Source organism: Nelumbo lutea, chromosome 3, assembly GCF_056320005.1.
Source record: "Nelumbo lutea isolate HS-2025 chromosome 3, American lotus-T2T, whole genome shotgun sequence".
Classification (NCBI taxonomy): domain Eukaryota; kingdom Viridiplantae; phylum Streptophyta; class Magnoliopsida; order Proteales; family Nelumbonaceae; genus Nelumbo; species Nelumbo lutea.
The window spans coordinates 38161987-38234075 of NC_142686.1; the positions used below are offsets into that span (position 1 = coordinate 38161987).

A 72089-nucleotide genomic window follows, 5' to 3' on the forward strand; every position below is an offset into this window, starting at 1 on the left:
TAAAGTATCCCTAAGATTTAGGAAATTGACTAACTCTACCATTACCATTTACATATTGTCTGAAAGTATCTTTAAGTTTTATGACAATTGGCATTATTGTTAACTATTAACAGAAAAAACAAAATGTCATATTTGCCCTTAATTATTCTTCAAATTTTCAAAATAAAACTCAACTGCTTTGTTACTAGACTAGACAGAGATTCTGTCTACAACAAAGATTTAATTCAGGTTATAGACGTCTCTTTCATTCTCAATGACAAAACCCAGATAAAAAAATGGATTTTAACCGATTATTCTACAACACTTTTACTGTTTTGTCATTTACAATGGAAAAACAAATCTGGAATAAGAAAAGAAAAGAATTTAAAAAAAAAAATGGAGCTCCCTCGCCTAACTAATCAAGCCTCCAATTGAGTCCTCTCCCCTCTTGAAATTACATTAGCAGATGATGAAGTAAAAGACGAAAAAAAAGAATAAGAATGGGTCAGGACCAAGCAATGATAAATATTCTACCCCAACATCAGAAAAAAAAAATCACATCATTTCCAGACGCGACTAAGTTATTTTTCGGAAGCAGCCAGACACCATTCTACACTTTGATCGAAGTCGATAAATGAAGCGCACTCCGACTGTAGGAATGGGAAATTTCCGAGCGTCTCTATAGAAAAGGTTTTTCTTCCATGGAAGAGCAACGAGAGAGGTAGGATTGGAATGGTGGAAGTCATGTACTTAACTGGAAAAAAAGAGAGAGAACAAGATTAGTAGGTAACGAACAACAACTAGAGGAAAGGAGTGAAAAACTGGAGCTGCTCAAAGGTTGCTCCAGTGCGTACGTACATCTTTGATTGCTTGGCTAGCTGAAGCTTTGAAATTGAGTGGAGGCCTTACTACTGCAACAGCGGTTGCACGTTGCACAAGTCTGGAAGCCTTACTATGGCAAAGACTCTGAGACTGAGTAAAATCATAAAGGGTATTTTTAGAATTTTAAAAAATATATCAATCATGTGATGTTATGGGGTGTGATGAAAATTAATGGTAAGAAACGTTTTAGATAATTGTCAGAAAACTTAAGGATACTTTAAGACAATATATAAATAATAAGGTTAGAGTTAATCAATTTTCTAAATCATAGATATAGTTTAAGAAATTCATCCTTTATTTATCGGTGGCAACATATATGGACTGATGGACTTTAAAATAAGGTTCTAAAAGATACCTGTTTCAGAATTCGAATCTGAATCCAATGTGCTGTGTTTGATTGATTTATAATACGATGGAATATGATTCTACCCTTTTTTTATCAAAAGCCCAAAAATGATTCCATCCTCGGATTAGGCCCTTTGTTAATTCTGTGTATCCCCTAAGGGTTCCATTGTGGCTTTTTGCTTGAAATGAAATAAAGTTATCTAACTTCTCTTACCCAAAAAAAGAACCTACCTATTGGGTGTCAGGTTAGTTGATTCCCTTGCAAGTTAACGCAGCGCTAGCACTACTGTATTCCTTGCAGTACTTAATTAGGGCATGCCCAATGATTCCTCTGTCCTCGTCCTCTTACTTCTCTTTGCACTAAAAAAACCAAGGACTCTGAAAATGCATCCGAACTCTTCTTTCATGAGCTTGCATATTAAAAGCAAATCATGTTTGATAATTTATTATATATATCCTTAGAACTAGCAGGCTCATGCCATGTGTGGGGTTGTAATGGGGCCCAGTGGCCCAGCCCATGAGCCCAAAAGTGTTGAATATACAGATAACAGATTAGGACCTGTCCGGCCCAGACTCACCCGCAAGGCCGCCGCAGGTAAATGGTTTGCTGCCTATTTTGAGACTGTCTCGTTGACAACTCCCAACTAATTCGTTTTATTTTGAAACCAAATCAGCCCCCAACTTCCCCCCCCCCCCCCCCCACAAGACAGCACATCCCTGCCCTGTATTGAAAGCATTTCTCGATGATGATATCTCTCTGGGATGTTGTTGGGGCTGATTTGAACTCTATTATTTTATATCAGCAGTTCAGCTTCTCTCACCTTTCCTGTTCACGCACAACTAGTTTTTTTATTTGGGCGCCTTCACACGGTACGTTCTCTCTCTCTCTCTTAATTTTTAAAAGAATACCAATATCATCGGCTTTAGACTTTAAGCAAACGCTTTAAAATACCACTTCATGATATGTCACTCTCACACAACAATTAACAAAACATATTAATATATTTAAGCTCACCTTACCCACATCCACCTGCCCAGTTGCTCCATTCTCTCCCCCAATTTGGTTCATACAATTATCATGCCTCCACATGACCCCTACCACCACCAGATCATATTTCCATCTCCACCAAACGATTGTTGATTAATTTAGAAGAATTAGGATTTTATGTCTTTGTAATTTTCTACTATTCGTGTCCTTTGTGTTTGTGTGTGCTTTGTGTCTGACATATATGCTTCTTCTTTCTTTCTATTTCTGTCATATATGGAAATGGGGCTGAATAAATTCTTAACAAACTACAGAGAATCAATTAATCAAACTCAATAACCAAGTACTATTGTGATTCAATATCAATTTCTCATTAAAAGTAAAGGACAATCAAAACAGAAGATGGATAGAGAGTATGCCTGTGATGCAAATCAAGCCAAGTTGTCAGGTCATCTCTCAAGGTCGGTATTTGAGTCAGGCAGTCGAATTGAGCAGGATACATCAGAGGAACTACAGATATCAGAAACAAAGGCGGAGAATAAGACGACAATGGGTGTTGCAAAGAGGACGAGACCCAATGGCACCATCCACTCTTGGCTGTTGGATTCATGGTACTCTATCTTCCACCAGAACAACAGTATTCCCCCTATAACACTTACGAGAAGGAAGCATAAGCAAGCTATCGGTGTCTTTGTAGCCCTCTGTTGGGATCCGTTTCGAACCAAATCGCTCTTTTGCTTGGATGATCCCATGGCACTAAGAGCAAGATCCCGAAAAAGTTTCATCAGTCTAGCCAGCTATCCTGGTTCCTGAAAAATCTGAGAAGAAAAGAGAAAAAAACAAATTGAAAGAGAGGGTTGCTGCTGAATGCTTTTATGTAAGCTTGTAATTGTGACAATAATACAAAAAAAAAAAAAAACTAAAAAGAAAGGTAATTCTTCCTGGATACTCACCTAAGCAGACATTAATGAATCTACAAATACAAGAGTTGGGAGAGAACATATAAAGTTTCCCGATTTTGTTGGGAAAAAAAGATGAACTGAGCAGAAGACACAACACATAGGCCGGAGACGAAGAACATGGAATTGTTTCCACCTAAGAATACAATGAATTCCACTAACTAGCTTCCTTGGTTTTGGCTACAAAATATATATATATATATATATATTATATTGTTATTTACTATTTATATGACGATTGTGTCAAAGTTACAATAGAATGGAATCCTGAATAAAGTTTAAAATATGGGAGGACTTAACTTGTTATATATACTGTATTTGTGCTTTGCCTTTCGCCTGTAAGTCGTTTATGTAGCTTGAGCCAGTGCTTTACTAGGCTGACAATTACCCACGAATTTACCGTTAACGTTAAAGGGGTTCGACGTCGATTGGAAGGACAAAGAGGTTTAGAGATGATAATTGATGCAGTTTTGAATATGGAGGTCTTATTTATAGCAGCAGATCCGGAGTAGAACATGGTTTTTATAAAGAGGAAACTGTCGCTGAGTGTGACAGAGACCAAACCCAGAATGCCTGAAATGCAACTTGTAAAGGTGTGAGAGTCTGCCGGTGAAGGCTGAATTTGGTAATGAAAATATGGTGCTGAAGCTGAACTAATCAAGAGTAAGAGGGCAAGTTGACTCTCTTTCGCTAGTTACATTTGTATAAGGTTAACCATGGAAGTTTACCCCACGCTGAAGCTTCACCAGAAGGTCCTTCACTCGGTGGAAGAAAAAGAAAACCTTTTTATTTCAATTTCCAGTGGCTACTGTCTCTCTCTCATCATCATCATCACCGTCTTGATAATTGAAAAAGAGAACTCAGATAATCTCGAATATCCATTCCTTTTTGCAGGGTCATAAATATCTGAAAAAACATTATTCAGAAGATTTCATGTCAGAAACATGTCTTGAAAGTCGAAGTTGGATAACGGTCCGCGGTGCCATTGAACTGATTGAAGTAGTCTGTCAAACTATCAAGTATCAAACCGTCGTTTACCATGCCGGTCGACCTCGGACTGGTTACCCGGTCAATTTACCAGTTCGGGTCAACCTCAAACTGCTATTTTACAAAAGACTGTTGACTTGATGGACCACTGGTTGACTCATCTAACCCGTCTAGCGGGTTGCCGGTTTCTTCTATTATTATCCTGTATTTTTTGAACTTTCTGTATCAAAGAAAGACATCACAAATTTACCCATTTATCCAGACGATTGAACCACTCACTCGTTGACCTTGCGAGGAGAATGGTTCAAGTTTCGAGACGGATTTAAAACACACTTCTATGGAGCAATGCCTTGTAACTTGTAAGTAATTAATTAATTAATATTTGCTTGTTTGTGATGGAATCATCTCACACATACAGCCATACACAAAGGAATTGGATTGCATTTAAGGAGGAAATAATTTAAGGACCCGTTTGGTTCTTATGAATAGGAGTCTGAAATCGGTTCGGATTCAAATTGTTTGATTGGACGGATTCAGTATCCCATTTGCATTTCTGTTAGAATGGCATTTTCTCATTTGAAAGAATGGTCATACTCTCCCCTTTCCTTGGGAATGAGGATCCCTTTCAGCCAATTCTGATAAGGGGAATAGATCATTTCAATTCCGATTTTAACTGTAAATCAAACAGACCCTAATATAACTGTTTTGTTCGATTCTTTTCTCACAATTTCTTTTGTATGCAAGGAGGTGCTAGCTTTAGTTTGATTAGTCAAACTAGTTGGTTATGACTAATTAGAACTCTTTATAATTAAAGTTGACCAGCATTAGACTACTTCTAAATCTTATTAGGGATTAGGATCAATAAGAAAGGGTGTTGTCTATGCGGCATGTGATCCACAATATCTGAACTCCAAATTAATTATAAAGAGTTGTCAACAATTAATTAAAGTGTAACCTACACATATGTCGGGCCCAATAATTGGTCCATCAAACTTTATGTTTAATCTTGGGTCTCAACCACTCTGAGTTCAAGACTGTTTATTTGGGCTAAATTGATGTCCACCAAGTATTTAAAGCTTTAAATACGGATACAAGGCTAAAATTATACTTCGGTTTAATTTTGTATGCACTTGGATGGAGTGTAATTTTACGTTGATAATCGATGAAAACTTCATCAACTCTAAAGTTTTACATTACACTCTTCCACCGATCACTATTTTCAAAAAAACAACCGTCACTTTTTGGTACAGTGTAAAATGTCATCAGTGTATTTTTACACTAATGATGCTTTACACTGATTCCAAATGCATCCTTAGTTTCTCGGCCAATGTAAAGAGAGAATTTAATTCCTTCAATGTGAGCACTCAAACAGTTTCGAATTCTTAAACTTGGGATAAGGAGCCATGTTCTTTGAAACTTGAGCAATTTAGGACCACCAATTAATCCATCCAATGTTTTAAAATCAACCCGAAATCAAAACTACTTTGGCCACCGATTTCTGGGTCAGTAATTCAATCATCTACTTCGAATATACAGCTTGTTCCAATTAAAATATATATATATATATATATATATATATATATATATATATATATATATATATATTAATTAAAAAAAAAAGAACAACTAAAAAAATGTTTTTTGAATTGAATGAATTGATAATTGGACTGCCTGAGCCTATAAATCACTAAGTTAGTAGCTCTTGGCCAATGAATAGGATTAAGGGTGAAACAGAACTAGTTGCCTTAACAATTTCCAGGCCAAATGACCTAACTGTCCGCATCAACAACATTTTGAAAACATTGAATCCATCATTGATAGTTAGAAGAAGATGAGCGTTTTCCAAACAAAGATAAATTAAGATGGACCACTTCAGTATGGCTATACGTTGAATGTTATTAATTGAAGGTTCACCATACATCTATCCGGTCTCTGGCTCACCTCTAAAAAGCGGTTGAGTTCTAGCTTACCTTGGATGGTATGCTAGAATGCCTCGCTTACAACCGTTTTATAAAAACACATGCAGTACTAATCACACAAGGTCCGGGTATGGATGCCCTAAATTTGTCCGGGAACGGTTTGAAATTAACTGATCAAACAAAACAATTTCTTGGCTCCTTATAGCATGACCTCTATATAAAACAAATCGACCTCAAGCACCCTTACATTCTTTAATATATCCATCTTTTATCTGATCATGGCTTTGGAGATTCTTCTGACATAATTATAGCAGTAAGGTTTCCATCAAGGTGGATTTGGAATTAGAATGGTCCATTCCCATAATTTGTTTGATTTAGATAGAAATGGGAATAAAAATTAAAGTCAGAAGGAATGGAATTTCATTTCTAAGAGAGGGGCAGTGAATGACTATTCTCTCAAATAAAGATATGTCATTCCAATAGGAATGGGAATGAGATTCCGATTCTGTCTAACCAAACAATTGGAACTGGAATAGCCCATTCCAACTCCAATTACTCTGATTCCAAACCCCTATTCCTACAAATCAAACGGACTTTCAATTATTTTCTCGGAATTAAAAACTTGCCACGGCCCACGCGCGACACCATATTAAACCAGGCTTGCACGAGCTATGTCTGTCAGGTTCATTTGGTTTTAGGTAACAGGCGTGGCAGGTTGAAACCTAGCTAGCTACTGCATGCCTACTAGATATACAAGATTAATATATGGTCTGGCCCAAGGTTTTATGGGGACCTTTTAGTTGAGTATGGATTCAGTCGTTTTTTACTGTGATTACAGTTTTTGCAGCCATGCATAGGAAATATCTTTTTTTTTATAAAAAAAAATATTTTTAATATATAGTTGCAAGTGACTGTGAACAGGTGTCGAGATATATAACAGTATTTTTACACAACAGGATAATCCATCCTTAGACCAAATCCTCCAACTCTGGTGAAGGGGCTAAGAAGCCTTACCAGTCAACCATTTGTCACCTTGTTCAATGTAGCAGTAATTAGTTGATGAGAGTATGTCTTCATTTACCAGAGCTGGAGAAGGTTGGGTCCTAGATTCACTAGACCCTTAGGTTCTGTTTGGTTTGTGGGAAGATTTGAGTGGGATGAGATGAGATGGGATGGAAATTGTAAAAATTGGACTTTTCAGTGTTTGGTTATATATATGGGAAAATAATAGGAAAAATACGTCACGACATTGTTCTTCACCAGAAGAAGAAGAAGAAGAAGAAGAAGAAAAAGAAGGTGAGGCAAGAAGACGGGAAGAATAGGAAGAAGAAGAAGGTGAGAGAGAAGAGAGAAGAGGAAGATGGAGGGAGAGACAGAGAACAAGGAAGGTAGCAGGGTAGTAGATCGTCGCTGCCTAGTTCTCTTGCCACCGTTGCTTCCTCTGTTGCCGCCTCTTCAGATTGCCGCTAACTGGTTCTCTTGCCACCGCCACCTCCTCTGTTCGAATGGGGAAGGCAATGAATAGTGGTTCTTTGCTAGTATCTAGTGAAGAAAACAGTGAAGAATAGACCTGGTTGCACTGATCGTCTTCATCACTGGAAGGCAATGAATAGTGATTTCTTGAATTTTTTGATCGGGGTCGCACTATTTTGGTGCGACCTCGATTCCATGCAGTTGGGATCTCGCATCCCACATTTTTCTCATCCCATCCCTTTATTTCCCTCAAAACAAATAAGAGAAAAGAGAATATTTTTAGAATATTCTCTTTTTCTTATCCCCATCCCACAAATCAAACGGACCCTTAGGTTCACGGGACATGTGAACCCTCCAATAGGAGGTGTGTATATTAATCAGAGAAAGTATGCCTTAGATATCGTTACAGATGTTGGATTATTGGGTTCCAAGCCTACTGCAAGTCCTCTACCTAAAGGCCATAAATTCTCTTCTCAAGCAGGAGATCTTTTACTTGATCCTGACAAATATCGCAGATTGGTGGGAAGATTATTGTATTTGAATCTTACTCGACCGGATTTGACTTATGCAGTTCAACAATTATCTTGGTCACTCTCTTATCTCATGGAAAACAAAAAAACAAACCACAGTGTCTTGTTTTTCAGCAGAGGCTAAATACTGTAGCATAGCTTCCACAGTCTATGAGTTGCAATGGATAACTTATATTCTAAAAGATTCGCAAATTTCATTGCACATTCCCATTCCTTTGTGGTGTGACAATCAAGCCGCCCTTCATATCACTGTCAACCTCGTTTTCTATGAGACAACCAAACATTTGGAGATTGACTGCCACTTGGTTCGCAATCAATTCAAACAAGGATTTGCTCGTCCTCAGCACATCTCTACTAAACAGCAAGTGGCAGACATACTTACCAAAGCTTTAGCTCCTCCTCAATTTCATTTGATGCTGTCCAAATTGGACATGATGGATTTCCATCACAGTCCAAATTGAGGGGGGGGGGGGGGGGGATGTACAATAACTGTATATTCTTCCTACATATTCAGTGCCGTTCACAGCTCATCATTTAGTTAGTTATTAACTTTATATTATTCTTTTATTTTATAGGGTGAGGTGACAAGTTTGTTAGAGTTTGCTATTTTCTACTTACAGAGCTTTTCCTTCTCTTCATTCTATCTTTGCTCACTTGAAGATCGGAAATATCATAGAAAACTAGGTTTCTTAATCAGAAAAACTGTGGATCGGACTGGAAAAGAGGGAACATTCGGATTTAAAGATGAGGAATTTGCAATTACAACTATCAAGAAATCTGAGAAGATATCAGGGTTAGATGATAGATCTGCAACTGAATCCATCAAGAACACCCGGGCGATATCTGCGTTACTGAATGAAGTGAAGAAATTGGGATTTACATCTTATAGACCTGGTGGTGGATAGAGGGGATTGAAAGGATTACAAATTTTATATGAAAAACCTGCAGACATGATAATCCCAATTCCAGGTAATAACAGTAATAGTTTCTGGTTCCGAATTTAGAATGAGTCAGATGTGTACACCAGCGGTGGCCTGCTCACTGGTTAGGGCTAGGGCTCGAATGAGAGGGTTTTATTTATTTTTTTCACAAAAATGGGAGGGAAGTACGAATGAAATTCTAAATTTTAAAACGAGATTTTTTCCTTTTTATTTTTTTTTGTCTTTTGTCCAATTCAACCGGACGAATAGAAGTTAACTACAAATGCCCATTATGTTGAGATTAGTTTAAAGGGTAAATTAGAAAGACCCTTGTATTATGGGGTCTATGACAAAGACACCCCTGTACTTTGTTTTGCAACAAAGACCCCTTATACTGACTGTGAGGCAAAGATCTCTTTTGTTAGCTTTCCGTTGAAGCTGTTACAATATTTTTAATCCCATTACTACTCTTGTAACGTTCAATTGGAAGAAAAACACTGTTCATGATAAAAAAACAGTAGTGGTAATACCTTCTACCTGAGATTCCTTCACTGAGCAGGCGGATTCAAAGAGAGATTTTTCACTAAGAAATATGTTACTGCGAAGCATGAAAAATAAATGGAGAGCAAGGCAATCATGAAAGCAGAGGAGAAGAGAAGCGATATCATATTTGAGACAATGAAAGTGTAGTAATAGTTGTGTTTGATGAAAATGGAGATGCCTGTGTCGGTTCTAGTTGCACCAGGTAATTGCAAAATTGATGAAAGCATAACTGAAGCGACAAGTGTGGCCACCACCATACATGAATCTATGGTTCGTTTCATCCATTCCTCTCCTTCTTTGAACAAGCTACCGTGTGTTTCAGTGAATAACATCTTAGGAGTTTTACCGTCCTTGTTACATTCTTGTTGGTGGAGAGGTGTGAGAATGGCTTGCACTTCCTGTGTGATGATGATATCAAACAACTATATATTAGAAATATACAGGCAGCAGAGGTATGAAGCAATTGCAAGAAGAAAACTCACCATAAACCACATGAGCTCACTCTGCAATTGAAGAGCTGCACCATTGTTTTGAATAAGTCGATGAACAAGTGGTAATTCTGCTACAAGATGTAATGTGCTGTTTCCGGTCTTCTTATCAACGTAACTACTTATTATATTCTTAGGCATATCAAAATTGTGGATTAGTTGGAATATCTTATATTGACGCTAGATAATTGCAGCATGAAACAGGGCCATGCCATCCTTGTTTCTCAGTCGACCTATTCCAGGATTATATCTAAGAATCTCAACAATAAAATCAAAATTCCCCCTCTCGACGGCCACGAACCAAGATCTAGTTCAAGTTCTGAATGTTAGGAATAGCGGTGACCTTCTGTATGACCCTACTATCGTGTTGGCAAGAGCTAAAAAAAACATCTAATTTCGCCTGCTTAGTGAAAATCTCGAGAATCTCAACTCAACACTCACTGGATCCATCTCAAAAATGTTAAAGCCGCCGCCAAAATCAAACGGCCGTGAACTTTACAATTTTCACTCACTACTCGTAACTCTTGTTATAATTACTGAAGCTTAGAAACTGTAATAGACGCAGAAGGTCTTTGGGTAAGAAGAATCCCGTGTTTTTGTCTGAGATTAAAAAATATTGCAATGGATTTCAACGAAAAGCTAAACAGAAGGGGGTCTTTGTCTCATGGTCATTGTACGGGGGGGTATTTGTAATTTACCTTAGTTTAAAAGAGTCAACGTGCACGCGGTCCATGCGCCCCATGTACCTAAGGGTAGGGGTGTCCATGTAAAACCGAACCAAACTGAGAAAACTGAATGGAAAAATATGGTTAACCGAATCGATCAGTTTAGTATTTTTGAAAAACCAAAGGACCGGTTCAATTTTTGGTTTGCCTACAAAAAACTGGTATTAACTGAACCGACTGATATATATTATATATTTTTTTTAATATATGTCACATATTTTTTATATATTATATATAAATATATATTTTTATAATATATTATATATCATTTATTATTTATAATATAATATTATATATATTTATAAAATATATATTATAAATATAAAAACAAAAAAATCGAAGAACCGATCAAAAACTAAAACCGACGGACTAATTAACCGTGGTACCAATCAATTTCAGTTTGAAGAAGTGAAAAAACCGATAATACTGATTCGATTTACAAAAGTTGTCCATGATTTAATTAATCTAAACGTGAACACCCCTACCTAAGGATCTACTGAATCCGGACTCCAAAGGTTGGTTCATGCCACCACGCTCCAATAATTTACTTTTTCAATTAATAATTTTAAATGAAAGTAACCGCAGACCGCAGTATCCACTAGTATGATAGATTATACCTTTACCAAAAATTGGTATGATACTTTGCTGATGTACACAATGGATGTGTTATGTCTAGAATTCACATGAAAGTTAACTTGCTATAATATCTATGGTATGAAGAAGACCTGTTCATGGGCCAGGCCCGGGTCGGGCTTTACTTGTCACTAATGAAAATATACTAGGTCCGAGCTCGAGTCCGGCCTGACCAACAGGCCTATAACTTGGGCCTGAGCCCGGCCCTGGTAAAAAGCCCAAAACCTGAGCCTGAGCCCGAAGCCCGACCTAATTGAAAAAAAAAAACAATTTTCCTATTCAAATTAGAATTAAAAATTCAGATAGTATTTTTTTTCTATTTAAATGAACAATGGGCCTACAAGATGGTATTTTTCCCTTTCTTTTATACTTTAAAACATAATTTTATATTTTTAAATCAAAAAATTTATTTAAATGGACATAATCACATAACTATTTTTAAGTTTAATATTAGGTCGGGCCGGGCTGGGCTCAGGCCGGGCTATTTTAACAAAACCCGAGCCCGACTCGAATTTATTGCGGGTCGAGCTTTTTGGCCTAAATTTAAACCCACGGGTCTATAAGCATGTTCAAGCCCGTTCAGGGGTCGGGCCGGGCCGAGTCGGCCCGTCGGGCCACCCGGCCCATGAACAGGTCTAGTATGAAGTATGAGATAATTCATCGGTACACTTTAGACTTTTGAGCACCAAAGGCTAAATAGGTTTCTATTACCCCTATGTTGTAGAATTCAGAATAATGTTGGTTTATTTTTTCATTTTGTTTTTAAGTTTTATTTTATTTCATTTATACTGCAAATACATAAAAACAAAGTAATGTTAGAAATAAAATAGTTTGTCTCACTTTACAAACTATCCTTTTTGGTTAATTCTGTCATGATCTTAAAGATTCCAATCTAGTGAATTTTGCATAAGATATCAAGTCAATATCCATTAAATCATTTAGTGTGATTATCTAATTAATCTTTCAACTTAAATAAGTAGGGTTATGTCTAATTATGTCAATTCAAGGGACCTTTAATTATTATCTATATTAGCGGGAAAATATGAAAGATATAATAATTTTATTTACTATTAACTAATATTAAATTAATAATCAAAATTTATTGTTAATATCTAAAATTTTAATAATTATATTTTTCACTTAATGTTGATTTATAGAAAATAATTATTGTTAATTTAATATCAATAATTTGTAGTAATTTTAATAATTGTTATTATTTTTATTATTTTTAAATGAAATTTTGATTAACTTTAAATAAATAAAAATAATTATAAAAGCTAATATTTTTATTAATTTCACTAATAATTAATAATTATATAAGAATGACAACGGGGTGGGTTCAAGGGCAAGGCACCCCACTCCTTATCAAGGATGGGGAATCCTTGAATTTCCCCCATTGTCCCCAATATTGGGCAGGTTTAAGTAGAGTTGTAAATTGGGTAGTGTTGGGCTGACACGACACAACCCGCATGCTCCATGCCAGACCACAAAGCGTCTCGGTCTATGCCTCCCTCCCTTGGGATGATTTAGGGGGTCGGTTCGGCATGGCCCATGGCTCGAGCCCGCAAGGGCCCGCACCGTGTCGTGGGTCGGGCTGTTCCATGGCCTTGGGCCAGGCCAAGTTGCAAACCAGGCCAAGCTATGAGAGGTCCATTTAAAAAAAATGAAAAAAGATATTTAAATTTTTATTTCATATGATTTTTTATGTATACAATTGTTTATATATACAATTGGACAAAATTTTTGGCCCATCCCATGGCCCATGGACTTGAGCATATGCTATATATATATATATATATATATATATATATTTAATGAATATCAATTTATTATTAGGAAATATAAATTAGTTTATTAATTTATTAAACTATTACTAAATTAATATAATATTAGTTTATAAATATATACTGAAAATAAGACATTTTGTGTATAGATCGGGCTTCGGGCTCGAGCTTCAGGCTTTATATAAAGGGTAGGCTTTAGTGAATATTTGAAACCATAGGGGTGTCTAAGTAAATAACCCTAAATGAAGTACGATGAGACCAATATTAATCTAATCCAGTTTACTAATCTATACTACTACTAAAAATGCGAATGAGAGTGTGAAACTTTTGTTTGATTAAAATACCCTAATTTTTTAATTTTATCCCTCTTTAGTTGTAAGGTATTAACTCTCATTAACATTCATCGAATCCTATTCTTGACTAGAATACCCCTATTATTTGAATTTGGTTTCTCTATAACTGTGATGACACAAATTGTAATTTTTAAACTACTATTTTTCTTCTGATTCAATTAACCCCCATTATTTCATTGTATCCTATATTAATTTACCATATTAAAGAAAAATAATAAAGTAAAGAATAATTGCTTTTGTTGATGATATAAATAAAATATAAATTTAAAACCAACCAAAAAATGAAGTTATTTTCTCGTTTTGTTTAGTCGTGAGTCAACAATTCAACCTTTCGGGCCAAATGTTTCAATCCTTGATGTTATAATTAAATAATAATAAGGATTAAAAATATAAAAACACACAAAAATATAAAAAAAATACAAAAATGTGTATATAACATATGGGTACATCTCTAACATTGTATATTCATCATATTAATTAAACAAAAATAAATGTGACAAATAAGAATAATTTTTATAGGTATATAAATATAAAGAAATTGTAAAAAGTTTTAAAACATATTATTTACTATCATTATTATCATCATCAAAATTTTCCACGTATAAAAGTACATGGACACTTACTAGTTCAAATAAAAAGCTCATTACAGAGACCATCCATATTGTGAGTCTCATTCTTTTTGATGAAATAAATCGTTAATTACAAATTAAATTTGATTTAATTTTTAAATCAAATAAGGAATTCAAATTAGATTTACTAGATAAATAATAAATCTCCTAATTAAATTGTCCAAACTTGTAGGTTAAGCATGGGCCACATCACAGATTTAAGACGATGGAGGTCGTGTCAAGTCATCATCTTATATTTAATTCTTATCTCTTTCTTTGTTATAAAAATTATAGAATGACCCTATACTATGTATGGGCAACTATAATATATCATTTTGTTTGAGACTTACTATATTATATATTCAGTATGTCTTATTTGAGTTCCTTGTTTTAATTAAAATATTCAAATGGGGTTTAATTTGTAATTGACACCCTATTTCGGTTAAAAGAAAAAACCACACCATCGAGTCTTTGTAATGATTTTTATTTGAATTACGAAATTAAATTATAAAAATTAATATGGACCTTCCATCTTTGCAATTGACAATCTATTATGACTTATTATGTTTGACACCCATTATCAATTTGCGTTGTTTCTTTATTTGATTTAAGAGATTAAATGGAGTTGTATTTGTAATAAACAATGACTCACTTTATTTGAGACTCATTATTTATTTTATTTTATTGACTTATTTAATTTTAAAAGTTAAATCAGATTTATAATTGATAAATGTTTTCATCTAAAAGAATGGAACCCACACTATTGAAAATCTTTGTATATTACTAAGTCTTTCCTTTTGAAATGGGTACCTTTTTTTTATAAATAACCATATATCTAAATTTAGTTTTTTTTTTTTTTGAGAGTAGGGTTAACTAGTCTCACTTTTTTAAGAATGGTTGGACACAGGTCTAATGAAGAATGATTCTATAGATATAGATGACCATACTTTAGGTATTTATAGGTATCTTAATAAAAACGAAACTGAATCAATTGTGAGTCCATATTGTATTTCTAAGGGAGTAAAGAAGCAAGAAAAAGTAGGCTGATGACATGGACAACTGCATTTTAGAATTTATTTATACTAATTTTGTTCCAGTAATTTTTTCCAGCTTATGAATGAAAAAAAAAAAAAAAGAAAAACCGGGGTCAACATTAAAATTTTATTAACCATTATCAAAAGGAAAAATATAAATTAAAAGAGGGACATGGCTTATCTTGTCCCAAATTCCTAACATACAGTACATTTCATCACCAACTCAGACACATAGAAACAAAACGAAATTAATCAAACTATATATTTTCTCCTAGAATAGGTAAACCCAAGTTGTCCATATGAATAAGTTGATGATGCATCTCATCTTTGTTACATCTGTATTTGAATTTTGAAGAGACACCCACTACAATTTAGGCTTAGCCAAGAAAACATTTGGGCCAAGAGCAATAATGACTCAGTTAAAATCGCAAGCATTATTGGATAGGAATTGAACATTATTTTTCAATTTATTTTATTTGAATGAATGAAATACAACATTGTCTCTTATACATCATACTCTTCTCTTTCTCTCACATACAAACACAATCACACTCACATAACACCTTCCGGGATATAGAACCACTGCTTTTAAGGTTAGACTACATGTGGAGAGAAAAAGAGGGCCACTCAAGAACGTGAGGGTGGCGGAATGAGACAACATTCCACAGTCTTCCGCCTCCACGTCATGGAAGGTATTAAGAGGATAAGAACAACCTCATCGCCAACCATCCCCACCTCCGAGTCATGAAGCTGACTCCATTTATTGAGACGTTTCAAATAATTGCATTTACCGTACCGATGCACGGCTTGGGATATCATTTGAAATTCCGAAATCACCCTTTTCTGGTGTTTTGATATTTTCGCAATAGATTGATTATTGTTTATGGATCAGGCTCCACAATTTACTTAAGTAACCCATTCTCTTCCACTTGGTCTTCTTTTTGTTTTACTTTTATATCCCTCTCTAAATAAAATCAAGCGGAATGCACACTCTCATCATAGCCAAACTTCAAACAAAGGAAGCTCACCTTCATTGATTTGTTCCTTTAATCAATTCCTTAGCATTTATTTGGAACACGGATTTTAAGTCTTAAATTTCACTCTAGATGATGCTAGTATATGTTTGGCTAGATGGACAGTTATTTCATAAGGTTTGATATATATATATATAATACAAAAGTTTTTCTGATGTTATACAAAAGTTTTTCTGATGTTAAAAATAGCATTTTCTCGTTTTTTTTTCACCACTGATGACAAAGCAACGCCTCTTGTTTTGTTGAAAACTTTTGAATATTGAACATTGTGTCTGTGGCTTTAACATCCATCATGATGGCTGCATTTGGAAGCAATGTAAAAATTTATATCGGTTTCGGTTTTATTGATATTTGGATGGAGTGTAAATCAAGATTAATGTATAACCTTATTTATGATTTAGATTTATCAGCCTTTGAGTGGAGTAGAATTTGCACATTGTAAATCGATGTAAAACCTCATCTAAAGTAAAATTTTATATTGATCAAATTAATAAAAAATGCCACATTTGTCAAAGCTCAACGGTCAGAACCTTTTTACGTTTGGTGTGAAACTCCATCGATGATGTTTTACACCATTTCCAAATGCATTTGCAAAGGCAAAAATACCTACTTTTAAGATGGAGCAAAATAAAGCACCCTGCATCAATAATGAGATATGATGCTTTCATTGGATACAACCAATCTCAAACTTGAAATCATCTTCTAATCAACAGTGAACAAGCCAGTAATCAGTGTGTTGCGGTCTGGTGGTTATCCTAGGTCACAACATTTTCTTTAACAACACAGTCATCCCAAAAATAAACTGACTGAGTAGGGATGCAAATGGATCAAATTAGATTCAGTAAAAAGTATATCCAATCCAATTTAATAAGAAATCCTAATTCAATAAAAATTATCAGATTTCCAAAATTATGGCTCAAATTTGAATTAATTCAAACATCTTATTGAATAGCTGATTAGAATCTGATTATAGTAAAAAAATTAATAATATATAGTTCTGATTCAAATTGGATATGACCCAACTTATTTACAGTGCTATCACTAAACAAACTATTTTTTCTTTTGTTCGGTCACTAGTGCATCTATATAAGTGATTGAACTCTTTATTCACTATAATATATGACATAAGCCTACCCCTTGGTTCCCATGTATAGGCCAATCAAATTGAGCATAAGCCACACCATCAGTGTCATAACTCTTGAGAGAATCTTTAATTTTCATATCGGTTGCATTACACGACCACTGGTGGAACTGAATAATGGTTTGTCTAGAGAGGGATTTATGGGGTGGCCTAGCTCATGTAACAGGCGATGAGTAGCTTCGTTTGCTCCGATCCATATAATAAAGCCACCTCCCCTGAAGTTTAAGATCTATTTAGAACCTGTTTGGAGGGATGAGCTGAAGATTCAGCGATGTTAATTGAGTTTTTTTCAAGCGCTTCAAATAAGTTATTAGAAGAGACTGAAGCAGACGGTTCTTCAAATCAAGGTTTTTAAAATTGACTTGGACAACAAATCAGTTAGGGATTCGGCTCTCGAGTTGAATGACTCGATCATTCGAACTGAATGAATGGTCTATTTTAACAAAAATAAGTAAATAAATAAAAACTGGTCAAACCATTGAATGGTTCAATTGCTCAATGGTTTTGGTAGAAATAACGATTCTAGAATAAAACGAAACCGATCATCTAACCAAATCCCGGTTTTTCGGTTCGATCCGGTTTTAAAAACCATGCTTCAAACGATTATCTGATGACTCTCGTAAATGGGCACTTGGCCACTTAACACGCTCCGTTCAATAACAACCACGGAAGAGTAAGGGTATTTTCGGAAACAAATTTGATTTTCGTTGACACACATAAAGACAAACACCCACGGAATTAACACGGAAAGGAGAGGAGAGAGGGTGAGAGAACACGCAAAATGAAACGAAAATCCTCTCCTGATGGATGTGTACGTTGGAATGCTGGTCCCACCCACCTCCGTGTACATCCATCCCGCATTCTGCATACCTGATTCTTTCTTGATTCCATCATAGTCCCTTCTAATAATCAGTCATTCGTACAAATACACAGAGATACTGAGATAGTTAACTCAATTGGAAAGAGAGAGAGAGAGAGAGAGAGAGAAAGAAAAGAAGAAGAGACACAGAACGGCAGAAGTAGTATAGGAGAACTACCAAGTGTGACGGAACGTTGTTGATCGGAGGCGAGAGAGAAACAGCGATACAATACAGCATAGAGAGCGAGATGAGCAGGAAGGTCCACGGAAGCCACACGCGGATAGGAAAATACGAGATCGGGAAAACGCTTGGGGAGGGCAGCTTCGCCAAGGTGAAGTTTGCCAAAAATGTTGACACTGGCGATAGCGTTGCAATCAAGGTCCTCGACAAGGTTCAGGTCCTCCGCCATAAAATGGTCGAACAGGTCTCTCTCTCTCTCGATTCTGAGTTAATGAACTTTTATTACTATAGAATAAGGCAAACAATAATCATCGTTCAGACTTTGCCATGGTTTCTTTTTCTATAATTATCAATTGTTTTTTAAAGGTCGTTCCAGATTAGCACACCTGTAAATTTAAGAACAGTGACTGAGTGACATGTGAGGAATTTATTAGTACTGTTCGGGCGAGATTTATTTTACTTTTTCCAGGCGTGATTTATTTTACTTTTTAATTTGAAATCATATAAAATATTTTATTTTTTTAATAACACTTTGTAGTTTGTACATATTTTTGTTGTTTTGTTCCAGCTAACATAACTATTTATAAACTATTTTGTCTCTTTTTGAGAACTTACTTGTTAGTGTGCTTTTTTTCTCTTTTTGGATCTTATTTGCAGATTAAAAGAGAAATTTCAACCATGAAATTGATCAAGCATCCAAATGTAATCAAGCTTTACGAGGTACTATACAATAAAGTACTCTTTCTCCTGCATGCGTCTTCCACCGGCATTCAATCTATTATAGTGTCCCATCATGTTTGAATCATAGTGTATGCATGAGGTGTTTACAAAATTAAAACTTAAGAGAAATTTAAAAGAAAAAAGTTCAGGGAGTACGGACACCATAAATTGTAAATAAATGCGTTTTGTGGTTTCATATGAAAGAAACAAAAAAGTTTGGGGCCCACTGGAATTTGTGGTTTTACGTGCATCTCCGATTCTCCATCTCTTGCGACAGCATTTCTTTGCGGAGTTCGATTGGGTGGAGACAATATTATGCAGACTGGGCTAAACAACCTATTACCAGTGAGCATGCTAGTGTACCATATGCATAATGATAATGTGTGCGTTCTATGTGAATCCTGTGTGTATAGAATACTAATGTGTTTAGTGTATATGATTTTGTATTCAATCCATCTAGTTACTAGTTAGACAATCTATCATAAGGTTTTGAAAACTGGATTGACCGGTTGACCCGGGAACCCGTTAAACAATTGGTTCCATTCACCTTAAAACAGTTTTGGGGCCAAAAGCCATTGATTTGGTCAATAAGTTGCTGACCCCAATGGTCGAACCATTGACCTATAAACCCGGACAATAATTTTTGGCCTCTTTTATTTTTAATTTTTCAATCAAAACAGGCTGTCCATTCGAACTGAATGGCCAGACCGTTTGACCCAAGAACCAGTGGCTAAAATGGTTTTATGTCTGATCCAATTTTTAAAACTTTGAGAGAATATACTAGTGTTCTGTACGCATAAAATGTGACCCTATATGTATGAAATACTAGCGTGTTGCTGTGTTCATCTGTGATATTACCCAGCCCACTGTTTATGATTTTGTCTCTAGCTAGCCATTTAGTGACCCTCCAATGAACACAAATATACCAAGGATGGAAACAAATTCAAAATATGATTTTGAAGAATCAATATCAGTAAGGAGGTGGGCATTGGGAGGGTGGACTGAGCTCATATATGTTATACGACTTAAGACAGTTATTCTGTTCTGCATCTGCTTTTCTTAGTGGGTTTTCTTTTTTTGATTTTGTGGGGGTAAATCACTGTACTTAGGAGGTAGTGACACTCAAGCCCGGATCTGCTTTAAAGATGCGAGTGAATTATGGGCAAAAAAAAAACTTATGAAACACTGGTGTATTCACTTGTGATTGGTTAGATGACCCATTAGCATGATTGGTTAGATAGCCCAGCAGCAGCAGATCCCATCCCAATGCATGGCACTTAGTTAGATAGATAGATAGATAAGCGTGCCCCTAATTTCTGGGCCTGATGCAAACTTGGGCTAGAGTGGGCTGGACCCTAAAAGCATGAAATGGAGGTAAAATGTTTTGGGCCTTTTGGTACAAAATGCATTATACAATAATATAATAGTTTCAAAGGTTCCACTATGACGCCAAAAAAACATGATACCAAAAAAAAGTTATAACCAATCAACGGGCATCATAAAAATTGTAACCAATTGTGAGTTTTCATCAAAATTCATGGAAGGTTGTACTTGGTCAAAGCCTTTTCGTATTATATCCTTCTGGGACCATAGATTTTCCCTAGTTTCAAATAAGTGAGCAGATATTCAAGGCACCCCATTTTCAGAAGCCAAAGTGTGAATGCAAGACTTTCCTAACATCATCTTGTTCCTCCATATATGGTGCGTGTTCTTTTTAATGGGATTGTAAGAAAGTCAGTTGCAGCAATCAGAAATCGATGGAGCAGACAGAGTCCGGATCTCCTCCAAAACGTTCTAACGTGACATGTACCTGCACATCTCATACATGGTAGATTTCCTTCCTATGATGAGATTTGCAGCCACAGATCATGTAGGAACGTTCCCTTTTGTTTATTTATTTATTTATTTATTTTTGGTAGGAGATCCCAACTCAAGCGGACATATAAAGGATCTAATAATAAATTATTTGATTTTTTATTTTAAAATTATTGCTAGTGCATCACATTTTATTAGAAAGTCGCAAGGAAATGTTGTATGTTCGTAACAGATACATGTTCCCGCTGTTTATCGAGCAAGGATATGATTGCATAAGTAGTTCCCCAATTCAATTAAAAAATACCAACAATAGAGTTAACTACCTCCTCTCGATGGGATTCCAGTGCAATTTTGTCCATGCTTCTACTAATACTATTTGACAACGACCAGCGACAATTGTGCTGGACAAGGGGTATATTAGTTCATTGAATGGTTAGATTACTTAACCGATATAAACTGTGTAGTAGCTGATGTTTATATATTATATACCGTAAATTGCTTCATAAGTCTCAGCTTGTATCTGTCTATTTTTGCCTGTAGGTGATGGCAAGCAAGACCAAGATATACATTGTGCTTGAATTTGTTGATGGAGGCGAGCTGTTTGACAAAATAGTAAGACTTTGTTGTTTGGTTTTATATGGTCAGAGAAAATATTTCACTCATTCAAGCTCTAAATTGTGTAACATACCACCTACCATATTAGCCTGTACAACCGTCGACTTGTCCAGTTTTTCCTCCACGCATGTACACTTTTTTGAGTAGGATTACTATATTTGAACATCGATCCCATTCTTCCATATCATGGCCTAAAGGGGTGATATAATTGGGTGGCAATTGTTTAAATTTAGCATTAATCATGTGTTTGTTTGCTTGCTGTGAATGCAATTGGTTCTTGCATGCCAAGGTAGGGTATCTAGAGTTTTGCATTTGTTTAAGTTTGGCTTGGTAAAAATTTCCTTATCAGCTCTATGATACTTAGGTCAATAATGGGAGACTTAAGGAGGATGAAGCTAGGAGATACTTCCAACATCTCATTAATGCTGTGGATTACTGCCATAGTAGGGGGGTTTACCATAGAGATTTGAAGGTTTGACTAGATTTTAATATGTTAAAATTTTTTCTTTGTTTATATTGGGCATTTAATGTCTCTATGCTATACAATTATCACCACATATTCATTCATTAGGTTTGCTTGATTTGCAGCCTGAGAATTTACTTCTGGATTCATATGGTGTTCTTAAAGTATCAGACTTTGGATTGAGTGCATTGTCACAACAAGTACGGGTAAGTTTGTGTTTTTCGTTGGATATGTTTTTTTGGGTATAGTCAATATTGGAAAATAGCTTTTTTAGGGTAGTCATCCCCATAGTCTAGCCCCCCCCACCCCCACCCCGGGTGAAGGTGGGACTCGATCCTATATATGTCTCTGCTATGACCAGCTAGAGACTTCATCAGCAATCTGGATTCTACCTTCAAACTCAGCTTATTCAGAGCATTGTTATAAATGTGCACAAGGGAAAAGGCTCAACCATATAAGTTCATGTAAAAAGCGTAACATCTTTTTAACCTTGAGGTTCCTTTGTGTGTGTGTGCATGCTTATATATGTGCATTTGCATCTATTCTTTACTTACCATTTAGACTGTTTTAGAAGTTACTAAAAATGATTCCTGTGGGATGACTTTCTCTAGAGCTCCTATATACTGTTCTTCTAGGCATTGTTTGTATGATCATTGTTTTCGTTTTTGTTTTTTAGAAGATAAAAATTTATTAATACTCACAAAAATACCTAGAGGGGTGGGAGGATGTGACCTGACCCCTCAAAAGCAGCAAATACAAGGATAAAGACTCTAACTCATATCCAATTTCCAAGACTCTAAAGAAGAGTATTGAGGATAATAACCTTTATTTGTCCTTGATGATCATTTCTTCATTTATGCTCTTCCTATATAAAAATATACCCCTTCAATTCTGCATATTTTTTATATAGTTTCCCTCTTTATGATATGTTTTCCTTAATGGTGCGACTCCTTAAGGCTTATGCCTCATTCAAATTTATATTAGCATAAATTTAAATTTATATTACTTGATTAAATCAATTGGGGTAGATCCATATAAAATCCAATTATAAAAGAATTGAATTCGGGTTGCTTTAACTGAATTGTATTCAATCCGAATCCAAACAATATGATATTGTTTACAGCCCTAGTTTGAAAATGTTATTAAAGATAATTAACTTGCAAATAAGATATATGTTCTTTGTCTTGAGATAATGCAGCACACAATAATTTTAACGTGGAGAGTGTTCAAAGATCCAACAACCTCACATGTATTTAGTTTTGCTTCTTGTGTGAGTTTGACTTCAGATTGTCTTGCATAATATGCAGGCTAGCTTACCACTAGGAAGATTTCTCTATGCTATAGGTAATTTCCAAGTATTATATAATAAGATGCTAAACATTCTAACTATCATGTAGGAAGATGGGCTGCTACACACTGCCTGCGGAACCCCAAATTATGTTGCTCCTGAGGTACTTACATATGTCTTGTATTGGTGGTTAAAATGATTTGTTGCAATGCTGAATTTTGTACCCATTGGATTCCTTTTGTTTGATACTTATTACAGGTGCTTAAGGATAAAGGTTATGATGGTACAACAGCTGATATATGGTCATGTGGTGTCATTCTTTTTGTTCTTATGGCTGGTTACTTGCCTTTTGATGAGTCAAACCTTATAGCTTTGTATGAAAAGGTAAAAATTTCAGTAGTTTTTTTTATAGTTTCATACTCTTAATTAATCTCATTAGTGAAAGAACTTATCAGATTCGTTCAAATTGCAGATTCTTAGGGCTGATTTTACATGTCCTTCATGGTTTTCTTCCAGTGCAAAGAAACTGATCAAACGTATTCTTGACCCAAATCCTCTCACAGTAAGTTTCCTAGATCAACTAATTATTCTTCTCACAATATAATTACCATTATGAAATATGTGCTCAAGTATGAAGAGTTGTAATATGGGCTCAGACATGCTATTGCCCAAACATTTTAGGACTTGATTTTGAAATCTAATCTTCAACTCATTTGTTTGCAGAGGATAACAATTCCAGAAATTTTAGAAAATGAATGGTTTAAGAAAGGGTACAGGCCACCAGATTTTGAAAGTGAGGAAGCTGTGAACCTTGATGATGTTAATGCTGTTTTTAATGAATCCGAGGTAAGGTTTCTCATTCACCCTTTGCTTTAACCTTGGCTTAGCTATTGGCATGATGCCATCTTTTCAACAAAAAAAGTGAGACACATGTTTTAGTAGCATCTCTGACATTAGAATGTCTATTTTCTGACATTCATGCCATATTACATATCATGCTTCAGTCTAGTTCTTAACTATAGTCAGGTTCACAAAAATAATCAAGTCGATTCTAAGTTTTGCTTGAATTTTATTTTGTCTTATAATAACTTAACCCAATAGATTATTAATCCTCCAGATTGAAAGTGTCTCCTGAAAGTTCTTTATTACTTATTCTTTTTTCTTTTCTTTTTTTTCAGAAATACCTTGTAACAGAAAAGAAAGAAAAACCAGTATCTATGAATGCTTTTGAGCTTATCTCTAGGTCACGGGGTTTTAGTCTTGAGAATTTATTTGAGAAACAAATGGTATGTTCCTAAAAATGACTAATTATATTCCATGTTCGTTTTGTTCTATTAAGATTATTGGTGTTTTCAACCAAAAACAAATAGAGTATTGGTGCCATATGAACAGGAACGTTTATTTCAGTGACCAAGCCATAAGTTGTGAAGTTGTTCTTCACAACCATTAGACAATTAAGCTTAAAACTGTACCTCACATGCAACCTGTAGTTCAACTGGATTGTTGGAAAGAACTCTGTAATGAGCTGTCGTGGCAGATTTTATTCTAGCTTACTTCAACAAAAGATTAATCAAAATAATGAAAAAATAAATAAAAGTCTCCATATCCAATGATATCATTCAGTTGGGGAAAAAAACATGTCTTCATATCCAATGATATCATTCAACAAAACCTCCCGTTTTTGTTTAGTTGCAACACTGATATTCTTCTGAATATTCTAAACACTCCATTGCTTATTTACTTTTCTAATTGTAGGGTTTTGTGAAGCGAGAAACGCAGTTTACATCTCAATGCCCGGCAAATGAAATCATGTCCAAAATTGAGGAAACTGCAAAGCCTCTTGGTTTCAATGTGCACAAGAAAAACTACAAGGTAAAACTGCAACTTCTTTACAAGTTTCGTATCATGGTTTGCTTTCCTTTTTGATATTTCCTAGTAAAGACGCAAAGAACATTATAGGTTTACAATTATAATTTTTTTGTGGAATTTCTCTTTATATGTCAACCGTTTCTAGATAAAGTTGCGAGGTGACAAAACTGGAAGAAAGGGCCGTCTCTCAGTTGCTACAGAGGTATTATTCCTTATAAATAAGAGATTTTCTTGTAGTTCTTTCCTAAAAATAATTTCGGTTGGTTTTTCGAGAAGAGAGGAATAGATCATTTATGGATTTTCAGGTATTTATATAATTACCATAGGCTAGATCTGATCATGGTACCCCATTTCCTTAAGTCCCCCATAGGACTGGAAATGGATTGGATTTAATCCGATTCAAATTTGAGTTCTGATTTGTTCATTCAGATATACGTTTCTCCATAATCGGATCGGATTTGAAAATACGATCCGTCTATCAATTGGATCGTATTTGAGTGCTTCTTGATTTATTTTTTGAAAAAGAAAAGGTAGAATTTTTTTAGAAAAAAGAGTATAATAATATAAGTTGTATACAAGGTGTGGGAAAGGCAGGTGAGACAACAATTGGGTCTACCTAAAAGACTGTAGATGGCTCTATGGAAGAGTGAGGAAGAAGAGTTGTAAAGGGAGCTTAGGGAGGTTAAGGGTTTAAACCGGCAAAGCTTACGCAAGGAAACTGTAAGATTGTCGTGAGGAAGGCTTCGGGTTTGCTCTATTTATAGACCTAAATCACGTATGAAATCCTAGGGTTTGGGTTCTTGCTCTTCCCCTCGGGATTCGCATATCATATAGCTATTACCCTCTTTTAAAGCTTGTTGTGTGACTTAAAGATTTTGTGGTCGTTCATGTGCTATTATGTCTTTGCAAATCAAGTATGGGAAGGCTGTGCTGTTGCAACTCAGCGCTTAGACTAAATGTCATCACAGCACAGGGGATCACTGGTATCAAATCGTATGCTAAAGCTAGTTATGTTCTGCGTCATGGAGGCGATTTGTTGTTTCATATTGTAGGGTGTCTATTGTGATTTGAGGGCTGTTGCCTTGTGGAATTGCACTATGGGCTTGTGCTGTGATCTAAGCACGCTTTGGTCACTGTTTGAGTGTCCAACACAATTCTTATGGTGCCTAGCTAAGTCTATGTATTTATACAAGGCCTATGGAGAGGGACAAAACACCACTAAACAAACAAGCCCCAAGACCAAACCTGAAATCAACCATGCTCCAGGTCACAAAACTTCTAAACATGTGATGCCACCACCAAGAGATCGGGTCCAATCCCAAACTATCTCGGCCCAAAACTACAAACCATACGAACAATAGAATAAACCCACAAAACTCGGCCCATTCTAAAGACATCTATTCCAACACAAAACGACCATATGGATGATTCTTGATCCGAATATAAATCCCGTTTTTACTTTTTAGTATTACAGTTCTTTAGAATAAGAGGGATTTAATTTAGATAAACCTATCTTATATTTATAGTCTATATTTTTCGTTTTATATTACTTTTGTAAATTTATGCTAATTTTCTATAGATTTGCTGATATTCTAATCAAATCAGCTAACTGTATATGCAAACGAATCCAATCCAAATCAATGTTTTACATATCCATCAGACATCAATTCAAGTTTGGATCTCTAGCATTTTTATTGGATCAGATTTGGATGTATCTCTATCCAAATTCAATCCAATCTATTTGCAGCCCTAGTCCCCCAGGGGTAGCCATATCAACAAGATAATGGTGCTTGAATATTTTATAGAAGACATCTTTTAATACTTGAACCTATGGAATGACTAAAATTATTGGAAGAATCCAAGTTATTTATATGATGATCTATAAATTGATGGAGATATCTCTTTTATAACTTCTACACCATTTATTAGATGTCTTTGTGTGCTTGCTTTCCAAGCTCTAATATGTAATAACATTGATTGTGCACATTGAAATTTAGATGTCAAGAAAGTCCATTGCTTGGACCCATGTAAGCACCCAATACTTGTAGCACACCTAAAGAGGGTTTGCTAGAGTGGACACCATTTAATTATGTTGCTGATTGCTTATTGCTTTTATGGAAATAAAAGGAGTCTTCTTAGGTAGATCATGCTAAATAGAATGTATTCATATTTCCTATTCAGGTATTTGAAGTGGCTCCTTCACTGCATCTTGTTGAGCTCCGAAAGACCGGAGGTGATACCTTGGAGTTTTATAAGGCATGTAGAAATTCAAGCTTTCTAATTTTTCATGAAAAATATTTGCTAGCCCTGAATGAAATAGCAAATTGACATGTCTTCAACAACTCTTTGATCAAATAACAGTTCTACAAAAGCTTCTCATCAGGATTAAAAGATGTAGTCTGGAAATCTGAAGCAACCACAGAAGACGCAAGGTAATTTGTCAAATATTTTGCATCGGTGCTGCTGGAGAACATGCACTATATTCTAACATTGCTTCTGTAGGTCATAACCAAAACCAGATTGAAGATGTCTACTTTTCTAATTCATTGCGTTTGTTTTTCTTTATTGTCTAGTCTTTTTTCTTTCCACAAGTTTGTAGCAGTCCATGGAAGGCATGGATATCTAGAGTATTTCTAAGTGTCAAACCAATCTAATTACTGTAATGTTACTAAAGAAATAATGTGTTAAGATTGAGATAACAAGGGGAAAATGTATAATTCTTGGTATGGCTTAGCTGGATATTTGATGAGTGAGAAGAAAGAAGTAATTTTTCTTGTAGGGCCGTGGCTTTTTTTTTCTTCTTTTCCTCTGGGATATAGATGTTACAAATTTCCAATTCAACTAGCAGTGATCCCTGCAATGCACAAGCTACTATTTAAAAATGTATTTTCAAAGAAAAACGAAGTCATAGTGATTTACCAAAGTTTTTTATATATTTCTAGTAGAAAATGATCTTCTTTTCTTGTTTTTTTTTTTTTTTCGTTATTGAGTTTCAAACTTATTCCTTTTTATATAGCTTATATATTATGAAAAGCACATAAGTTAACTGCTTATCATGAGAAGCATCTAATGATGGCTTAGTTGATAGGTTCTTTGGCTAGTTGTAGCAAAGAATTGGGGTCAAATCCCGCTGCCCTTAGGGTTGGGGGGTCAAGGGTTTGGGGGATGGGATACCCTCCATTGTAAAGCCCCTATAAAGCCAAAATAATGCGCTTGGCATGAGATCAATAACGAAATAAAAAAAGAAAACAATTTCAAAATTGAACAGATGAAACGACTACATTAAATTAATAAAAAAAACAATCCATGAAACGAATTCACATTAATAAAAAGAACAATCCATGGAAAGGAACAATGGTTTCTTTAGATTTTTATAGAAGAATATTCATTCATTCCATGTATTGGGTGGGCAAATGTGGGTTTTGACATTAGTTTGGGTACAAGCTAGGGTTCATAATCTAATCCATATAATTTACACCCTTACTTTATTAGTGAGAGAGCCCAAAGGTATTAAGAGAGATTTAAGAAGAAAAGAGGGATTTAATGGAGATAATGAATACCCATGAGAGTTTTAATTTTGACATTGTTATGTTTTTAGTGATTTAATTTAAAAACAAATATGCACATATGTCAGAAAGGAGAGGAGGAGGAGGAAGAGGTACCTGTGAGCTATGTGATGACAAATATGTTGTGTATATGTATTGTGAGATTGGGGAGATTTTTTTTTTTTTTGTCCTCAATGGAATAAACACTCTACCAATTTATTGTCCTTAGGGTTTAAGATATGAGGCTATGCTATGTAATCTGTAGTAGATGCTTATATAATTCTTGAGTTATTGCCAATGTTTTAATACTCAAATTGAACACAAAAGCTGTGCTTAGTTGGGTCATGGGTCAAACAGTTGATCGCAAGTCACATTATATATATATATATATATATATATATATATATATAGGTGGCACTTAGATAGAGGTGCTCACTGAACCGTGGGTATAATCAAACCAAACCACTCCTTACGGTTTATGCAATATCCCAAACCGAAACTAAATCGAATCAATTTGTTAACCAGTTGACCAATTTGATTCTTTGTTTTTAAGTTTTTATATTTATAATATATATTATAAATAAATAAATATATAATATATTATTATTATATAGATTATATATAATATATATGAAAAATATATATAAATATATAAATACCAATTTGTTCAATTAACCACTGGTTTGGTTAACCAAAACCGAATAGGTCAATTTGGTTAATCAGATTTATCGGTTTTTGATGAACACCCCTATGGTTAGATATGGTTAAGATGTTGTTTTTAGAATAATAGATGAATAGATGAATAGTCATGACATGCATGATGGGTAATGGTTGAAAGCTATGTAACTAAGAGGCCTTAAGTTCAAATCTTTGTATCCTTATTTTAAAGTTACCATTCATTTATTTTGTGTTTGATTTGAAGGAAAAAATAGGGAAAGGAAGGTTTTACAAGGTGTAAAACCTTGTAAGGGTTTCTTTACCTTTCCCTATTTTTTCCTTCAAACCAAAGATAGGTTTAGTAACCCGAAAATTTGTTTGTGTTCAATGGTTCTGCTGGATTTTGACCAGTTCCACCAGTTAAAAAAAAAATGAAAACGGTGATTTTTAAAAACCGGAATACCTTTGTTTCTGGGTTGAATAGTCTGGGTCTTAAAACATTTTACTGCTCTATGTTTAATTCTTTAATACTTTATACCATTAAAAGGAGAGGTCCAACAGTAGGACACTGTTTAATTGAAAAACCCCACATAACATAATGCTCTCCATCTTGGATGGCAACCTCTGACTAATTGCATTCTTTCTGGTAGTGGATAACAGCTAAAGCTAAATCAATGAGCTGCAGTCAAGTTGGATGTGAATGATAGGATCTGCCCTTATACCAACAAACAAGATCCCTGGTGGGTGCTTTCGTGTTAGGAAATTAAGTTATGCCGGAAAAGTCAGTTTGAAATTAAAGTTCTATCTAGCTATCATTTGCATGTTATTATTGTTATTGCAATCAGTTCTTTTTGTTTTCTTTAATCTCCTTGTGGGTTTCACGATCAAAAGGTATCTTAAAAAGATCGTGCATCTTTTTTTTTTTTTCATCTAAGGCATGCATATCCAATTGATAGTGATCTTTACGTAAACAATTAAGGCATTTTAAAAGTGACAGTTGCTGATGATCGGACTTCCTTCTTCGTAATATCCCTATCATATTCCCCTGCCATCTTTGCTCTGACTTAAGCTATTCCGACGTATGAGGGAAATTAAAAGAATGCTTTCATGAGAAGTAATTGGGTTGTAAGCCGCACTTGTACACTTCTCTTAATTGGGGAAGCTTCATGATTTGTAAATTCAAACCTTACACTTAACTAGAGTCCTTTAATAAGTTGTTAAGAAGGCTGTGAGGTGTTGTACGAACCGTGGTAGCAGGTGCAACGTCCTTGGGCTTTAGGACCCATGACAACGAGAGGATCGAACACAGAGAACATTACATGAGTTGTGCTAGGACGAGAGAATTTCTCTAAATGGATTAGTATAATAGTCCCGAAAGACTCGCTCTATCTCTCCCTTGAAAGGAAAATATCAAACTCCTACTAACCTAGATAGGATTGATGAAGTTCAGACTCCGGTGCCTTCTACTTCTACTGATATTTTTAACAATTTTGTTGTACGGTTTGGTTGAAAGGAGTTTAGTGGAAAGAAAGATGTAGATGTTATATTGATGCAAAATACCTCTATATTGCAACAGAGAAGATATGATGATGATGATGATGAGATTTGAAAAGAAACAAGTTTGATATAAATATATTTGGAATTTCCTATGACTAGTTAAAGGTTGTAAATAATTTGGACCTATTTCAAGTTGAAAAGGAGACTAGGAATGGGAATTTGGTAGGTCATTTTTAGTGACATGAGCCATATGATTTGATCAGTATATATTTTTTAGGGTAAAATACAAAAACTTCTCCTTAAGTTTCTCTACAATCATGAAAACCTCTCCTATAGTTTTATTGTAACAAATATCTCTCCTAAACTTTTGAGAAACTTGACAAAAACCTCCCTCCCATCATTGATCCAAACAGAAAACGCTAGTTGATGCATCAATGTTTTTTTTAAATACTGATTTTACACTTCTACCACGGACACAAACAAACAACGATAAGTTCCATTCAATAACCTACCACCATGACTAAGGGTTTGTTCGTTTCCTCTTATCTCTTATCTTTTAGAGTGCAATCATGCATTTTTTTTTGTTTTTCAATGATACCCTCAAAAAGACAAACAATAACTCTTATATATGGAGTCAAAATGAATATTTGATAGTTTTCAGAATTCAGAACAACATCCTCTACATTTAGAGTTTAGAGGAAAGAAAATTTCACCAATACCAATATGCCTCATAATGTAATTATTACACTTTCATATGTCAAATTTCAGAACAAAAGAACAGGCCCTAAAACAGAACCTATAAAATCAACTTAAATGTACATTAACCATTACTAGGAAAATTGCCATCGTCTACATTTCTACTCATAGTACCGGGCAACTAGTCTGGTCCATACATGTGGACGCCACATATCAAACAGACATGGAGTGACATGATTGGCCTTGTATCCTCCGGTTCCTAGGGAGGGAGGGTTCAGAGTGTTGAGGAAATAGAACCACCACCGCAAGATAATCGTACTGGTTTATAGAGAAATCCTTTGTGATGGCTGGTGTTTCAGAGAAGCTATTGCAAGCGATGATTTGAATTAAAATCGAGTTCCGATTCATCATGGGCTTTCTTTGAAAGTGATATGTAAAAATTGAAGGAGATGATTTTGCAAGATTGTTCTGAGTTTTGTAGTGGTTCCTGGGAGAAAGACGATGTGTTGGAGTTGTGAATTGCTTCATTTCTCTTCTTCTTCCTCCTCTCGCTTATACAAACCCACAAAATTGGATCTAAAGAGTCCAAGACATTAGGTTATTAGGTTCACCAACGCTTCTGCACAAACCCACAAACACCTTCTAGGCTTCTACCACCCCTCCTACTCCATTGGCCCCACACTACCTCCTAAGTTCTCTGGCAAGCCATGTTGTTTCTAACTATCTGGAATGGAAATATGGAATGGAGAGCACTAATGTTGACAAAGATATTACTATCAAAATTTCAAGCGCCCATCATACTGGTGCAATTTGTTTGTTATCTGTTATCTGCGTGGCTCTACTCCCAACTCAACCAAACTCTTTTGTTCCACTTAACAACTAAATATAACCTTTTTTTTCCTTCGCTCAATATCGTTTCAAAAAGAATAAATTTTTAAGTACAACTACAAGATAAGAAACCCATATCCTAATTAATTGTAGGTTTAATTTCTGCATATAGCCTGTGGTTTTAACTTCAATAGTTCTGATAACTCAACATTAATTGAAATTCCTGCACTAAACTCACACTAACTAAAGTGGCTTCCGATAGCCCTATTACGAAGTTTGTGGACTGCACAAAATAGCTAGAGTTTAGACTTTAGGAGCTTGAAATCGAAGCTTCTAGTGGGGAAGAGGATACAACTAGACAGCACAAGGACGTCGAAAAACATGTAATGCTGGCGACATGGAATTGGCCATTGTCAAATATTCTCAGCCTCTCAGGCAACCACAACGCTGAGTGCCAATCTTGGATCTTGATAAATGACTCAGGCGTGCCCCAAAACAGAGATGACTGGTATCTCTTTTATTTTTCTTCATCTTCTGTCAAGTCACCTAGATATTTATAAAAGGAACTAAAACAAAATAATTCTTGTAACAAAACAAAAAACAAAAGCAATTCAGCCTGCCATGGGATGATTGGAGTTGTAGAGCATACAAAAGAAGAGAAAACCAGAATTCAAGCACTTGGCTTACTTTGCGTTGAATTGAAGGCCAAGAGAGGAGCTCAATTTGACTTTACAGGTTTTGTTTCAGTCATGGTGGTAGGCTATTAAATGGAAATTATGGTTGTCCGTTTCAATCAATGGTAAAAGGATAAATTTAGTATTTAAAAAAGTAATGCATCAACTAACGTTTTTTGTTTGAGTCGAAAGAAAGGTTTTTGTCGAATTTCTCAAAAGTTTAGAGGAATTATTTCTTACAATGAAACTATAGAAAAGGTTTTATGATTTTAAAAAACTTTAGGAGAGATTTTTGTATATTAGCCAATTTTTTTCATTTTTAATTTAGATATATTTGAAGTTTAGAAAGGACACTCCAAAGTCAAAAGCTAACAATTTTAAAGATAAATTAGAAGGACCTCTTTACTATGGAGACAGTGACAAATACCCTTGTAATTAATTTCATTTGCGAAAAGACCCATTTTGTTGGCGTTCTATCAATTAATTTAAAATAAAATCTGATTTGGCTGTTTAAAGTTTTCTACAAAATTTGAATTAAAGAAAGGCAACCACCCAATTCTTCTAGCTTAAAAACCATGCTTCCTCTTTTGTGCATTGACTCAACATCGAACTCGAACTAACTTTTCCAACATGAAACTATTGCTTTGGTTAGAAGGATGAAGATTGGTAATTGAGATACCTTTGGATCAATGAATTGTTCGTCTTCAATGTCAAAAGAAATGATATCATCAATCCATACAAATCACTTGTTGCAATCCAATACACAGTTCGACCAACACATACTTCCAGTGGGTTGTTGTAATTAATGAATGAAAGGATACTCTCGTAGATAGGGGTGAGCAAAAAAAAACCAAAAAACCCACTGAAATCGAACCAAAAATCAGTTAACTGAATTAGCCGGTTTGGTTTCGATTAACCAATTCAAAAAATCGGCGATTAATCAACTGATCGGTATACATGTTTTTTTAAAATAATAAACATGCATTATATATATATAAATATATATTTATAATATATTATTTATTATTTATTATTTATTATTTAAAATATTATATATTTTTATAATAAATATTATAAAGTCAAAAAAACCAAAAAACTGGCTAACCGAACCGATCAACCGGTTAACTGATTGGTTTTGGTTCAGTTCCAGTTACCAGTTTTCCAAAAACCGATACTACCAGTTCGATTCACAAAAAGACCCATGGTTCGGGAACTACTCGTAGACATGTTCATAGGCCACACTTCAAGATCAACTTTCAGCATCTCGGGCTCATTAAAATTTTGGCAAAATCCAAGCCTGAGCCAGGCCTATGAACAGGTCTACTCTCGAGTGTCCTCCATGAACCAGCAGCACCAACCGTATATACCATTACTCTTACAAATCTTACAAACCTTACAACATTGTCTTCCTCTATTTTGGGATTATAACCTTCAATAAGGTTCTAAAACGAAGCTTGAGTGGGTGTCCAAATGGACTGAAGTAACTCTACTGATGAGGGTAGATTTGGCTCTCCAGTGGATATGTGACACATGGCACCTCATGTTAGCTAAGTGTGGCCTCTTGACAGCTTGCCATAGGCAACTCACCATAAGCAACTTGCCATAGGCAGTTTGCCACAAGCAACTCGCCATAGGCAGCTCGCCATAAGCAACTTGCCATAAGCAGCTCGCCACAAGCAACCTGCCATAAGCAACTTGTCACAGGCAGCTCGGCATAGGCAACTCGCACAGGCAGTTGGCCACTCCGCAAGCAGCCTGGTGTCTTACGAAGAGCTCGCCACTTAGGGGCAGCTCGGCACTTACAAGCAACTCGGCGTATCGCAGGAAGATCTCATGCCTGACAACTGTACCTGACATATCCGAAGACATGTGCCCACGTCTCTCGCTAGGTGGCGCCATGCCTGCCAATCTTGAGAGTTGTCCCTTGATTGGCAGAGCCGTACTCTACAGCAGCCACCTGCACCTGCCACCTCAGCTCTGACGGTAACGGCCGCGACAGAGAGACAGAGGCGGCTACGCCTGACTTGATAGAGGCTGTTACGCCTGATTTGACAGGACACCACTATATAAGGACCTCGACCCCCAAAGACAAGGGGGAGAGATGGAAAAATGTGGAGGTAATCCCTTCTCTCTAGCTCTCTCGTTTCTCCAATATTATCTTCAAAGCTCTCTACAATCAGAGTGCTAACTTAAGCGTCAGAGAGCCCCCACCGGGAAAATACTCTTGGGTCCTCTGATTCAGTTCTCGCAGGTCCCTCAGCTCCCGCCGCCTACAAAGAGGAGGAAAAGATGGAGTTCCCGCAGGTCCCTCAGCTCCTGCCGCCTATAAAGGAAAGAAGACCACCTCATGCAGAGGGCAGTTGAGTTGCGTTGCACCAGGGAGCTCCACCATTCTCTAAGTCACAGGCCGCCTAGTAGGGAGTTCACCACTGGCGAACTCGGTAGCTCTCCGCCAGGCAGTTCGCCACCAAGCAGTTCGCCCCCAGGTAGTTCTCCACCAGGCGTTCGCCACTAGGTAGTTCGTCACCAAGTAGCTCATCACTAAGGCACGTCACCACCGGGTCAAATAACGAGGTACTTAGCCAAAAAATTTTCACATCACAAAACATTGGTACATGGCCAGAAATGGTTACATCAATTGGCGTCGTCTGTGGGAACACGCTACAAAAAAGCTAAGTTCTCATCCTACAAAAGCTAAGTCCTCTTCTCCTAGAAAGCTAAGTCCTCACTTTTTAGAAATTGAAGCTATCGCTTTATAGTTTACATGTTTTATGAACTCAAAAACTACGCAAGGAGCTAACAAACTAAGTTTACTTTCAATTCAGATAAAGCCTCATTAGTCCTCTTCGCAAGGTCCCCCTATAAAGATGAGCTCTTCGTGGCTTCCGCGGGAGTTAGCGGCCAACAGACTACATGGGTGCCCTTACTGGTCGAGCCTTCCAAGGCTCCCGTGTGAGCTGGCGACCTAAAGTTAGTAGTGCTGCCCCCGAAGGTCGAGCTCCTAGTAGCTTCTTGTAGGAGTGTGTGATCGGCATTACGAAGCTGATGCAGTGCAATCATAGTTCTAAGGTACCCACTTGGTCGGCTCGGCACCTTACAGGTAGCTCGGCACCTCACAGGTAGCTCGGCACCTGGTCATCTCGGCACCTCACCGGTAGCTCGACACCTGGTCAACTTGGCACCTCGCAGGCAGCTCAGCACCTGGTCAGTTTGGCACCTCACAGTTATCTTGGCACCTGGTTAGCCCGACACCTCATAGGTAGCTCGGCACCGGGTCAGCTTGGAACCTCACAAGCAAAGCCTATGGGCCACATTACTGCTTTAAGTCCCAGTCGCCTCTTCGGCATGGGCAAAGTCAAAAAAGAGTGGACTACGAGTCACTCCCAAAAGCCTACGGGCCACATTACTACTTAAGACCCAGCCGCCTCTTCGACATAGGCAAAGTCAAGAAGAGTGGACTACGAGTCGCTCCCAAAGCCTACGGGCCACATTACTGCTTAAGACCCAGTCGCCTCTTCAGCATGGGCAAAGTCAAGAAGAGTGGACTACGAGTCGCTCCCAAAGCCTATGGGCCACATTACTGCTTAAGACCCAGTCGCCTCTTCGACATGGTCAAAGTCAAGAAGAGTGGTCAAAATCAGCAAAAGTGAACTATAAGTTGCCCCCAGAGCCTAAGGGCTACACTACTGAACTGGCGGAGACCTCCTCACCTTACAGGCAGCTCGCCATTGGCAGGTAGCTCGCCACATATAGGCAGCTCCCAAAGCCTAAGGAATTGGATTAGCACTTACTAGCTCGTGGACTTACGGGCCAAAAGAAATCTACTCCCTTCGTTGAGTTACTCTCAGCTCAGGAGTGGGGGGCAATTGATGAGGGCAAATTTGTCTCTCCAGTGGAATTGTGATGCATGGCACCTCATGCCAGCTAAGTGTGGCCTCTTGATAGCTCGCCATAGGTAGGCAACTCGCTATAAGCAACTTGCCATTGGCAGCTCGCCACAGGCAACTCGCCATAAGCAACTTGCCACAAGTAGCTCACCATAGGCAGCCACAGGCAGTTTGCCATAAGTAACTTGCCACAGGCAGCTCGGCATAGGCAGTTGGCCCTCCGTAGGCAGTCTGGCGTCTTACGAAGAGCTCGACACTTAGGGGCAGCTCGACACTTAGGGGCAGCTCGGCACTTAGGGGCAGCTTGGCGTATCGCAGGAAGATCTCCTGCCTAACAACTATACCTGACAGATTCGGAGACCTGCGCCCACGTCCCTCGCTGGGCGGCGCCGTGCCTCCCAGCCTTGAGAGCCATCCCCCGAGTCCTCTGATTCAGTTCTCGCAGATCCCTCAGCTCCTGTCGCCTACAAAGAGGAGGAAAAGATGGAGTTCCCGTAGGTCCCTCAACTCCCGCCGCCTACAAAGATGAGGAAAAGATGGAGTTCTCGCATGTCCTTCAGCTCCCACTGCCTACAAAGGAAAGAAGACCACCTCATGCAGAGGGCAGTCGGGTTGCGCTGTACCAGGGAGTTCCACCATTCTCTAAGTCACAGGCCACCTAGTAGGGAGTTCGCCACCAGGTAGCTCTCTACTAGGGAGTCCGCCACCAGGTAGCTCTCCGCTAGGTAGTTCGCCACCAGGCAGTTCGCCCCCAGGCAGTTCTCCACCAGGCAGTTCGCCACTAGGCAGTTCATCACCAAGTAGCTCATCACTAAGGCACGTCACCACCGGGGCAAATAATGAGGTACTTAGCTAAAAAATTTTTACATCACAAAACATTGGTACGTGGCCAGAAATGGTTACATCATCTACTTTTCCCATTCACTCTGAGTTTAAGGTTAATTGGGTATCTAACAAGAAGGTTCTCAACTTTGTCAAAATTGTCTAGTATTCTTTATCTTTATGATAGCTATATAACTATAGAAGTATTTTCAAGCAAGAAGTAATGGAGGTGTTTTTTATTTAAAAGAAAATGGCTAATAAAAATAAAATAAAGAGAATTTAATGGGATATTTTAATAATTTAGCGCCTTTCATTAGCTGATTTAACGGCCAAAGGGTCTTTGTTAATGAAAGTATAATGATATTTGTCACTCACGCCATAATATGGGGTCCTTATAATTTACCCTAATTTCAATCTTTAAAGTAACACAAAATTAAAAATACTTTGAAATTAAAGGTTTGAGAACAGAAGGGAGCTAGTTAGATCGCCTTTCTGGCTTTGTGAGTGTTTGCCTAATGGGCTTTTTCTGCTTTTTATGTTGGACAGGCCAAAACCCAATAAAAAATCATTTGGTGAAGATGCTTTACATAAACCAAAAAGAAAAAAGGAAAGAAACTGATTAATAAAACCGTAAAAAAAAAAAAAAAAAACTTTATTTAACTTTTCAACTAAAAAAACTCGTAAGCAGTCAAATACTTAAAAACGCACTCTTTCAAAAAGTAATTTTTTTCAGAAACCCGTTTAAGCCAAAACCATTTCCAAACACAACCTTAATAATGGGAGGACCACATCTGATCCGTTAGGTCCGATGAAACAATTACATGTTTTGACTCCGGATCTCTCTGCCCACGTCTATCCACAACACACTGTCCGTAAATTGGGAACATTTCTCTATATAATACTAATAGGAGAATAAAATATTCTCCATATATGGATGCGATGTTATGTGAGTAGATGTGGGCAAAATTTGTGTGGGTAAGAGATCCGAACTCACATGTTTTATACTTCTATTTCGCTACATGACAGGGCCATGGACGGACTATACATCATGCCAATAGTGCTGTCTGAAACGATCAGAAGTCACAAACCACCGAAATCAGTCGGTGGCAGTTAGCTTGGAACAGTTAGGAAAAAATTATGATACAAGGACCAGTCGAGCTCCATGGTCCATACGTGTTAAACTGAATTGATTCATTGGTTAGCAGATATTTATTTTAGGTGGTAGTTGTTCCACCCTGTGACGGTGCTTCCCACAGTCTCTCCTCCTTACTACCGTTGGATAATGGGGTGTCCCTACCAAGAAGACCAATTGGCTACAATAGGAACAAATAAACAAAAACTATTATATGTACGTGGCTTTGACAAGTCCATCGCACGTTTGTCGTTCACAGAAGATGATAACTAGTTGACAAGCGCGTTGGGCCCATGGCCCAGGATCCATTTGTGTCGGGTCTGGGTCGGGATGGGATGTATCCGTCCCGAAGCAGCCGATTTATTAATTTTATTTGAATTTCCATAAACCCAGAATGTAACCAATTATTAATTGCAAGGTGCCGACTAGCTGGTCGGTATTTGGTAAAGTCTCTTGTGTTCATCAAACCCCAGCTACACAACAGCTTCGAACTTTATTTTAGATAGTATAATACTATTAACTTTGATAAAAATAAATAAAAAACTTTATTTTTGATAAAATGACAATTGTTTATACGTCCGAATAAGATCTCGCATGTATCTTAATGAATCATTTATATAGGTAAATGCATTTATTCGACCAAGTGATTTTTTATCATGTTTTTTTATTCTCCATGTAAGATTGCAAAATTACCATTTTATGTAAAAAGAATGATATTATTGAATAAACAATATCCAAGTTAAAAAGTGTATTATTTGCATAGATAAATGAATTGTTCGGGAATCATTCTTTTTTGTCCACTAATACTAAAATATGAATGTAAATTTATTTCTTTTCCGTGAGACCTACCAACTTATCCATTCTCACTTCTCGAAAATGAATAAGGCACAAATATTTTTAACCAAAATTATTTTTTATATTTCCAATGAAATTATCCTTTTAAATATAAAATATAGCAAATTTTAAAAAAAACCTTTATATATTTGATATAATTTTTGTAAGCTGCATGAAACTTGACAAATGCCCTAAAAAGCTCATAGAAAGACGTATGCTCTAAAAAATTCACAGAAGCACCAAAATGACCTAAAATCTGAAAACTTCAAATGAAGCTTTTTTTTTTTTTTGTTTCTATGCACCTAAATTTTTTTTATTTAACAATTATATATGATAAACAAAGATGCTTACTAAACAATCTAATTTTTAAAGATAATACCCTAAAAACTCATTACAGTTGGCTATCTAAACTGTTGAAAGATCTTCCTCTTGAAAAACACTTGACAAACGGCACTCTGTATCATACATTCCGGTCCTAATCAGTTTGGAACAGCAGAACTGATTCTGACCCATAACCCAATTATTAATTGAGATACAAATGACATTACCAGAATCAATAAATTTGGTTATTGGTTGATAGATTTGATTATATTGAATAGACCCGACCCGGTTAAAAATTAAAACTCTGTTTGTAGTACCAACCCTACTCCCGTGATGAGAATTTGTGTTTTTCACGTGAGGGAGTTTTGTAACACCACTGACATGGACACGTGTAAAAGCAAAGCAGCTTCCCTTTTTTTTAGTAAAAAAGATGTGATTTTTATAAAGTATAAACTATTACCAAAGAGAGAATTCTATTTCCTCTCACAAAGTTATTTGGAGTTTCATCTATAAAACTCGTGTCATGGACTCATGGACAGGTGTAGTATGATTATTAACAACCAGTAGCGATAAGAAAATATATATAGAGAGAGAGAGAGAACTAGAGCAGGACGTTGCCCTCGCTTGCGTGCTTGGGCCTTAAATCTGTCTGCTTTTTGAGTTTTGACGCGTTGACTTCAATCCTTTCATTCATGATTCCTAACCACAAATCACCAACACACACCGGCCTCGTTTTATTTCACTAAGAGGAATGCATCCATACTGTTTTTTTTTCTTGTTTAAAAAAAAAATCTCAGAAAATTTCCCTTTTATGTATGAGTGAAAAAAAAAAGAAATTATCTGCTTCTGGAATGATATTGTCTAGTTGCATATGCGGATATACTTATACCATACCTATGTGAGGCTGTGGTCAATCTTACTTGAACGAAAACTCAAACCGTCTCACATGGCCGTCATCAGTCAATCGTCCCCACCTATAATCAACTACACTGCAACTACAAAAAACTGTGCCTGTATCAAATCTCAGAAAAATTATATTAATGTTTTTATTCTTTGGTTGTTGAGCTATCCATCCTTCTCCGAACCACTCCCATTAAATTCCACAGCAAATCCAGCTTTCCTGCAGCTAATACACAACGGCCCCGTCACCCGCTCCTTCACCCATTCTTCTCTCTCTCTCTCTCTCTCTCTCATCTCGGGTCCCTCCAATTTTCTTATTACTCTCTACTTGGAGAACCTCTCGTTTTCCTCCTGGTAGTTTACACCCTGACCCTGTCCGCTCAACTAAGTGCGTCACAGCATCAGATATCCCTTCCGCTACTTGAGTTCTAGTCTTTATAAATCCTTGAAGAAAAACCCAAATCATTTTGTCCACGCAGAACAGACGAGACTACTTATAGAGAGTGAGAGAGATGGGGAGTATAGAGATGGATAAGGAGAGACTAACGGCAGAGATGGCGTTTAGGGAAGACTCGTCGTCTGTCGTGATAAAAATCCGGCGAAGGTTGCCGGATTTCTTACAGTCCGTCAAGCTCAAATACGTAAAGTTGGGTTACGGGTATACTTGCAATTACGCAACCCTTCTGATGTTTATTCTTGTTCTTCCATTGTTCGTAGCCATGGCGGTTCAGCTCTCTGGTCTCAGGTTCGACCGGGTTTCCGACATATGGATAAATCCTACTGTTCTTCAAGTCGATTCGGCAACTGGGTGGTCTGGTGTAGCCATCTCGCTCTTCCTCTTGGGGCTCTACTGGGTCAAACGGCCCTGCCCGATTTACCTAGTAGACTTTGCTTGCTACAAGCCCGAAGATGAGCGGAAGATGTCGGTTGAATCGTTCTTGAAGATGACGGAAGACAACGGAGCGTTCGAGGATGAGTCGGTTCAGTTCCAAAGACGGATCTGCACCCGTTCCGGCCTGGGTAACGAGACCTACTTTCCCAGAGCGATTACCGCCAGCCCTCCCAATTTATGCATGAAGGAGGCCCGGGCCGAGGCGGAGGCTGTCATGTTCGGCGCTCTCGACTCTCTCTTCAGCAAAACCGGCGTTAAACCCAGCGAAGTCGGCATCCTAATCGTGAACTGCAGCTTATTCAACCCAACTCCCTCTCTCTCCTCTATGATCGTTAATCACTACAAGATGGGAGGCGGCATCAAGAGCTTCAACCTAGGTGGGATGGGCTGCAGCGCTGGCCTTATATCTGTCGACCTCGCCAAGGACCTACTCAGAGCCAACCCAAACACATATGCCGTGGTGGTGAGCACGGAGAACATCACTCTCAACTGGTACTTCGGCAACGACCGCTCCATGCTTCTCTGCAATTGTATCTTCCGCATGGGCGGAGCCGCCGTTCTCTTATCGAACAGGGGTCGAGACCGCTCAAGGTCAAAGTATCAGCTCATCCACACGGTGCGAACCCATAAAGGAGCTGATGACAATAGCTATAACTGTGTGTACCAAAGAGAAGACCATAAAGGGACCATTGGAGTATCTCTTGCTCGAGAACTAATGGCAGTTGCTGGCGACGCTTTAAAAACAAACATAACCACGCTTGGTCCTCTAGTGTTGCCCCTTTCCGAGCAATTAATGTTCTTCGTCACTCTGGTTCGAAAGAAGGTCCTCAAGTCAAGGGTGAAACCCTATATACCAGACTTCAAGCTGGCATTCGAACACTTCTGTATACATGCCGGAGGCCGGGCGGTGTTGGACGAGCTGCAGAAGAACTTACAACTCAGTGACTGGCATATGGAGCCTTCGAGGATGACGCTTCACCGCTTCGGAAACACCTCAAGCAGCTCGCTTTGGTACGAATTGGCCTACACTGAGGCCAAGGGACGAGTTTCCAGCGGGGACCGAATCTGGCAGATAGCGTTTGGGTCCGGTTTCAAGTGTAACAGCGCGGTTTGGAGAGCGCTCAGAGCGGTTCGGGTTGGCGAGTGCCAAGCCAACCCATGGGCTGATGTGGTTGATCGGTACCCTGTCAAGGTTCCAGCTTGCTGACTTTTAGCCAGGTGTCGTCGCCCTAGTGGACAAAATACACGAGGTGGGTGATGCGTGGAGCTTCGCTTTCCTCTGCACACCAAATTATTACTATTTCTTATATATATAATTGGTCTTTAGATAGTGTGAAATTGTGCATTGTGATTTCCTCCAGCCCCGGGCAAGGGTTCGCTGTTCGTATAAATTCCATTACCTTTCCAACAGAAATCGAATTTCTCTCTCTTCCGCTCAAATACACTGACATGCACACAAATAGGCCCAACAGAAGTACATGGTCAAACAAGTAAAATCCAATATGATAATCAAATATGGGTGTTATCTAAGAGTTCAACCAGGCCAAGGATGAATTAAAAACAGTTGAAGGATGGTCTCACAAAGTTCTGTATGCTAATGTTTTGAATCTGCTGAACTGGTTTGATAAATGTTATGGGTGGTGTATATAAATAGAATAACAAAAAAATAATATAGCTCATAATATAAAACATATAAGGCTTGTAAAAAATGTTACCGATGTATATTATGATTTGCTATTCGAAGGTGTTGTTTATTAAATACTTTCTTGAATTTAATGAATTAGTACTGGAGTTTTTCGTTTTGAAAAAAATAAACAAAAGGAAAAAAAAAAAAAAAAAAGCAGCTCGATTTCTTGTCTTTTTTTTCTTCTTAGTATTCGGTGCCATGCACCATTAGTAATTTCCCCTTTGACCGCTTTTCCCCAAAGTTCTGGTTGCAGGATTTGGAACAAACCAGTTTGTACACCAATGAGCCAGCCCTCATTTGGTAGTTTGGTTTCTTAATACCTCATGGACCTCATTGGTTGGACTTGGTGTCCTTTGGCAAGTCCTTTTAGTAAGAGAGAATCCATCCTATTTTATTCTTGTTTAAGCATACTTAACTTTGGAATTTTGATAGGATCCGATGCATTAGTGTTGGCATGGTTGTACTAAAATCTTTTGACATTCCAAATGACCACAAGATATAATGAGATTTTAGGGTCTTGTCTTTAAAAATTTGGATCATTTGATAAGTGCCCTGGTTTAATATGATCTACCAAGTTCTCAAATAAAATATTTTAGGCACATAAAGACAAAAGCTTCATAGCTTTTTAGAGTATAGGTCTTTACGCCTTTGTCTTTCATTGCCAAATGGAGAAAAATCAAACTTACTTCAAGCTTGGAAAAGCCCAAAAGAACACACGAAAAGACTTACCAAACATCCCCATTCTTGAGAATTGATCTTCTTTCCTGATATATATCGCCTTTGTTCAAGAAATTGGAAAAAGAAGCAATGGATAGTGAAAAGCATATTGGCTGTAGAATTTTAAGAAGGGGACCAAAGATCTCAATCCTGCGATTTGTCAACGATTGTTTTATATTTGCAAATACTTCTATCCCAGCCTGCTTGAAAATCAAGGAAATCTTATCAAACTATGCAAAGGCCTCGGGCCAATGCCCAAATTTCAATAAATCTTTAGTTCTTTTCTCAAAAACCATGTCCCATAGGTTTCAAAAGATAATATCCAAAATGCTTAAAATTCCATTGGAAACTAACTCCAAATCCTATCTTGGGGCTCCCCTAATCATTGGAAGAGTTACAAAGAGTACCTTTGGAAAAATCAAAGAGAAAATGGCTCAAAATTTGGCAAATTGGAAAAAACATTCCCTATCAATTATGGGTAGATTAACCCTCATAAATTCTTCAACTAATATGGTGCAACAATATATAACGAGTTCTTTTAGAATCCCAAAAAATTCTATAGATGAATTGGACAAGATCCAAGGGGATTTTCTATGGGACAATTCAAATGGGAATAAATCTCTTCATTTGCTAAATTGGGAAAAAACATGCACCCTTAAAAGGTGGGGTGGTATGGGAATAAGAAAGCTCCACTGGGTTAATGAGGCCAGCTTGGCAAAGTAAGGGTGGAGGATCATAAAAGAGGAGGACAACCTATGGGTGAAAGTTATCAAAAGCAAATATTTGAGGAAGAAACTTTTGTGGAATTGTAAAATTAAAAAGAGTGTCTCTTGGGCCTGGAAGGGTATTCTCCTGGCCAGAGATCTCATTAAGAAAGTAACTCATTGGCAAGTAGGAAATGGTAGGTCTATTAGCCTTTGGCATGATAATTGGGTTTATGACAGACCTCTATCTGAAACCATTAACCGTGAGATTATGACAAATCATAACATTAAAGTCTCGAACATGATTGATTTTGGAAAAGAATGCTGAAATGAAGACAAAATAAAGGTAGAGGTATCTGACCAAATTTGGCAAGATATTAAGACAATTTTTATTGATCCTAATTCTATGGAGGACAAAATTATTTGGGGGTGCAACCCTAAGGGGATGTTCTCTATAAAAACAACTTATTTATTGAAATGCTCTTTTGTTCTTAACCCAAACGGTACCTTTAATTGGCTGGCTAATATTTGGAACATCAAATGCCCCCCCCCCCCCCCAAAAAAGATAAAGACTTTTCTCTTTTTCCTTCTCAACAATAGGCTTCCTACTAAAATCCATATAAAGAAAAGAGGATATAACATTGATGGCTCTTGTAGTTTTTGTGGGGATGAGGAGGATACTGATCATATTTTTAAAAATTGTGCCCACACAAAGCAAATGTGGTTTATCTTAAACACTCCCCTGGAGGGACCAAATGATAATGAAAACTTAAGTGATTGGTGGACAAGGGCTGGCAATAAAAAGGAAAACAAAATTCTTTTAGTAACGAAAAACTAGCTTTTGTTCTTTTGGGTTGTCTGGAAAAATAGGAACTCAAAAACTTCCAATAATGTTTCAACTCCAATTCCAATTATTTTGGAACGGGCTCTTGATATGATTTTGGAGTTTCTTAGTGGGAGCAAAGATAAAGGCATTGCTCGAATGGACAATGATGAGGGGTAATTTGGCACGACCTAGTAAGTAAAGGTCACGTGGACGCGATCTGCCCGTAGAACGACAACTCAGCAAGGGGAGCCTAGTCAGCAGTTTTCAGAGTTCAGATGTTCGGCCACCTCGGCATAAAGTCACCTTAGAGCCTAAGCCAACTCAGGGCCCAAGAACCAACGTGACAAATAATCGACTCCAGAAGCTTCCCAACAGACTTCAAACATCACCGGATCACGCCGCGTAGCGGTAGGCCTTATCCTCTCCCCACCTGGATCAGGCGGCAATGATAAACTTCATTGATTGATACGTTACTCTCCAACTAAAGCGGAAATGGATCTCATCCACTCAGGCCGAAGATCCCGGAACTGTTTCGCGAGATCCATGATAGCTTAGCTATATAAGGGCATCAACCCCTACGGGGTCCAGGTATGAGCGATTACTCACATTCAAGCAAAATTTGGCACTATTAAAATAAATTTTGATGCCTCTCATAACAATGATGGAAAATGTTCTGTGGCTAGTATTGTTCATGACCAAATTTGATGCCATATAAAATTGGCACCTGTACCATCAACCAAGCGGAAGCATGGGCTGCATGGGAAGCTCATACTCAAGCAACAAACTATAGGGAGCATCCTATTATAATCGAGGGTGATTCATTATCGGTTATCTCGTGCCTCAGCAAAAAGGTGGAAGCTCCTTGAAATTTGAAAGATATCATCTCTTGCTGCTTGAGGAAGAGAGTTCTATTCGAGGGAGGTCTTTGGTACCAACATATTTTTAGAGAATCTAACCAAGGCAGCAGATTGGCTTGCTCATGAAGCCCTTTCTTCTTCTACCCCTTCCCTAGATTTTTGTATCAACTCCCTTCCCCCATCCCTTCTTCTTATTTGTTTTGCAGATTTTTGGTTGTGTGTAGTACACTTCTTTCTCTTTTCAAAATAATAATAATAATAATAATAATAATAATAATAAAGTTTATTAACAAAAGTGACTAACCCCAGTACCTCAAGGCTTAAGTCTTGTCGTTTTTTTTCTTTTCTTTTCTTTTTTGAAATGCCATAAGGCAATGGTTTTTATTCAAAAACTCAATGTTATAATCCTCATAGGTAATATTACAAAGAAACTCAAGGATAGAGGACCAAGTATTAGTGGATGAAATTGTAAGAACAAAATTTAGCAATTCTATGAGAAGCCTTATTACCCACTCTAGGAGTCCATGACACTAAGTAGTTAGGGATGCTCTTTAAGAGAAGTGGTGGCTACACAATGTGAGGGGATATCCCACCACTCATCATTCCCTTAGTAGGTGTTTGGCATCGGTGCTAAGAACATCGAACCATTTTCTCATAAAAACGGCGTTGTGCATGAGGAGTTGTAAGCACCATTTTCTTAGAAAACAGTGCTTATTTTTTATTTGGAATGATGCTGCCACATAGGCGTTTTCTGAGAAAATAACATTGGTTTTGTTTGGTACCAGTACTAGCAACAACGTTTTCAACATTCATCTATATGATCCAATGTCCAAGATGATGCCACATCATTGCAATGCTGGCAACAACGTGTCATTTTCTTAGAAAACACTGAATTTTCCATTGCTCTAGACCACACTTTTCTGATTTCCAAGGCATGGTCTGGAGCAATGTTTTTTCTAGAAAAATGGTACCAAACAAGAGGGCATTGTTTGAAGCACTGCTTCCTCTGATATGGCACCTACATGGCACCATTTTCTCAAAAAAACAACATCGATGCCAAACATCACCTTAATTAACCTCCCAATCCTACTAGCAACAACAAGATTTAATCCCATGTCTTTATTAAAATGAATCAAAGATCCTATCAAATGGACCACCATTAGTTGGTGGCTTCAGTCTTGGTTTGAGGCTTAGGCTTTACGAGAAAGAGGCATAAGCCTCTAATAGAGCTGAGAACGGATTGGATCAGATTCCGTAAAGGGATATCCAATCTAATTTAATAAGAAATCCAATTGATCCAATGAGAATATGTCATATTTTCAATATTATGATTTGAATTTGAATTCGAATATCTTATCAAATATCTTATTTGAATCCAATTCGATTTAAATTGTAATAAAAACGTGATGATATAATATAAATAATATATTATATTATTTATTGATGTAACGCAATCTGATTGCTCCCTCGTATTAGATGACTCGGATGCTTATTCGAATAGTTCATGGTCAGGGCCAAGCTGTGCTAGGCCGAGATGGAGGTGGTTGAGCTGATATGTTCTGCAAGAAGAATGATTAGAGTGTCCGAGTTGTCTTTACCTGAGGTGGGCACTCTGATGCTTAAGTCAAAGAGTGTTTTGAGAGTCTTTGAGAGAATGAGAGAGCTTGAGAGTATGTAATCGTGCATACCTTCACATGTAGAAATGAATGTCTTATATCAATTGTCTTAGCCCTCTTACAATGGGTCTCATCTTCTCGTAGAACCGTTTCCGCTTAGTCGAGTGAATTATTATGTCAGTTACGAGATCAGCGCGGAGGTTATGAACTGCTCGAGTAACACTGAGGCGTGCGGTGCAGTAAGCTGGTCTAACAGTCAAGGCATTAATGTTCCGGAGATCATGGGCTAGTAACATTTCTTCGAGACAAGTCAGCAAGCTTGCTCACAGGTCATCATATATTCCTACAGCTCGTCCAGTCTTTCAAGGTAGGTCGTTGTGAACTAGGAGGCCTACTAGCTCGGCCCGACCGAGGTGGAGGTCAGCCTAGACGAGGTGCTTTATGCTAACTTGCCAAACTGGTTTGCTTAGTCAATGCTGAGGTGACGTTTGAAGTCCACGTGTCGCAAGGCGATTTGGGTTACCAAATTACCTCTCATCATTTATATAATACATTAATATATTAGAATATATAATTATATAAATAATATATATAATATAATATTTCATGAAAAATCGAATCCAGATATATTCAAATTCAATCCATTAACTAAATGTATCAATTTTTCCATTCAATCCGATTTATTAAGATTAAGACTCTTACCAAATCGAATTTGGATTCCAATCGGATTGGACTTTTTTTAGAGTTCGGATCTCTTGCCCACGAGAATTCTGCCCACGTTTGTCGAAGCCACACATGGAGAACATCTCATCCCCTACATAGTATTATGTAGGGGGAGATGTCCCAATTCACGGGGGTAGTGTATTGTGGGTAGGCGTGGGCAGAGTTCTCATGGGCAGGTGATCCGGACCCCTTTTTTCAACCCTAACCTCTAGGTATGCGAAGTGAAAAGTGGTAAGCATTAAAAAAGTTGGCACCGGACTTACGAATGTAACTGCAAAACAATTCAGCGGCCCCCAATGAAAAATGAATGCGCCATTGTTTGCAATAAATTCAATGCATCATTTTGTATTTAACTATGGCGTGTTCGAGTTCACATCTCCGCCCCACAACGCCCCATAGCACATTCCCGCCGTGTATTGGAAACATCCCCGATAATAATAACATAATCGATGATGTCATCATTAGGAGATGTTCTCAATAGACGACAAGGATGTGTTGTGGGGCAAAGATGTGATCTCGACATGTTCGTGTTTCACTAAAGGTTCCTGAATTATTTCGTAACCACAATAAGTAACGTTATCTCCAAAAAACTAGTGACAATTGAGTTATTAATACAAAAAAATGTTTATATATATATATATATTATGTTCTTTTTAAATTTAAAACATATGAGAGGAGAACACATTGGCAATTATGAGGTTATGGGTCAAATAAAAACAACAAAATGAGAAGTCAATAAAGCAAATGGTGTTCTTATTAGTTTCTCTTAGGGCCCATTCATTTGCTGGTAAGTTAGGGGTGGGAAATGGGAAATTGGTCACAGGGCCTTATGTTCTTTTGCCAGGAAGTTTAAGGCCCATAGAAAGTGAACTTTCTCTCTGATAATTTTTTTGGTTACTCTCCCAGATAAGTTTTGCCATTCTCTCATGTGGGTAAATCACTTATGCATAGAGAAGGAAAATTGGTCAAACTATGTGGGACTAAAATGTCTTTACCAATACATAAAAGTTAGGGGTCTTTTGAGAAATTGTTTCACTTACCCTACTAACACTTCCTGGCAAAAGAACAAAGGTAAATGTCTTTGCATGGGAAAGTGTTATTTATTGAAGTAAACAATTTTTCAACAAACGATTGAGACCTTAGGATTTTAGAAGAATTCAATGCAACAAGGGCCCAAAGAACCTTCACTAACCTCTCTTCATTCTTGGTCAAATCAAGTGAGATTTTTTCTCTAATTTCTCCGCAAGAAAATACTATTTACCCAATTTTTACTGTTTGTTTTCACAGAATAAATCAACTAAGTTGTTTCCCTTCTTCTTAACTGTTGGGCAACTAGATCTAATATCAACTATGTGAACGATTCATCATATGATCCCACTAATGAAACAAAGTTTGATGATGATGAATTTTTGATAATCTAAAACATTTTGATTGGTCATTAATAATAAAAGGGAAGTAAACCAAGATGTAAGGAAATTGTATAGAAGAATAAACAAGATAACATGCTCCCTAAAAATAAAAGCTTTTTTGTGAATTTTAATTAGGAACAATAAGCTCCCAAGAAAGGAAAACTTAATTCGAAGAGGTCTCAATTGTGACTCAGACTATCTAGTTTGTGGAAACCTAGAGGATGGGGACCACATATTCATTTATTGCCAAATGGCTTCTCAAGTATGGTCCTTAGTGGAAGATGAAATTAGCAAATTCCTAGGCCAGAGGTTGATTAAAACCAATCAGTCATTGAATGGTAGATGGATATTATTTAGGGGTGGCCACGAGCTGAGCTTTTCACAAGCTGTCTTGATTTGGTTTGGTCTAAACCAAGCTTTGATCTGAGCTCGAGCCCAATAAAGCTCGGCTTATGAGCCTAATCGAGTTTTTACATACATATATTATAGATATAACAAATTATATATTATAGATATAAAAAATAAAAAATAAAAAAATATTATAATATAAAAAATAATATATAAATAAGGGTAAAATACAAAAACCTCCCCTAAAGTTTTTGACAATCATAAAACCCTCCCCTATAGTTTCATTTTAACAAATGTCTCTCCTAAACTTTTGAAAAACTCTACAAAAACCTCCCTTCCGTCACTGTCTTAGACGGAAAACGTTAGATTGATGCACTAGTTTTTTTCCCAAATACCCATTCTACCCTTTTATAAAATATTTTACATACAAAATTACTAAAATAACCCCATTTTAACTCAACAAAAACCTCCTTTAATGATCATCTCAGTAATTTTACATACAAAATTACTGAAATATGTATTTTTGTTGAGTTAAAATGGGATTATTTCAGTAATTTTGTATGTAAAATAATTTATAAAAGGGTAAAATGGATATTTGGAAAAAACTAGTGCATCAGTCTAACGTTTTCCATCTGGGACGGTGATAGAAGGGAGGCTTTTGTCGAGTTTTTGAAAAGTTCAGGGGAGATATTTATTAAAATAAAAGTATAAAGAAGGTTTTTATGATTGTCTGAAACTTCAGGAGAGGTTTTTGTATTTTACTCTATAAATAAAAATAAAAATAAAAAATGTTATGTATAATATTTTTTATTTTTTATTTTTTGCTACAATGATCGGGCCATGTTTGGCATGGTCCATATCATGCCAAGCCATGCTGGCCCATGGGCAGCACAACTCACTTTATAGCTGTGACCACTTCACAGCCTGTGTGTAGTAGGAGTCGTGTTTGATTTCCTTATTAAATATATAAAAAAAAACATTATTATTGGTCATTTGAACAATTAAACAAATTTGGATTTGAATCTTGAAATATAAAGAATTTATGATTGTTAGTTGATTAGTAGTTATTTTATTGAATGCTAAAAATCCTAGAATTTGTTGATTATAGACTTAAATCTTATTGACGCTTGGACATTCTATCTTCGTTTGTCATATCGGTTTTTATTTTTTATAAATTTTAGTTGATCTAGTTATAAATTTTTGAGGCTCAAACCTGACCTTTTGGGCATTACAACTATGTTCTTAGCCCTTTCACAGGCTATTCTTTGCTCTATTTAACCAACCAGAATAAAACACGTTGATCCCACCTATGAACAGACTTTACTTGAGTGGTCCATCAAGTGCATTTAATAGAAAAAAACTTTGGTTGTTTGAGAAAAAACAGCTTGGACCAATGTGTTCGAGCTTTCTCCGCATAAATGTTATCCCATTCATTCATTCATGGTAACGTGTCATGCATAGAAAACCCCCCAAACAGCCGAATCTATTTTTCCCAAATAGCCAATATTTTCTCAAATATTGTCACTCCACTTTTGAGAGTTTGTCCAATCAAAATTACTCCCATAAATTTTGATGAATTCTCTCATTGGTTAGTGTATAACTAAACACAATAAACACAACAGGGGTTTGGAATCGTAGGGAATAGGTTAATCTAATTTCGACTATTTGGTTGAGTGGAATCAAAATCTCATTTGTGGGAATGGCCATTCTCTGCCCCTTATTTGGAAATGAAATCTCATTAGTACTGATTTCAACTCTCATTCTCAACCAAATAGATTATATTCCGATTTTGAAGGATTTTAATTCTGATTTCAACTGCAAATTAAACAGATCCTAAGTTTTTTTTTTTTTTTTGTAAAGAAACATTTTATTGCAACAACAGGAAAGAAAAACAGATAGAAAACTATGGATAAAGAAACAATAAACACAGAAAAGAAACTAAACCTAACACAGAAAACTACAGTAGTTAAGCCTGTCAAGGGGGCTTTGAAACATCACTAGCCCCTTCACAAGCCACATCATATCCATGAGAGACCAGAAGGACACAAGAGATTTGAATTCATACTTGGCACTTGATGGAGCAAGTAAAACAGTCTTTCAAATGTAGCAAAACCATATTCACTTATGCCTATATTTATAGATTGAAAATAATCAGTAGAGTTGAGGAGCCAATTTGTTGCTCATGTGGCTATAGTTAGGGGTGAGCAAAAAAAACTGAAAAAACGAACTAATCGAAAAAATCGACTGAAACTTTACCGAAAAATCAGTTAATCAAACCGGTCAGTTTAGTTTCGATTCGATGTTTTCAAAAAACCAATAGCTTCGGTTCGGTTTTGGTTAACTATTTAAAAAACCAGCGATTAACCGAATCGACCGATATATATATATATATATTATTATATTTTATTTTTTTAAATCTAATAAAAACGTTCAACAGTCCGAGGGTGTTTAGACTGACGGACTAAGAGTTGTCTGACACCCGCTGTGCAGGGATCCCTTTCTTTCCTTCCCTCTCTCTCTCTCTGATCTCTCTCTCTCTCTCTCTCTATCTCTCCTCTCGGACTCTCTCTCTCTTTCGAACTCTCACCCTTTCAAACTCCCACTCTCCTAGTTCTGGGTTCTGGCTTTCGGCACTTTGCCTTCCAACTGATTCACCAACGGCCTCCGACATTGGCAACCCCTCCTGTTTCGGCAACACTAGAGGCCCAGCTGCGGGAATCCCAATACTCTTCGACAATGTTTTTCCTTTTTTTTCCAATTTTAAGGGCATAAAAAAACTGAACTATGGTTAACCGGTCAGTTAAATATAAAAACCGAACATATCGGTTCAGTCTAGAAAATTACCCCACAGTTCAGTTAACCAAACCGCACCCCTAGCTATAGTGTCCTATGCATATATAGTAGATCCTGACTCGTCAAACCCATCATAAATAAAAGTTAGGGGGTGCAATTTAGGTGGGCCCAACCCATGTTCGACCTAGTTCAACTAAAGCTTTTGCACAGTTGGGCTTGACTTTTCGAACATCAAGTCAGGATTGTGCCAAAAAGTTCATGCCTAAACTAAACTTAGGTTGGGCTTGAGTTGAGGCCTCGAGTAGCCTGAGACTGATTCAATCCAATCTGAGCCCATCCAACATTTTATGATATACATATCTACATATTATCAATCTATTCCACTTGTAAATTAGACTACAAAGCTCAACACACCCATGCCCAAGCCGAAAATGTTAAGTTAAGTTTGAGTTGGGCCTAGGTTGGTAAACTCAAGCTTAAGCCTAATCTTGAGGTTTGAGGGTTAGGGTTGGTCTTGGATTGACCCTCAACCCAACCCAACCCACCCAAATTGCACGTAAGAAGGAGCATTGTGACATTCCTAATTGTTTTAAATTTTACAAAATTTTTATTTTAATTTTAGTTATTTTTAAATGGATTAGGAGGTTGGGGAACAGGATATGAGGTTCCTACAGCCAACCATCCACCATTACCAGTCAAGGAAGCTAATGGGAACGAGGGATCATTCTCATGAGTTTTTTGTACACGGGTTTCCAAATCATACAGCACATAGTGTGTTGTATATTTTCTGCCCCATAATTTTTTATATACAGGTTTTCAAATCATTCTTCGGTATAAATGCATCATTGTAAGTCATTTGTATATAGATTTCACTTTTAGGAAGGAAATTATTTCCAAAATTGGGTCCTTTAAATCGAAAAACATCTCATATAGCCACAATCTACTCTCACAGCTGAAGCGTTCTCTCTTCCAAAGTTCTGTGATTCCAAGTTTCAACTGAGACATTATTATAAACAATAATTATTAGTGTAATCATTATTAGCAATAATAATTAATATTAGTGTAATTATTATTCTTTAATAAAACAGAAATAATTATGTGTAATTATTATTAGCAAGAAAAATATTATTATTTAATAAAATAGATATTGTAGAAAACATGTAGATGGGGAAAAGGATTCGGGTCAAAATATCCACAAATCCAACACAAGGCAGAGAACACATTTCATGCGATAGGATCAGGATTACAGGATAAACTGGAAATCCCTAGTGATTTTTAAACACACCAGTGTTGGGTGAAAAAGGCAAAATATCACATCAAGCTGGTGTCCGATTAAAGCATTGGTGTGTTCAAAACTCACTTTGGGGTCTCAGGCTTGTTCTGAACTGGGGAACGCAGGAAATGTGTTCTCCGCAAGGCACTCATAGTGACCATAGTAGCGAAACATATAGATTTTGCTTGGTTTTTTATTGTGGAAAACCCAAAATTGATTTATTTATCACCAACAACTATTATTTATACCAAAAGTGATCCATTTGGTTGTTACATTGTAATGAAAACAAGTGTAATAAAATTTCTAATACCAAGACCCTGTTGGCTTTTTAGGAATTTATTTGAGTAAATGCATTTACACTTTTCATGGACCCCACATATATCTATACTATTATAAAAAGTACAAATGAGGGTGTAGATTTTTTCTTGACTAAAATGCCCTCATTTGTTTACTTAGTCCATCTCTGATTATGAAGGTTGAAAATGTAACTTAAATTAATGCTTATCACCTCTCATTAACTCTTGTATTTATGGTATTAGCTCATATTCTCTCTTAGTAAATCCCATATTTAAGTTAATTTTTCACTAATAAGTGTTACTAATTAGATCCATGTCCAATACTTTTAAAAATATAAACCCATATATTTTAAAATTTACTAAAAAACTAATGATTCTTTATTCAAGAGATGACTAAACAATTCAACTATCTAACTCAAATTGGCCAACCGATTAAATCATAGTTAAACAATAAAATTTTTAAATAAAAATAAATATAGAAAAATTACAAAAATGTAGAAAAATAGACACACTAATGATATTTTTTATTAATCAAATTAAAAAAATAAGTGTAATAAACAAGAATTATTTTTATTGATGATGAAAATGAAATACATAATCTAAAACTAACAAAAAATAAAATTCTTTTTCTATTTGGCAGAGATCAATAGTTCAACTTTTAGGTCAAATTTTCAATCTTGAATGTCATAATTAAATAATAAAATAAAAAAAATAAAAAAAATACATAAATTAAAAAAAAACATTTGGAAACATGTATAATATCATATATTTAACATATTAAACAAAAAATAAGTGTAAATAACATTATTATTTTTACAAACATGGAAATAAAAAATTATAAAAAAATTGAACACATCTATAACTCCATATTTACACTACTATTAAAAATATGAATAAAGTTGTGGAGCTTTCTTTTGACTAAAATACCATTTTTTTTAATTTAATCCCTATTTAACTGTGAGGTTTAAAATATAGTTTGAACTACAATTTTCACCTCATTCAATTTCCTCTCTTTAAATCTTACATTTTTTTATAAATAAACAAAAAAGTGTACACTAAGAAAATAAAACATTACAAAAAGAAGAGTTTAATCAAATAGGTAGGCTTGCCAAGGATACCCAAAACTTTGTAGCCAAACATAAGGTGCTTACGTAATCATATTAAGATTTTGCGGTCTGCATCCGATTAATAGTGAAAAACAAAAAATAAAAAAATACATGAATTTTATAGAAAATTTTGGATACACTATTCCTATCATTATCATCATATAGAATTGCCTTACACATGCACACTTACTAGTATTAAAAAAGAACATGGGTTTCTTGGTCAATGAAAACTAAAATCCCATTCACCAACTTTCCCCCTCTCAAAATCCAAAAAGCAATTACCACGAAAAGTGATCTATCACTAATGACCTATCGCATGACCACTACAATAATTTCAGAAAAAGGTCCCTTGATCCAAGAGATCCCATTGAGCAAGTCTGTGAGCCACCCGTTTATAGGACTGTAAGAAAGAAAGCTATTAACAACTAGGCGTCCAATATCTTTCAAAAAAAAAATGACATCAGAATAAGCATTCTCCACATTCCTCTTGAACAATGTAATCAAGGTCTATATCGCTAGAATAGCATTCTCCCATGTTTTGGGAAACAGTTTACAATGTTGAAAAAATGACATGACATTGAAACGGCATAGAAGCAATTGCTTGAAGGAACTCGATGGTCAGAGAACATACCTTGGAGGCAATGTAAAAGGAATCAGTACTTGAGGGAAGTTGGTGCTCCGCCCTGGTTCTTTGAATCTCTAGCGCCAAGCTTTGAGTAAGGCTATGAATCTCCAGCATCAAGCTTCTATGAATCTCTGAATGTACAAGATGAATCTTTACTATCTGGATTTGTTTAGAAGGGGAAGAAGGAAGTTTTTCACCTAAAGTGGATTGGGAAAATACAAGAGAAGTTTGAAGGGGAAATAATCATATGAGCTAAAGTTGGAATGAGAAAGAAAGAAGTTGGATTCACTATTACATTTGAAAGGGAAAGTTCTGTATTTGCAAGAAATTTGTCACTAGAAGTTTCTTCCTGTATCACGACTTTGATTGTTGAGGGTGGGACGGCCTGAGACATGAACTTGACCAATTATGTGGGATTCAAAAATTTATATTATAAACTTAATAGAATTTTTAAAACGGTATTGAAAAGTTTCATTGAATTTAAAGCTATTAATAAAAAGAGAGTGCATAGGAGTTATGGTATGTGTAAATTACTTACATGCGCAATTTCAAGAGATAATTAACTGAAATCATTGAAAGGATTATTTACTAAAATACCCCTACAGTTTCATAAATTTAATAAAACCTATTCTATAGTTTGTGTTTCACTAAAACATCCTATAGTTTGCAATCAATTTATTTAATTGATCTTTCATAAAATGAAAATGGAAAATAACAGTTTTAACCCTAGCATCCTTTCAAATAAATTAATTAAAAGAAACTAAAAACAAAAATGCCATTTTTGCACCTAGTAAAACAGGGGCAATTATTAATTTTTTTTCTCTATTTGGTCAATTTTGTTTTTTATACAAAAGTGTTAGGGTACTTTTCGGATAAATAACAATAGATCCATACTGAATTCGAGGTCTCGGTCCCAACTTGTAAACATTTCTATTTATAACAAAGGTAGTGCATTTCAGTATGGATCCATTGTTGTTTATTCTAAAAAAACCCTAATGCTTTTTTTTATAAAAATAAAAATTGGCCAAATAGAGAAAAAATAGTGGTTGCCCGTGTTTTACTAGGTGCAAAAATGATATTTTTGTTTTTAGTTTCTTTTACTTAAACTTATTTGAATGGATGGTTAGGGTTAAAACTATCATTTTCCACTTTCATTTAATGGAAGGTCGATTAAGTAAATTGATTGCAAACTATAGGGGATGTTTTAGTAAAACACAAACTATAATGTAAGTTTTAGTAAATTTACGAAACTATAGAGGTGTTTTAGTAAATGACCCTTTAGTAAAACACAAACTATAGGTAGGTTTTAGTAAATTTATGAAACTATAGAGGGTATTTTAGCAAATGAAAAAAGGGAAGAATCCCAACTAGTACCTATACTTTGGGCCTAATGCCACTTTGGTCCCCAAACTTTAAAATGCAACTATTCAATACCCGAGCTTTCAAAACGTGCCAATCCGGTACTAGCCGTTAAGTGGCATTTGAAAATACACACATTCTCTTCGAGTTTCATCTAATTCTCTTTATCAACTATCCAAACATTGATAAAAAATGAACAATACCAAATTCTTACCTCTTCTATTCAAAACATGACCCCAACTTTTTTGAATAGAAGAGGCAAGGATTTGAAACTATTCATTTTTTATCAATGTTTAGATGGTTGATAAAGAGAATTAGATGACACTCAAAGGGCATTTATGTCTTTTTAAATGCCATTTAATGGCTGGATAATAGGTTAACGACACTTTAAAAGTTCAAATACTAAAGGAAAAATTCCCGATAGATACCCTGTACTTTAGGCTGAGTGCCAATTTAGTATCCGTACTTTAAATCGTGACAATCTAGTACCTGAACTTTCAATTTGGGACAATTTGGTACCCAATGTTAGATTTTCGTCGGTTAGAGGATAGAAAGTCTTAAATACTCCCATTGCTATTTTTGACCGATTAAAATTATTAAAATAATCTATCGAGCAATGCAAGTAGGAACCACTGTTCATACTTGCATTTATAGAGAACCAACTCCCTCATGCTGATGGTGTCAGGTGAATGTGCCCACTGGGAAAGTTGATTTCGATGTACACGATGCCGTAAAATTATTGTGTCACCGAGAATCCGAGAAGCAGTGTCGTTTTCGGAGGACGACTCCTATTGCCCATCATTGGAACATTCTTGCGACCATTGTTTACTCAGTCATTGCCAAAGAAGACGACTTGTTGCCAGTGCCGAAGAGACAACCAGGGTTTGTTCGTTCAACCCAAAATGAAGAGGAATGTCGGCTCTCTCCTCATCTTTCATTCATCCAACCCAGAATGAAGACAACAGGTTTCATTTGTTCAACCCAAAATGAAGACAATAGGTTTCGTTCATTCAAAAAACTTGGAAACAAATCAAGCATACTAATTCATGGTTCCAAAAATAGCAATCCCCCACAATAATTTATCATAGTCTCCACCATGCAAACGTGAGGCTAGATAATTGAAATCTCAAAAAGGAAAACTCTCTATTGGCTCTTGTATTGCTTGGTTCAAAAATCAAAACACAATCAGGGTTTTAAGCATCATTTCTTGGGCCATTCAGTAGGAAGAGCAACGGCAGTGTTGGTGAAGGCATTTAAAACTAGAAAGGCTAGAATAGGAGAGAGATACAATGTCCCTCCAAGAGGTGAAATAATCCCTCAGAATATGTTCAAGTAAGGATCACACAAAGTGTTGAATGAAGGAGGAAAAAAAGAAATTCCAAATCAAAACATTTGAGGCATAGAAGACAAAAGAGTTCAAAACAATCACTACAATGATAACAATAGGCTCCATTAGAATTTTAAGTGTCTAGAAAATCAGATAGCATATCTATGTATTCTAATTGACAATGCACAATCATAGGCAAGAAAATTCAGAATTCCAATAGCTCTGATTGCTCTACATTGATTTTTCTTTACACTAGTAAGTAGAGAGCATTCATGAGAGTTAAAGAAGCACACTTGAGAGGGCTAACAATAGCAGAGGAGTGTTGGGAAACCATGTCAAAACAAGCCAGACAATCAGCAAAGTGTTATAGATGTTCAAGAAGTTTAAAGTTCCATTTGACACCACAATCCCCGCCACTGAATCACCAGGTAAAATGGCAGGCTTGGCAGCAAAGTTGTGGTTGTACAAGGTATTGAGACTCCTGGAATTTCTGCAATGAATTTGAAAGAAGACTTCAATGTAGTACTCATGTCTCTTAAGAAACAAGAGAAATTTGTGCAACTTATGTCCTGATAAGAGTTATATGTGCCAACCATTTACCCATGCTGACAACCAGCCCAAAACCCCAACCTAATTGTTTTCTTGTGTTCTTGGGTTACCATATCTCAAACCAGTTAATAATCTGACTAGATCAATATGACTAATTTCCATCGACATCTCCATCATCTAAGGCTTGTCCTTACTGACATTAATCTCCAACGTAATTTGGCCCTGCCTGAATCTAACTAATTCCCCAAATTTCCCCTGTTAGAGCTGGCACACATCAATGGAATTTGGATCGTCAAGAATCAACCCTTTGCCACATTTAGGTAGGTAAGTTAGTATATGAAGCAAAATGACCAACTCAAATACCATATGAGAACTACTTGGCTGTAGATATAATTCTTCCAAGACAGACAAAGTCTACATTCAAACTATAAAATTTTCTCTTGCAAGAACAATACGAGTGATTGATGTTTGAACAGAGAAAATAAATCCCTATCCAAGCCAAGGAATGAAGGAATAGCTTTCCACGATTGGTTTGAACATATTCTTTAAGAAAAAATTCTGATTTATCCTAATGAAGGTTTTGTATGAATGAAAATTCCTAACCGAACAACTTATACATGGTATTTATAATGAGATACTATTTTGATGATGCGACGACAAAAACAGAAAACAACAGTAAACCATTACGAATAGATTATGAAATAGAACTTAAGAAAGTATTTTCCACCTTTCCCAATCAATTGAACGTACAAATGCCAATTGCGGGCAGACATTGTTTCAATTACTAGTCATCCTTGGATATGACAGTCTTGAAATGAAAATTCATAATTGTCTATATCAAAAGGATTCTAAAATTTTTCATCAGGGGAAGAGGGGTGCAGAGAATTACTTGGAAAGAAGTTGCAAAAATTGGTAGGTAAAGAGAAGAGATTCTAAAGAAAAGGATATTCAGAAATGACTGAGTTTTAAGGGCTTGAAACATCGATCAACGGATGATAACAGTGACTTGTGTAGCAGCTGGATGATATCGAGGGGTGTTGAAACGATGCATGAAACACCAAAAAGCGACTTGTGCTTTTTGTTCGTTCAACCCAGAATGAAAACAACATGTTTCGTTCGTTCAACCCAGAACGAAGACAACAGGGAATTAAGGAAATAAGAAGGTTTTTTTATAAAAGGGTACTTTTGATATTTTGAAAATTTTAACCCGCATGTGAGATTTTAACCGATGGAAATCTAACGCCAGGTACTAAATTATCACAAATTAAAAGTTCGGGTACTAAATTAGCCTAAATTAAAAATTTAAATACTAAATTGTCACGATTTAAAGTACAAATACTAAATTGGCACTCTACGTAAAAGATACCTATCGAGAATTTTCCCAATACTAAATTGCCAATTTTAAAGTTCAGGACAAAAATGGCATTAAACCCAAAGTTCAGGATACTAATAGCGAATTTTCCCAAGATGGATCCAATGGCTCAACGAATAAATGTGGCGGACCGGCGGTCTAGTTGAGGGCCTTGAGGCAATGATTCAATAATGGGACTTCATCTAAGTTCAATTGTTCTGACGTCAGATGGGGATCTACTTTCCAACAATACCATCATATGTTTCAATCCAATACCAACGCTTACTATTGAATTTCTGCCCTTTCCGGCCTTTACACGCTTCCATCTCATTTTTCCGGTCCCCTTATGCGGGCTGTTCTCAAGGACTCTTTTCTTTCAAGCCTTTCGACAAACAGAAGACCAAGTTGTTTTCCGCTCCCATTATCCGCAAAAGAGCGACAGAGACTCCAACTTCAATTCGATCTGATACAGACAAGGAGATGGGCTACGTCTTGAGAGTTAGGCTAGCGTCGTTCTTTGCTGGTGCTGCAACAGCGTCGGCTGTGGGCTTCTACATCCTTCACAGGGATTACAAGGTTGCCCATGCAGCCATCTCCCAGCAGGTTGGTGTAATTCCTCTGATCCATTCCCTTCGTCTCTGTTCGTGCATTCATATTCTAACTTTTCCATTTGACCATTTCGAAAGATGACTCTTTTGTGTCGACAGAACCCCTCTAAATAGGAAGGAAAAGGAATATAGTTGTTAGTTCGGTAATAATCTGGATAAACATTGAATCTTCCCCCAAAAGCAAATTTCTTCTCTTTAAATTGACTGATACCTAGGCAGGGGCGGGGATAGTTTTTTGTAATTTCTAGAGAAGTTACCTCGTGAGGATGGGAGATTTTGGTAGTTATCAATATGAGGAGGGGTCTCTCGTTTAAGTTATTTAACCAATTGCAGCCATACATATGTTCCTTTTCTTCTAATTCTTCCACTTATTTTCTTTCTTTCTTTTTTTTTTTAAATAAAACCAGAGCCAAGGCAGATCTCTTTCCCTTGTGTCTTGTGGTTCTTTTGGACTATGAAATCTAATTTAGTATATTTTCTACCCTCATGTATGTTTGGCACATTTGCTGCAGATGAAGCTATACTGGAGATCGAATTTCTAAATATTGAGAAAAAATGGTCTTTCAAATCTTTATCAAATCAATTGGTGTTCCTTAAAATTATTTTGCTACATAAGGTTTTATGTATAAACGAGAAATATTAAGGGTCTAGATGAGTTTATACACTCTAAGTTCTCAATTGTGCACTTGGTTTCATATATAGGCTTCGTTTGTTTCACTCTGATGTATTTTTGACCTCAAGTCTTTATTGTCTATCTTGTGATGCCTAAAGTAGCTGTACATGTCCAAACCCACAACACCCTAGGACCTCTAATAAGAAACTCCAATCCACAAGATCGTAGGCCTTTTCTAAATCCAACTTACGAACAAACCCTTGCTTTCTGGACTTTCTCACATCCTCTACACATTCATTAGCTATTAGAATCTGATCTGTTATTTGTCTCCCTTGCATGAATGCTCACTGGGCTTGATTAATGATGGAGGGGAGCTCTACTTTAATCCTCAAAGATAGCACTTTAGCTAGGATTTTGTAAATGCTAGTCACCAAACTAATCGGCCTAAAATTTTTTGGATTTTTTGCTTCTTTCTTCTTAGGGATTAGGGCTACGAAAGTAGCATTAACTCCAAGGCTTACTTTGTTATTATCCTCAAATTCCTTAAACACAACACAAAGGTCTTCTCTTACCACATTCCAACAATCTTGATAAAAAGCCATGGTGAAGCCATTTGGCCCAAGGGCCTTGGATCTATCCATTGAAAACACTGCATGCCTAATTTCCTCTTCTTCAAAACTTCTCTCTAACCAGATTGTTTGCTCTTCAGACAGCCTGGCCCGATCTAAACCTTCCAGCCTTAGTCTATTATTCGATGGCTTCCCTGCAATTGATTTAAAGTGATTCACCAACACTTTGGCTATCTCATCTTGATTTGTGACTTCCTCCCCATCCACTTCTAATTTGGCCACACAGTTTTTTCTTTTCCTCCCATTAGCCAACGCATGGAAAAATTTTGTATTGTCGTCCCCTTCTTTGATCCATTTGTGTCTTGACTTTTGCCTCTAGGACATCTCTTCTCTAAGGAACTTCCAATTCCTTTTTTAAACTACTTCTCAAAATCCTTTCTTGCTCATTCATGATTCTTTGGGATTCTTTGGAGTCTAGCTCATCAATCCTAGACATCAAAATATTCTTGTGATCCTTTACCCTTCCAAAATTCTCCCGATTCCACTCTTTGATCCTATCTCTCAATCTTTTCAACTTTTTGTGGAACCTTACACCTTTCCACTTTACCCCTCTCAATTCTTCATTCCACCACTCACCAACCTTTCGTTCAAAGTCCGGATGAGTTAGCCACATGTTCTCAAATCTAAAGGGTCGTGGTCCAAAGCCTAGAGTTTCTTGACCTAATATGATAGGGCAGTGATCAGATGTAACTCTAGGAAGGGTTCTAGCCACCAAATTCCTCCAATGGTCCTCCCACTCTACATTAAAAAGGAATCTATCAAGTTTGGAGCAAAGGGGGTTTTCTTGGAAATTGGACTATGTAAGATTAGCTTGTAGAAGGGGTAATTCCTTTAGACCACAGGTGTTAATTAATTCAATGAAATTTATCATGCTTGTAGAAATCGATATTTGGGGATTATTTGATTCATTACAAAACCTGATTACATTGAAATCCCCCCCGACACCACGGGCCATCCCGCAAACCTTGAATTCCATACAACTCCTCCCACATTTCCTTCCTTTCTCTATAACCATTTGGCCTGTAGACATTTGGTAACACCCAACTAAATCCGTCTTCCACATTTCTAAATTTTAAAGAAACCGAGAATCTCCCTATAAGTTCTTCCACGGATTCTACAACATCCTCCCTCCACAAGGTCATTATCCCTCCCGATGCTCCTCATGAGGGAGCCAAGGTCCAGCACACTCCTCTTGATTTCCACACTTTTGACCCATCTTCTATCCAAATCTGCCAATTTGGTTTCCTGTAACAGAACTATATCAGGCTTCTCCCTTCTCAGCAAGTCTTTAATTGCCCTTCTCTTTCTTGCACTCCTAGCCCTCTCACATTCCAACTAATAATTTTCATAGTAAGACTCCTTTTAAACGCCACTTACTAACCCAGTTCCATCTCACAAAGAACCCTTCCTTCTCTCTCCCCTTCCACTAAACTCGATGTCACCCTCTATATCTGATATTAGCCTCTCCACTTCTGATCTCATTTTCTTTTTTCTTCTCACATTCCCTTCTATCTTTTCATCTGGCCCACTGACTTCACCCACCTCCCCCCCCCCAACCTAGAACTTCTGTAACTCTCCTTGTTTTGAGGATTTTCTTCAGGTTCCCTACCATCTTACCCCTCCTCCTTTGCTTTATATCCTCCAATAATGCACATATTTGCCCCCATATTCTTTCTATCTCTTCCTCTTGCTTTTTCTTAACCTCCAACTCTCCCTCACTCCTCTCACCTTCACCAGTGCTAAGCTCTATGTTTTCCTCCTTGCCTAAAAGTTCCTCTCGGGATGCTGGAGTATCTGTTTCAACCACAGGAAAAGCACCAGTACCTAAAACCGAAGGGACAAGAGTACCTTCATTGTTGGGAACCAAATGAGCTTCTTCCAAGGGATCAGGTCCGGCATAGGAAGGCAAGTCTAATATTATCTTCTGTGGTCTGATCTGCTTAGGAGAATTTTCATAGGAAATCAACAACTTTTCAAATTCCGCAACTTAGTCTTCCACTGCTGTCTGGCTTTAGGCGATACATTACAGACCAATCCGGTATAGTCTTTTCTTTCCAAACCCATAACCTGTTCTTCTTGGGCTAAAGAGTTAATCTCCCTTGCAAGTATAGACAGAACCTGAATCCTTCCTTCTGCCGTTCCATCTTGCTCTTCGGGCCTCCCTCAAAACTTTGAGAATCAGTTCCCTTCTCCTCCAGAAATAATACTTCCGTGCCAAAGTTATCTTCTTCAGAAAGGTCCTTTGATCTGCTGAGATTGATGCTTCCCAGACTCTCCGAATCATCCGATTCAGAATCGCTAGAGTCTTCATTCTTAGAGAGCTCCCTCCTTTCCTCTGAAACGTTTCGTTTAACACACCTTGGGTTACGCTTTTCTGGCGACGGATTCTCTAATCTTACCGTCGAAATCCACTTTTTTGAAAATCCAGAATGCGCAGAGTTCATTCTTCCCGCTGCTCGGTCTGTAGCACTCGAAGAGGATGAAGATAGATGGTAAAAACCATCTATCGAGGGCACATGCTCAGTCACGTGCCTTTTTAAGTGTCTTTCTTTTAGGTTGGTCCCCTGAAATGGGCTCCCTGTATTCACTTGACCCGCCTTAAGTGGGCTTAATTTTTGCAGCCCATTTAAAGCTTCTGCCCCTGATTTAGGGAGTATCGACCTAAGCAGCTCAAGGAATGTGTTTGATGAAGACAGTCTGGGAACAGAGGTACTTTTTCAAGAGAACAAGGAAGAAGACGAGGCACCAAAGTTCGAGGAAGATGTCGTGAAGGCTAAAGATCAGTCGCCTAAGGCTACGGTTCAGGTGCCACTTGTACCTGCAAAGGAAGTCAGTCCATTAGTGCAGGAAGAGCAGGATATGATGTTGGTAGGAAACTCTTCTCACGCTCCAACCTGCAATGTAACACTAGAAGAAGGATAAAAATGGAAGTCTTTCACCTATTAAAGCAGACAGGGTTTTGATTCACAGTGTAAACTCTCTCACGCAAGCTCAGTCACAGGGAACAGCTTTAGGCCCATCTCCTTACGAGAACCCCTCTCCCTTGGAAGTCATCCCCTCAGTCCCAAACATTACAGGTACTGTTGTCCTTTCGGTTTTGGTTACTAATGTGCCTTCTGTGCTTGAAACAGACAAGTTCCAGTGGGGGGGATGAGAAGAGAGATTGGCAGCTCTGAGTGCGAACTGAGAGAAGGTGAGATGGCAGTGGAAGAGGGATAGGAGGAACTAGAGAGAATTTGGGAGAGAATCTGCACGTTGTTGGAGGAGTATAAAGAGAGGGAGGAGAAATTAGTTCAAAGGGAGAGAGTAACAACTTTTCAAGAAAAGGACTATTACAAGAGCTCTAATCGGGGGGGGGGGGGGAGATAAATGAAGCTAGTGCCTTAATGAGGAAGACTAAGGGTAACAATAGGAGAAAAAAGAAAAAGAGATCTGAAGTGGAGAGATTGATTTCAGATATTGGGGGTGAAATTGAATTTAGTGGGAGAGGGGAAAGAAAGACTTTGCTGTAAGGTGGAGTCTTTGAGAAGGGTTTTTTTTCGAAAAAGTGCTTGATGAAGATCATTAGTTGGAATGTGAGAGGCTTGGGAAGTGAAAGAAAGAGAAGGGCAATTAAAGATTTGTTGAGGAGAGAGAAACCAGACATAGTCTTGATGCAGGAAACCAAGCTGGCAGAATTGGATAGAAGATGGATCAGAAGTGTATGGAGATCAAGAGGAGTTTGTTGGACTTCGGCGCCATCCTATGGAGCCTCTAGAGGTCTAGTAACCTTATGGAGGGAGGATGTTGTAGAATCAGTGCAGGAGCTAATAGGAAGTTCAATCATTTCATTAATAACTGTGGTCTAAAGGAGTTACCCCTCTTACAAGCCAATTTTACATGGTCAAATTTCCAAGAAAACCCCCTTTGCTCGAAATTAGACAGATTCCTCTTTACTGAAGAGTGGGAGAATCATTGTACGAACTTGATGGCTAGAGCCTTACCCAGAGTCACCTTTGATCACTACCCTATCCAGCTAAGTCCTGAAACCTTAACTTTTGGTCCTTGGCCTTTTAGATTTGAGAATGTGGTTAACTCATCCGGATTTTGTGCACTTGATTGGGGAATGGTGGAGAGAAGAATTAAGAGGAGTGAATTGGAAGGGAGTAAGATTCCAAAAAAAATTGAAAAGGTTGAGATCCAAAATTAAGGAGTGGAATAGGGAACACTTTGGAAGGATAGAGGAGCAAAAAATTGACTTGATGTCTAGGATTGAGGAACTTGATTCCAAGGAAGCTCAAAGGATGATGAGTGAGCAAGAACGGGTTTTGAGAGAAAATCTAAAGGACCTGGAAGAGGTCCTTTTGAGAGAGGAAATCTCGTGGAGGCAAAAGTCGTGACATAAATGGATTAAGGAAGGGGATGGAAATACTAAATTTTTCCATGCATTGGCTAATGGGAGGAGAAGAAAAAATTTTGTGGCTAAGTTAGAGGTGAATGGGGAGGAACTCACAAATCAAGATGAGATAGCCAGATGCTTTGTGGGTAATTTCAAATCAATCTATAGGAAACCGTTGAATAATAGGCCAACCTTGGAAGACTTGGAGTGGACTAGATTGTTTGAAGAACAAGCAAATTGCTTAGAAAGGGACTTTAGTGAAGAAGAGATCAGATAGGTGGTGTTTTCAATGGATAGATCCAAAGCACCTGGTGCAGATGGCTTTACAATGGCTTTTTATCAGGATTGTTGGGATGTGGTCAAAGAAGACCTTGTTGGGGTGTTTCATGAATTTGCAGATAAAAAAACGGTGAGCCCTGGAGCCAATGCTACCTTCCTAGCCCTAATCCCAAAGAAGGCAGATGCAAAGAACCCTAAGAACTATAGACCAATCAATCTAGTGACAAGCATCTATAAAATCCTGGTTAAAGTGTTGTCGTTGAGAATCCGAGTAGTACTACCCTCCATCATCAGTCAAGAACAAGGTGCTTTTGTGCAGTGGAGGACATGAGAAAGTCAGGAACCCAAGGTTTCGTTTGTAAACTAGATTTGGAGAAGGCTTATGATCTTGTGGATTGGAGTTTTTTACTAGAGGTCCTAGGGTGCTGTGGGTTTGGAGCTAGATGGTGCAATTGGGTAAAGGGCTGTATTAGTTCCTGCCATTGGAAATACTAAAATTTTCCATGCATTGGCTAATGGGAGGAGAAGAAAAAATTTTGTGGCTAAGTTAGAGGTGAATGGAGAGGAACTCACAAATCAAGATGAGATAGCCAGATGCTTTGTGGATCATTTCAAATCAATCTATAGGAAACCGTTGAATAATAGGCCAACCTTGGAAGACTTGGAGTGGACTAGATTGTCTATAGAACAAGCAAATTGGTTAGAAAGGGACTTTAGTGAAGAAGAGATCAGACAGGCGGTGTTTTCAATGGATAGATCCAAAGCACCTGGTGCAGATGGCTTTACAATGGCTTTTTATTAGGATTGTTGGGATGTGGTCAAAGAAGACCTTGTTGGGGTGTTTCATGAATTTGCAGATAAAAAAACGGTGAGCCCTGGAGTCAATGCTACCTTCCTAGCTCTAATCCCAAAGAAGGCAGATGCAAAGAACCCTAAGAACTATAGACCAATCAGTCTAGTGACAAGCATCTACAAAATCCTGGTTAAAGTGTTGTCGTTGAGAATCCGAGTAGTACTATCCTCCATCATCAGTCAAGAACAAGGTGCTTTTGTGCAGGGGAGGCAAATAACGGATTAGTTCCTAATAGCAAATGAGTGCATGGAGGACATGAAAAAGTCAAGAACCCAAGGTTTTGTTTGTAAACTAGATTTGGAGAAGGCTTATGATCTTGTGGATTGGAGTTCTTTACTAGAGGTCCTAGGGTGCTGTGGGTTTGGAGATAGATGGTACAATTGGGTAAAGGGTTGTATTAGTTCCTGCCATTACTCCGTTTTGGTTAATGGGGTGGTGAAAGACTTTTTCCCAGCTTGTAAAGGCCTTAGACAAGGTGACCCTCTCTCCCCTTTTCTTTTTACCCTGGTTGCAGATGTTTTCAATAGATTAATCTCTAAAGCAGATAGGGAAGAGGAAGTTAGAGGTTGGAGGATCGGAAGGAACAATGACCGGGTAACCCACCTGCAGTTTGCCGATGATATCATAATTTTTTGTGAAGGGGGTGATAGGCGGGAAGTGAGAAATCTCAAAAGCATTGTTACAACACTTTGAGAATGTCTCCAATTTGAAGATAAACCTGGATAAGAGTTGTGTGGTAGGGGTTAATCTGAATGAGAGGACTTTGTAGTCTGTGGTGGATTGTTTAGGTTGTCCCATTTCTTCTTGGCCCTTGTAGTATCTAGGTCTCCCTTTAGGGGCTAACCCAAAGGAGAGTAGATTTTGGACTCCAATTCTGGAAAAGTTGGAGAGAATATTAGCTTCTTGGAAAAAGAACTACATTTCCATAGGGGATCGAGTGACTTTATTGAAAGCTACCTTAACAAATTTACTGGTTTATTTTCTCTCTATCTTTAGGATTCCTATTAGGGAAGCTAAGAAGTTGGAGAGGATAATGAGATCTTTTCTGTGTGAGCCTGGGGAGGAATAGAAATCATCTAATCAATTGGGAAATAGTTTGTAGCAGTAAAGAGGAGGGTGGATTGGGAGTAGGATGGTTAGCTCAAAGGAGTAAAGCTCTCTTAGGGAAGTGGTTGTGGAGGTGGCCTAGAGAAAGGGAGAGATTGTGGCATGAAGTGATAGCTAGTATACATGGCAGACAGGAAAATGGTTGGGATGCGGGTGAATCACGTCAAGCTACGTTGGCATCTCCTTGGAAAGCAATTCAAAGTGTCCTCCCTCAGTTTCTCAACTTGGTCAGGTATGATGTCAACTCTGGTGGCTCTGTTTTATTTTGGGAAGATACTTGGGTGGGTACCATTGCCCTTAAGGACAAATTCCCGCTCTCTATTCTCTTTCCCTTTACACGGAAAAAACTGTTTCTCATTTTCTTCCTTCTATTACTTCACCCTCTTCCTTAAGTTGGGCTTTGGTTTTAGGAGAGGTTTGAGGGATGTTAAACTTAGTAGTGCTTCAGAATTGTTGTCTCTTCTTGGCAGTGTCTTTCTAAACCCTCTTCGCTCGGATGTGAGACTTTGGTCCCCTCATCCAAAAGGTTTTTTCACTTGTGCTTCCTTTTTTAAGTCCCTTTGCCCTTCCATGGGACAGTTGGGTTTCCCTGCTAAGGAGATTTGGTTCAGACCTGTTCCTCCTAAAATTATAATATTTTGCTGGGAGGTGTTTTATGGAAAGATCAATACTCTGGATTGCTTGCAGAAGAAAAGGCCTTTCATGTGCTTGTCCCCTAACTGGTGTGTACTTTGCAGGGCTAGTGGTGAGGATTGTTCCCACTTATTTGTATCTTGTTCCTTTTCTAGTGCTATTTGGAGCTGGATCTTTTCTTTGTTTGGATGCAGGTGGAATCTGTCCTCAGAATTAAGTCAGCTGTTCGATCCTTCTTGTTTTGTGTGGCCTACAAAAAAAAGGAAAAACGATGTGAGATGTATTAGAGCAGCAGCCTTGTGGACAATTTGGGAAGAAAGGAATGCTAGGGTGTTCAAAGAAAAGGAAAGAAGCTTACAAACTGTTGAGGATTGTATATTGACTAGAGCCATTCATTGGCTCAGAACTTTGGACTTCTTTCATACATTTTCCTTTGATGGCATTTGGAGTAACTGGAAGGCGGTAGCCACTAGTCATACGAGGAGGGACAAGGCAGCTGCAATGTAGTAGCCAATGAAACCCAGGCCCTTCAGGGATAGGAGGGATGCTGAGAAATAGAGAGAGCAACATTGTAGCTTTGTTTTCAGGCCCTGTGGCAATAGGAGGCTCAAATAGAGCAGAGATCTTAGCGGCTGTACAAGGCATCCAGATTGCTGAACAGTTAGGAATTCAACACTTGATAGTTGAAGGAGACTCTAAAATTGTTGTTGGATGGCTGACAAAGCCAGCTTCAGCTATGTGGCGATATAGAGATTTATTGAGGAAAGTCAATTGGCTCACAAGAAATATGACAGTTACCTCTCTTTGGGTAGAAAGGTTAGCAAATTCCTTAGCGGATGGACTAGCTAAGCAAGGGGTTTCAAGGGATCATTTGTTTTGGGCTGCTATGTAATTTTATTTATGTTATTTCTGCTTATCCGGTTCTTAAATGATGTAATACTTTGTTAGAAGAGGTAACAACTCGTGCCTCTTCATGGGTTTCCTGTATTGCCTTATATTCTGATTTAATAAATTATTTTCATTCATCAAAAAAAAAAAAGCTTCTGCCCTTGATCTTTCATATGGGCCTTCTTTAGAACGCCCAATACCCACTGCTTCCGATTTGGCCGACCCAACTTTTAGAGTTCGGGGCCCACCAAACCTAGTTTTATTTTCTTCCTTTTGGCCCAACTGTTTAATCTTCCCATTTTCAACATATTTTCCTAATTCTTTCTGATCTTCTCGCAGAAAAGCAGTTGTAGTAGCTGGTTTGGAATAGACGCCACTTGTAATTGCATGGGCATAAGATTTGTTAGAGGCCTAGCAGCTAGCTTGTTGCTCATGATTGAAACTTTCCATCTTCTGCAAGTCTTTTGAACTTCCCCAAGTTTTGTTCACCCTTTTTTGTATAACTTTCCTTTCCTTGCAGGTCCTCCAATCCTTCGCTGCCATGCAAGACTTCATCTTCAACCTTTACATCTTCCTCCTTCCTAGCTTCTCTCCACAGTTCGGCTTCCATGGAAGAAGCCAACCATACCTCTATGAAAGCACCTTCCACCTTCACATTTACTTTCCTGGGAATATCCTCGGGCTTGACTCCATTCAACAAAATAGCTGCAGACCTGAG

General features: G+C 37.2%; 3 protein-coding genes and 1 long non-coding RNA gene across 10 annotated transcripts in view; 3 read left to right on the top strand and 1 right to left on the bottom strand.

The window, feature by feature from the left end:
• Positions 1-268: 268 nt before the first annotated feature.
• Positions 269-3408, bottom strand: LOC148864321 (uncharacterized). The gene is made up of 4 exons (XR_016110485.1): positions 3145-3408; positions 2611-3009; positions 838-951; positions 269-733 (listed from the first exon to the last, which is right to left on the bottom strand). It is a non-coding gene; the product is annotated as an uncharacterized LOC148864321 (long non-coding RNA).
• A 14682-nt stretch (positions 3409-18090) lies between these two features.
• On the top strand, positions 18091-30123 carry CIPK9 (CBL-interacting protein kinase 9). Of its 5 annotated transcripts, none has more exons than XM_088981519.1 (15): positions 18208-18606; positions 19020-19082; positions 21438-21509; positions 21877-21984; positions 22101-22181; positions 23373-23426; positions 23522-23647; positions 23736-23825; positions 23987-24109; positions 24442-24549; positions 25019-25135; positions 25278-25334; positions 27314-27388; positions 27494-27564; positions 29985-30123. In XM_088981519.1, the coding sequence occupies exons 1-15, from the start codon at positions 18430-18432 to the stop codon at positions 29989-29991; spliced, it is 1329 nt and encodes a 442-aa protein (XP_088837645.1). In that variant the 5' UTR covers positions 18208-18429; the 3' UTR covers positions 29992-30123. The 5 variants fall into 5 exon arrangements, with proteins under 5 accessions (XP_088837649.1, XP_088837648.1, XP_088837645.1 ...); XM_088981521.1 differs by having other exon boundaries at positions 29995-30013; XM_088981522.1 differs by lacking the exon at positions 24442-24549 and having other exon boundaries at positions 18136-18606.
• Positions 30124-40915: 10792 nt separating this feature from the next.
• KCS1 (3-ketoacyl-CoA synthase 1) lies at positions 40916-43231 on the top strand. The gene has a single exon (XM_088974835.1). It carries the CDS (start codon positions 41438-41440, stop codon positions 43022-43024), a length of 1587 nt encoding a protein of 528 aa, XP_088830961.1. The 5' UTR covers positions 40916-41437; the 3' UTR covers positions 43025-43231.
• Positions 43232-61510: 18279 nt separating this feature from the next.
• LOC148864324 (ABC transporter A family protein) overlaps positions 61511-72089 on the top strand; it is a 21933-nt gene continuing 11354 nt past the window's right edge. Inside the window, exon 1 of one of the 3 annotated variants that reach the window (XM_088977742.1) lies at positions 61511-61986. In XM_088977742.1, coding sequence (XP_088833868.1) covers positions 61612-61986 — 375 coding nt within the window. In that variant the 5' untranslated portion in view covers positions 61511-61611. The remainder of the gene's footprint in view (positions 61987-72089) is intronic. The other 2 variants (XM_088977743.1, XM_088977744.1) reach the window with 2 other exon arrangements.

Bases quoted from the DNA above. Each gene is read 5' to 3' on its own strand.
- CIPK9 (XM_088981519.1), top strand. From the start codon at position 18,430: ATGAGCAGGAAGGTCCACGGAAGCCACACGCGGATAGGAAAATACGAG. The intron at 24,110-24,441 runs GTAAGGTTTCTC...CTTTTTTTTCAG, and splicing joins CTGTTTTTAATGAATCCGAG to AAATACCTTGTAACAGAAAA. The intron at 27,389-27,493 runs GCATGTAGAAAT...ATCAAATAACAG, and splicing joins ATACCTTGGAGTTTTATAAG to TTCTACAAAAGCTTCTCATC.
- KCS1 (XM_088974835.1), top strand. From the start codon at position 41,438: ATGGGGAGTATAGAGATGGATAAGGAGAGACTAACGGCAGAGATGGCG.